Source organism: Atractosteus spatula, chromosome 11 (assembly GCF_055471065.1).
Source record: "Atractosteus spatula isolate fAtrSpa1 chromosome 11, fAtrSpa1.hap1, whole genome shotgun sequence".
NCBI classification, from domain to species: Eukaryota; Metazoa; Chordata; class Actinopteri; order Semionotiformes; family Lepisosteidae; genus Atractosteus; species Atractosteus spatula.
The window spans coordinates 11,572,010-11,632,957 of NC_142716.1; the positions used below are offsets into that span (position 1 = coordinate 11,572,010).

A 60,948-nucleotide genomic window follows, 5' to 3' on the forward strand; every position below is an offset into this window, starting at 1 on the left:
GCTGGCATATGACACCAGTATTGCATTTCTGCTGGGTCTATGAGAAGACAAAACTTACTTATATCTGCAAATGTCACTGCAAAGTGTCATTACTAAATTTCTTGCATTTTTGCCTCTATACATACAGTAGGACAGGACCCACTGCAATCTTTACAGATCAGCAGCCTCATTACACAGCAGATCAGGTAGAGATGTAAGACTTAAGTGGGATTCAGACACAAAACTGGTGTTTACACCTCAGTGGAATGAGATCTTTAATGACCACAAGTAATCAGAATTGTGGTTTAATGAAATAATAGTGTTACCATCTTCTAGCTTGATATCATCATACCGCAGAAGCTAAGCAAGGGAGAGAATGATCAATACTAGGATGGTACAGTAGTTGTAAGCAGGTGGTTGCAGGTGTAAGCAGTGTTGGGGACCAGCAGGTGGCTGTCTTCTCTCTACACCAAAATGTCCCAACCAATGGCTTAGTATCGTGACATGGCAACACTTTGTTAAAGGGTGTGCCATGTTTGTTAGAGTAGGAATGTCACCCCAGTGCCCTGACTAAATTCCACACTGAGTTTAAACAATATGACATACTTAAAGTTCCCCCTCAATTAGTGAAGCAGTTTTTCCTTCCCCTGATCAGCTGTGCAGTGGAGTACTTGGTTTAAAATGGCCAACATGTGCCATTGGGTACTGGATTTCAGTGTAAAGGCTGTAAAGTGCTATAATATGTACAGTAAATGCAATTAACCATCTGAAGGATGGTATTGTGTACAGCATGGTATGTACTACCATTGCGTACAGCACGGTACGTACTGCAGTATATATACATGAAGGTGAAAACATATGTAGATTGTCTATATGAAGATAATGAATTTAAAATGATTGAATTTAGAACAACAAATAAGATGCTCATATTTAAAATATCTGGTTTTTATTTCTTTTTGTGGCTACAGTTGTATTGATGTTTTTCATATAAAATCTATATTACAGGCAAGAGTAGCATGTGCGTCTTCTTGATCCAAATATTTATCAAGGACAATACAGAGACACATGGCATGCAATAAAACTATTCAGCATAGTCTCAAGCTCAATCTAAAAAAAACAAAACAAAGAGTGACAGACACTGTCTGGAGTAGAAATGGCATCTCAAAACATCCAGCAGCCCAGTGTGAACAAGTGAGATGAACAGAAGTGCAAAAGCCCCATTGCAGTCAGGGAATCTATTGATCATCACTGCATTTCACCTATGTGTCAGCAGTGCATCATAGGACTAGGAAAGATCCTGTGACTAAAGCAAAACAGTGAAACAAACAAAAAACAGCATCCCATATCATTTAACTCTTCTCTCCATAAGGGAATCTGGAGAAAGGTTTTAAATCAAGCATCCTCTATTAAATTAAATTAAGGTAAGTAAGTCTTTTTGTTTTTACCAAATAGCCTTGTGAGGTTACTGGTAAATTATATATACAGTATACTGTATACTGTATAATGCATGTCAATCCATTTATCCAAGCAATATGCACAAGGCAGGATACACCCTGATGGGACGACAGTCTATCACATGGCACACAAACTGAAGCTAAGCAGGTGTGAGCCTGATCAGTACCCGGATAGGAGACCTCCTGGGCAAAACTAAGGTTGCTTCTAGAAGAGGGATAAGTGGGGCCAGTAGTGGGCACTCACCCTGCAGTCTGTGTGGGTCCTAATGCCTCAGTATAGTGACAGGGACACTAGACTGTAAAAAGGTACTGTCCTGTTACCCCGGCATCTTGGCCAAATTTCCTATTGGCTTTTACCAGTTATGGCCTCCCAATAATCCTCATCAATGAATTGGCTTCGTCACTCTATTCTCCTCCCCAATGATAGCTGTGTGGTGAGCATACTGTGTGCACTATGGCTCCCGTCGCATCATCCAGGTGGATGCTGCACATTGGTGGTGGTGGAGGGGAGTCCCCATTACCTGTAAAGCGCTTTGTGTGGTGTCCAGAAGAGTGCTATATAAGCATAAAGAATTATTATTGTTACATACATTTTGGTCCTTAAGAATTGTTTTTCTTTGTAAAGGTGGTTGGATGGGACAGTGGCATATGTTAGGAAGAACCAGCAAGAGAGCTACAGTATTTCTGAAGTCAAATTGATTAAGAAACACTGTCCATTCTCATCAAAAACAATGCATTGTTAACCTCTATTGTAAAATAAGGGTTATATATTTGACTAGATGGAAACATCTCAAGATGAAATAACTTAGAAAACATAAAAAGCTTTTTAAAACGGCACCGTTTGAGCACATCACACAAATGACATTGTGAACATCTTCAGTACCTTCAGTACAATATACAATAATTATCTTTAGGTGATCTGTTTCTTTAGGCTATTAGTAGCTCTAAATAAGTAAAAGCAACATTAACTGCATTTCCTGAGATAAAATCCAAACCACAAATACTTCCAGCGAATTCCCTGCTTTGCTTTGAAAATCGTTCATGTGCTGTGTGTGCGTTACCAAGCCGGCCTGGAATGTGACTTTCATTTTCCTCTGAAATGCAGAACAGTGTAAATAATGTGCAGTTCTCTGCACAATCTGGCAGGGGAGTCTTTTAATTTACTGAGGTTTTAAATACCAATACTTAATCTGCTCTATTGCTTTTTGTGACAATCTAAAGCATGTCATTCAACCAAAAATATAGATAATACTTTACACCTCTTTTTTAAGTCCTTTTTTATCTCCATATAAAGAACTCAATGTACTGTAAGTACTGTACTGTATGTTCATAAATTACTGACTTGAAAAAATGCAGAAGAAACCTTGAGGGTTATGCTTATGATAGTTAATTGCCTTACCAGCTTCTGAAGTAAAAATAATTTAATTGAAAACTTCCAATGAAAGTTGGAAGAAATTAAGAGAAGCTTAATTCAGAGAAGAATGAAAATAGAAATTCTGATAATATTTTCCGATTTTTCTTATATATATACAGTAAATGGCTTTATTTTAGTCTGTGCAGAGGAATAGTTACAGTGTAAGAATATCTTCAGATTCAACACATTGGTTTTTACTTGTGTCCCCTTAGCCAATATACTGTGAAAAAATATATTATTGGTGCTAAGCATTTTTTTTACTGGCCACCAAACACACTGTACCAATGCTTGTTTTCAGTGCATGTTGAAACTTCATTGTTCATTATCTGTCAGTTTAGGTGCTGGAATTGTCAATAATGAAACTTTAAAGTGCCCTTTCCAAAAGGCAACCACCCAATATATGTATTTTAAATTTGTAGGACAACGTGTTCAAACTGTCTTAAATGAATTTTTATTTTAGTGCAAAAATGAAATTAGTTCGTTTTTGTCTGAACATGTAAGAGCTTGTGAAAACATAGAAACAGCAGAATTCCTAACTGCTTAAATTAGTTTTGAACTTCAACCACTCATCTGCCTAAGCCTTGTCCTTACAAAAGGTATCAACCCAATTACAGCTTAAAAGAAACAGCAATTTCCTAAATAAAATACCTAATTTTTAATTAAAAAATACACAACTATCCACTGCAAAAAATGTTTATGTCTAGATAATTACAACAGAAAAATATTCCATTGTTTGTGCCATTATTTGAACATGTACTAAACAGATAATTGTAGTATTAAGAAAAAACCCCAATATAATTTAGGCGATACTGAGAGACAGAGACAGAATTTAAAGATGAGCAATGATAGCAGGAATAATCTTGTCATTTTAAAGAATCCAAGATAAATTTGAAATGTACATAATAATGGAGGTGTGTTGAAAGAAATTAAATACAAGACGTCAGCAATCTCCTGAGAATTGACAACCACAAATATGGTTTGTTAAAGCACCTTCATCACATTCAAATTGCATTCGGGACGAAACAAAAATGCAATGAATTCCTGTTTGTTGCTCTTACTGATAATCAGCAGCCAAGTTTCCTTGATTGCGGACTATTCGTTTTTGTGACTGAAAGATATATGCGTTTTTATTGTGGATAGAATAGCCTAATCGCAGCTCCTCTTCCATCAATCACAGTACATTGTGTAGTAAATAAAAAAAACTGTATCAATCTGTTGTTCTACCTTTATTAACAAGTTAAATCACTGTATTGTATTTGTTTTCAATTCATTCTGACTTTTCTAAACAGTATTAAAGAAAACAATAAACCACTCAAAACTGGTAAATGGAGGTAGGAGTATACTGCATATTTGAATTACAATTGTTTTCGGGAATAATGCTTTCTGGCAGCTGAATGCAAATTCAGACAGTTGGAAGTTGATGAATTAAAAATGTGCCTTGGACCCTGATTGTGAAATTGTTATGCCCCCAGGATGTTTTACACCAGAGATTCCAGATCTATGGCTCATACTGCCTCTGTCAATCCCATTTTATGCTTGTATATTGTATATCAAACTTGATTTGTGTTAATTATATGACATTGTATATTTAGATTTTTGCTCTCTGGAAAGAGGATAGTACACAAGAATGACAAGGCTGGTCATCCTTGACTCCTGGATACCAGTACAGGACTTTCCAGTAAATTAAGTACAGATTTGATTCTTAATTTCTCAATTAATTCAGGTGCTGCAGAACACTGTGACAATTAAAGATTAACTGCAGAAAAGGCTTTGAATGGCAAATAATCGAGATGTCAGGTTTGGATATCCCTGATTTGGATGCTTATGCCGATTAACTATTTACATCTTCTAGACAAACTGGGACAGTAATACTAAGGAAAACTGGATGTTAGGATATACAGTATGTTTACAATGGTAGAATTTAAATCAAGAAATAAGTTATAAAAAGATATTGCTACTCAAAATTCAGACAAGAGAAGAGAAACCAGATATATTTTGGGGCTTAAGGGAATGCACTAAAGTGACAGCCTAAAAGAACTGAAGCTTTTTAAGTCTTGAAGAGAGAAACCTACAAGGAGACTGGTTCAAGTATTAAAATCCTTGAATGAACTAACAATATCAACCTTTTAGGACACACCAGAGGACTCAGGTGGAAACTATAAGGAAGTGTATGTATATTTAAACTGAGAACTGAAAGCATTTTAACACAGAGCCTTGCAGGCATCTGGAACAAGCTATTCAGCCATGTTGTCAAAGCTAAGTCTGGCTTCTCTCAAGAAACAGCTAGAGAGGATCATAATATCAATAAGCTAATCTACCAAATAGGCTAGATGAACACTCCTGTTTGTAAGTGTTCTTATATTCTTATAAGACTCCAAAAATCAAACTCCCTTTTTGTCCCTTAAATTTACCATTATTGTCTCTATGTTTTTTTTGTGTTTTGTATTCTGCAGTGTTTTTTAAAAGATCATTATATGTAATGAAAAACTGGCAACAACCATGTTTCTTTACAGATTCATTTGTATCATGAATTTGATTCATTTCTATTGTATTCATTTGTAAAAACATACTTCCATAGTCCCAGATTCAAAGTGTAGTGTTATTCCTCCATCTAGTGGTTGAGTGTTGTACTGTGGTTATAATGACAAAGGAAAAAAAAAACTTCTGTCTGTGTCCTAGACTTACAAAATAAAAATCTCCTTTTATAAAAAAAAAATCCATATGCAGTGCCCTCCATAGGTACTGGGACAGTGAAGTCCTAATGACTATTTTTGGTGTAAACTCAAGCAATTCAGATTTGAGATGAAAAGATTAATACGAGGCAAAAGTACAGAATATGTACTTGTATTTCTGGGAATATTTGTAGTGTTACTGGGACAAATGGCTGCCACATGTTTCTTATTGGTTGGATGTTTCCTGTTGCATTGATTGTGCAGACATAAAAGAGCTATGAATGTGTAGTGTTGGATTTAACCTTTTCTCCTCCTTTTACTGTCTGTAGGCCTAGACGATGAAGACTAGAGTACTTCGGATTTGGCAAAGACCACATCAGCTGAGGAAAACAACTACAGTTGATGATAGAAAAATGATCAGATCTTTGAAGAAAAACAACTGTCGCTAAAATCACCAACAACTTCTGCAGTATAGGCGTAGAGGTGTCACAATCTACTGTTCACAGAAAACTGCAACAGCAGGATTATAAAGGCAAGATGTAAACCTCTCATCGGCACCGAAAATAGAAAGGCCAGATTGAAACTTGCTAAAAAGTACAGAGAGAACCCAGTTGGATTATGAACAAAGTGCTATGGACAGATAAGACAAAGATAAACCTCTACCACAGTGAAGGCAAGGTGAAAGCATGGAGAAAGGAAAGAAATGCAGATGATCCAAAGCATACCTCTTCATCTGTGAAACATGGTGGAGGCAGTGTCATGGCCTGGGTCACCTCTGCAACTGACTCACTCATCTTTATTGATGATCCATCTGGATGATATTATTGATGACTCATCTTTATTGATGATATTGATGGCAATTATTAATGATTGTAGAAGCAGAATGACTTCAGAAGTGTACAGAAACATCTTGTGTGCAAGTATACAAAAAAATGCCTCCAGATTCATTGGCTGGCACTTCATCATGCAGCAGGACAAGGACCCAAAACACTGCCAATGCAACCAAGGAGTTCATCAAGGGAAAATAGTGGAAAGTCTTAGACAGGGCAAGTCAATCTCTTGACTTTTATTTGATCCAGCATGCATTTCACTTCCTAAAAAGAAGATTGACCAAACAGTAACTGAAAAAAGCTGCAGTAAAGGCTTGGCAAAGCATCTCAAAATAACTAACCAAGAGTTTGGAGATATCAGTGATTCACAGGCATGGTGCAGTTATTGCATGCAAACGATATGCGACCAAATACTAAGTATACAGTACTTATCTAAAATGCAGGGATGGAAAAGAAAATGTGCTATTATTCTAAAATGTTAAAGCATATATGTGCATAAATAGAAATAAAAGACGACATTCTGTACTTTTGCCTCATTTACATCTTTTCATCTCAAATCGGAATTGTTTGAATACACAACAAACAGGAATTTTGACTTCACTATTCCAATATTTATGGAGGGCACTGTAAATGACAGAGCATAATAGAGGTACTAAGATTCTCTTTTGTGACTGCAGTGCATTCAGCTTTTTTTCATCTGAACAACAGTAAAAATAAGCTTATGATTCATTACTGTTAATCTTGGATTTACTGTAGGCAGACACTTCTTTCCTCCTTTCCTTGTGTAAAGATGTAAATTAATTTAGAAGAGGTTAATTTGTACCTTACGCAGTTTGAAACAATTAATCAATTCATTATTCTTGCGAATAAGATTTTCATATTAGAAAACCCATCATAATGATACTACTTTTTAATCCCCTAAAAGTCCAACACACATATGTGTAACTGTCAAAGACACAACTGGGCATTGACTGAAAATCATCAGATCACAACACATCTGTAACTAGCAAAATGTTAATTTTCAGAAGTGGTGTTTCTATCACTGATTTCTGAAATGCTCATCAAAATGAGCTCTGTGTGAAATGAAGAAAGTGTGCACAAAAAGTGACAGTTCTAGAAACACCTGCTCACCATGTCAGTCATCCACAATCCATTGTGGTACAGATTAACTGTTTAAGAATGCTCAGCTGATATTTTGGATACCCTAACTAACAGCACAGTCTACAATTAGAACTTAGCTTTTTAAATGATATGCAGTAACTTTTTTTAAGTAATAAGGGGTGAAGAATGTGAAAGCCAGGTTCTTTGAAATGAAGACAAAACCTGTCATCTGCACGTGGTAAAACACATAAAAGTTTCAGGTAAGACTGTCAAGGTCTTTATCACACATCCATATCAGCTAGTATCAGATACACTGGTAACCCCACTCATTCATTAGACTTCCAGTGTTTGTTCATTCAGAGACTGTGAACAATGAGTGCTACTTGTCTGACAGCACCTTGTGTACAGACCTCTTTCTGTGGTTGTGGCCCAGCAGGTGTGCAGGAAATGCTTATTATCCAGCTTAGCTTGGTTGTATGTTTCTCTCTTTATAAGACGCATTCTGGGTGGCTCTATCAGATAAAGAGACGACAGGTGTTCTGCAGGGAATGCTTTTATGTGTGTCTGACTCTGCCTGAGCAGCTTCATCAAAGCAGGGGGTGCATTCTGTTTGTCCGTATGCTCTGAAAAGTGGGTCATGAAGAAAGCACATCTCCTGCCACCTGCAGGCTTGAGATCTGAGGTACAACGCTTGGAGAATCTTTTGCAATGAAGGAGCAGTGCAATTATTGTACCAAACAGGAACAATAATTACATATTAAAGTACAGGTGGTGCTGATCATGATGGCTGTATAAATGTTGACTTTCTTGTATCCTCTTGGAGAATGCAAGAAACCATCTTGTTGCTCTCAAAATGCTTAAACAAATTTTTATTTTAATCATCTCAATCTTGATTTTGGAGATAGTATCTAATGAGAGGGAAGTCAGATTTTAAGAAAATGAGCAGTAGTCTACTCTGAAATATTTTTCAATTTAGAAACCTGATTGCATTGTGCATACTGTAGCTGTGGGTTTTACAAATGGAAGTGAGCAAAAAAAAATCTTAAACTCTTACTTAAGTTAAAAGAATTTCCTTATTATTCAGACTGCTCCCTTCCCTCTCCTCCATGAAACTGAGAAAGAAAACTATGTACAGTTCCTCATTTGGGTTAAAGAATTTTAGGATATTTAGGATTTTTTTAGGATAGCAAAATGTTATTTAATTATGCTGCTGATTCAATATTTTGAAAAAGACACATCTTAAAAAATAAAATCACCACTATGAAAAAACCACTGTACTTTATTATGCTTTGAAATGTTACCTTTTTTCCATAATTTTTATGAGACCTGTTTGCTTGTTTACTCAGAGGTTGAGAGATATTGGCCCACATATATAAAACCACACACAAAACCTGCCTTTATTTAACTGCATTGCATTTAAAATGTTTTGTTTTCTAAGAAAACACATAATGTTAAATAAATCATTAAAAATGCCTAAGCCTTTTACTTGTTTGTTAATAAGATCAATTATGTCAAGCAGGAAAACGAGTTAGCATTAAATGTTTGCCTCCGTCTAATAGGAACATTTCTTTTACTGTAAATTTGGTATAAATTAGCATTATGTTTTGGATGTGGGTAGTAGAGGTAATTGTAGAGAAGGAAAGTGAAGTTTCAGGCACCATTTAGTAGTTTCTTGCATGCATCAACAAGGAAGAAGCAACATGATGTCATAAAAAACAGTCATAAAAAATAAAAAACAGCACCAATCTACTGTACATTTAAGAAACTGCAAAAGTTATGTGTAACTGAGTATCAGCATTAAATGCAATAGTACATGGAATTGTAGTGTTGTACTACATAATCTTGTACAACAGTACACCAGGGTAATTGTTGGAGAAATAGAAGCAAATTTCTAAAAAGATATCACCCATTACATTGTGTTAGAAAGACAAACAGATAAGAAAACAAATACACCATTTTCTATGGGCTACAAACAAACTAGGAAGTATGAGAACACTGTGGCTTGTGTAATAATAAAGTTTTAGAAATAATGATAGAGAACTTCAAATAAATACATTTTTTTTAATTTTAAAATGTGTATTTGATCTGTACTGTACTAAATTTTACTAGGTATAGTGAAGTCAATAATATTGATTATACAGTGCTGTAATTACACATTTTAGGAGATGTACCAAAAAAGGCTGAAAACATTCAGAACATAAAAGTACTGTATACAATTCTCAATAAAAAGTTAAAGGTGTAATTCATTTGGATTCTGCATAGATATTCCAGAGGATTTGTATAAACTGAGATAAATGTATTGATTCACAACAAAAATAAGAACATTTACAAATGAAAGGCGGCTATTTAAGCCATGTTGTTTTAGAGTAGACTGATTCAAAAATTTTATCATGCAGTCTTTCTTAAAAGCCAGGGTATTTGGTTTAACAATATGGCTGGATATCTCAGTACCTTGCAGACATTACATAAAATATTACCTGAGACTGTTTATATACAGTACACAGTATATAACATGGTTTAACACAAATGCACTAAATATATTTTTTGATGCAATATACAGTTTGCATATTCAAGTAAGACAAGTCTGCGCATTAGTGATACACGGCTATTACAGTTTGATTTCCATGAACCTTTCCCTGCTGAAATCTGCCTAATATTAGATGAAACTCTGGATACACAAACACAAATTACAAGCATTAATACTTGGAAATAGAAATAAAAACTTACAATACAATAAGTTTTAAGCTATATTTATTTAAAACTCCAATGAAGCTCATTTTAACAAGTGTCTAGACTTCATTACAGAACAGCAGCAAAGTACAAGCTGTTTAAAAGCACATTCTTGACAACATTTTGCTTAGTTTAAGCAGGAATTATAACTCGAGTTCATTCTTATTATTGTATAGTTTCGTTTGGCATTGTTTCTGACCTAACATTTATTTCCGATAGAAAATGGTCGCTAAAAGTAACAAAGTACAAGAATATGGTGAATTTTTAAAATAATTTTCAAACATTTGAATTACTTGTGACCTGCAAAAAAAAGAACATAAATTCAATTTTTCTTTGGGTATTCAACGGGATTTCCAACATTAATTTTTTGTTCACAGGTTCTATAAATTAATTTTCTTCTATTTAGACTAAAACTGGGTTGGGTATTTTACATATCATATGAGGAAACATGCATGTATTAAGCATATAAAAGCTCCCAAAACTACAGATAAAAAGACACACTGGATATAATATATTCCTTATCAATAGGCACAAATCAAGCAACATTGTGCAAAAGCTTTTTAACAAAGCAAAATTTAGTTTGATATTGATGGTCTAGTAAGCAGAGTAGTGCTAACTTGATGTTAGGCAAAATACTCTTCCTTCTAAATTTGAAAATTGTAATAGTATAGTATTTAAACTTCAGATTATTGATCGTGTGAAAAATAATGAATGAATATACAAAGTCTTATCAATTACATTATGTAGTTTGAAGATAATTCAAAGCCCTGTCTGGAGTGTAGTAAAATAAAGGCAGATGTCTTGCTTCTATGACTCTCCACAGCATAACGTTTACAGTACATTCATTTTTTTCTTATATCTGGAAACATTATCTTTGTCCTCCAATGTTGAAAAATAAAAGATTTGCATAAAATATTGAAAAAGCTGAAGTACCGCATGTACCAAAGAAAAGAATATTTGGAATATATAACACAATCACATGCACAGTTCTCTTTATTTGCTCTCAACATTAGGAGTGGGACCATTAGAAGTGCTCTCTTCTGAATCTCCTTCACACACTTTCTCGGTACTAGAGGATTCTTTTGGCACTTCCTGTGATGAGGAGGGCTCTTTCTTTCCTTCGGCGCTGGCAGAGGTAGTATCTGCAGGTTCACTTTCTGTGGAGCTAGCTTTTTGAGGTTTTTCAGTGGACTGGGGCACTGGCTCCTCTACACTCTCCTTGGCGGCCCCGTTTTCAGGCATCTCCTTTGTGGCCATTTTGCCTTCATTGACAACCTCCACAGAGTCTGCTGCTCTAGCTGGCTTCACCTCTCCATTCTGGGCTGGGTAGGCGCTCGCTATGGCATCATACAGGAACTGGTAATGCTCCTGTTCAGGAAAGCAAGCATTTGGATTCAGCGTACAAGAAATTACTCTTGCATATTTTTCACTGCTCTCAGACACAATCTGCAATTTGGCAAATGTTTTACTGTATGAAGCCAAAATGTTAACAGTTTTCAGGGGGGGAATAAACAGTGCAGGTTCAAAACAATAGCACAGATTTTCTCCAAAAAAAGAAGGACGTTGTTTTTTCTTCTTTTACTTACAAAGGATGAAAGCATCCCTTGTCTTTCTCTGCGTAGATTCTTTACCACCTGGAAAACATCAACCAGCTTTTCTGTATCCGCACTGTCCAAGATATTCCACAGTGCACAGAACGTCCCGGTCCGTGTTGACCCATCACTAGAACAAACAGAATATTAAGCATATGATTAGGTTGGTTTAAATAAGTCAATAAAGTTTAAAATTGTGCAAAAGAACCCTTTGGTCTTTAGAGTTAAAAACAAAAGAACCACCTCAGTTCTTCATGTGTGGATCACATTGCTTTGTAGTGGATAGGTAGATGCAATGTAGTGATTTTCGATCAAATGCAGAAGTAACAGGCACATGCCAATAATGATTTTTTTTTAACATGCTTGGTTTGATGGATTGCTGCCTGTCAATGTGGACAAGGCAGTGGGGATTCTCCCAGTGATGAAACAAGAGGTTGCTGCAGTACATTGGCAGTGGAATAGGAGGGAGCAGAGGGGTGCTATTGCAAAAAATACAAGGAAATAGGTGTCCAGTGGCCTATAGTCATACTCAAGAGCCAGATGATTGACAGGAATTGAGACTTATCACCTTTCAAACATTCATTATGTATTCCACTAAAAAATAAAAACTGATATAACACTTTGCTCTTCAGGTACTTCTAACTCATATGCTTAAACATGTTTAAACATGTGCTCTCTGTGTGGTATTCCATCCATTTTTCCGTTTTCTAATTGGCTTAATTCAATTCAGGGTTGAGGAGTGGGGGGGGGGGGTGAGAGCCTATTCTGGCAATTAGCATGAGCAAGATGGGATATTCAAGACGGGACGTCAGTCCATCTCTGGGTAGGCAAACACAAACACAGACACATACACCAGGGCCAGCTTTCCCAGAAGCCAATTCAATAGGATAACTTTCTTAATTAATGGAGGTGAAGCAGTGTTGATGAACATACCATGTGAACCGCCTACACATACTGTACTGCCCGTATGCTGAACATTCAGTAGTACAGTGGTTCGTGTCATAAATGGCATTCACTTTAACAACTGCATAACAGTTTTGTGTCCTCTGTTTCACGCATTCTGTTTATTCAAGGTAGCTGTCACACAAATTCAATTGTCACTCACTTGCAGTGAACAACAAGAGGCACACTCTTGTTGTCCTTGCCAGATTTCTGGGGAATCTTTTGCTTTATGCTCCTTATCAAAGCAATAAGATCCTGTGGATTCTCTGGAAGGTCATGCCCACTCCACTTCTGGAAATGATATTGGTAGATCCTACGGCTCTCTTTCCTCTAAAAAGGCAGAAAATGGAAAAACAAATCACATACAAATCAGCCTTTCTGTTTGTTATGAGGCAGGGTATTATGTGATCATTTCCGTGGTTCAGGACAATATTTTGTTTGCTTTTAAGAATGCACCTTTTCAGTTCTGTGTATTGGTTTTATTCATTATAGAAATTACGAGCAACTTCTGGGACAACAACAAAAGAATCGACACTTCACATCTCAGAACATTACAATAAACAATTAGTAACCTTTTTGTCTTTGTCTTCCTTTTGAAATAAAGGGAGTCTAAAGGATCATTAGACTTTACAAAAAGTTATGCAGATATAACTGTATGTTTTTGCAGTTAACTGATTTTAAGGTCATACTAACTCATATTAAAAGGTTTTAGTTCTCCTGAAAACAGTTCATGTTATTTTTTCCTGTATTTCTCGTCTTCTCTCCTCCCTTCTTAATTGTAACCACTATATCAGAATTACCTTTGTGTGTTTTATTTCAATAGATCGGATTATGTATTCCGGACAGACGTTGTAGTCCACCACTCCAACTTCGATTTCATCATATAACTTCTTTTCATCATGCCAGTATTTCGAACAGAAATCCTAAAAAATGTATCCGAATAAAACAAGATCACATAAGAGACATGCATGTGTTCACAACATAACACAGTATATTTGTCCTGCTAAATATATTGAGATCCTTTAAACTAGTTTCCATTATAGTAGGGACAAACCTTATCTCCCTCTATGCATTCTGTGAGCATCACAATAATCTTGATTTTTTTCTGGAAGACCATCTGCCAAAAGTCTGCAATGGTATCTGGAAGAGGTCCCTGGGCAGCAATCAGGCTTCTCTGACCCCAGTAGCCCTGAAAAAGTATAACAACAGAGTATTTTTAAAGTATGAGACAACTATAAGCTTTCCCACTAATAATTATTTATGTTCTTGTCCTGATCCAACTTGTGCTCTGTCCTGTAGAGGAGATGTGAAAAGCTGTTGGAAAGAATAATCTGAACTCAGCCATCCTGGGATTTGTCATAGAAATTAGGACCTTCAGTGTTTAAATGTGCAATGTGGAGTTTTGACATACAGTACATTTTCAGAAGAATGTCAAATTCTAATCTTCTGGTTTCTAGTCTCCTCAATATATTGCATTCTAATTACACCTTTGCAAATATTTTGGTGCACCCTTCCCTTCTCCCAATCTTCACTCTTGCAGCAGCTACCTGGCTTGGCTCATTTCTAGTGATGTCATGTTGTGGACCCATCAGCCTTGGACTTTCTCTCAAGTAGTTGTTCCCTCAGTCAGACGAATTCCACCAAATAAACTTTGAATGAGTTTTGTCTCTGCGTCATATTAGTTAGGATTTGACTGAACTATTGTCGGAATTTTGAAAATGTATACCTACAACAATTACACTCAAAGGTGCTTTCTGGCTCACGTAAAATTGTGTTCTAAAATGAATTTTTGATCATTTTCAATTAATGACTTCCCCATCTGAGAGAAAGGTCACAATTAACCATATATATTATAACTATTTTCCATGCAATACATAATATTTAACAGCTGAAATACACAATACTCTTTCAAAGGAAGTCCCTGATGCATAATTCATTCCTTAGTTTCTTTAAGTAAATAATTCTAATGAATATAAATATTCATAAGTAAATATAATTCTAATGAATAAATATTTGAGATGCAATACATTTATTTTAAATCTATACAGGCTTTCGCTCAAAGGTCTTGAGTCTCACTGCCTGCAGATTCACCCAGCTCAGCAATAAAGCAGGAGGGAGCTCAGGACTAAAAGCAAGGACCTGAAGACAGGAGAGGAGGGATATTCTAGATGAAAATTTGTTTTAATTTTAATTATTATTAAGGGTAAAATTTGCAGTAGTGAAAAACCCTGCTTGTGAGTAAATGACTGGGAAACCAAGTTAGCCATATACCCATTCCCCCTAGGTGTTATTATATTGCTTATTAAATGACAGATTGACTACAGACGTCAAAATCCATTTTCTTGGTTTTTACAATATAACATGGACTCCGACACATACATCCATAAAAGATGCATTGATGTATTTGGTCGAATCTTCATCATCATCATCATCAGATGAGTCCTCAGTGTCCTCCTCGTGTTCACTCTCCTGGCTTTTTTCATCTTCCAACTTAATAGGCACTCTGTTGTAGTCATCTGCAGCATAGCATTACAGTAGAAGATACATTTGTAACCATGAAAACCATTATAGCATTATAGGCATAAACAGTAGTATACTGTTCAGAGTAAAGAATCGTTACAAATTCTGTATGGCTAGTCTATGATTCTAAAATTCTTTTTGGGATCATTCTCTTAATAGTGCTTTTTAAGTTGTTTGTAATTGAGAAAATTACACTTTCAATATGTAACATTAGTTTTTTAATGTTGCTCTAAGTTGGACTATGATATCAAGAAATGTGTTTTGCTCCTATTGTGGGTTTAAGAAGTTAGAAAGATAAAGGGTTATACCTAGGGCCCTTCATATCTTACACACGTACTTTGACTAATGTCAAATATGAATTGGATACATGTGAGATAACTGGCACATTATAATTGTGATACTGTACTCACATGGGATAGCATTTGAATATCTGTTCTTCTTCTTATTCTCTTCATTTGTGCCTGCATTTTGGACCCTCCAGTTTCTATATTTTGGAAGTCTCTGAAATAGGATAATACAGCTTTGATTAATGTAACCGACCTTTGAATCAAAATGAGCATTTCCTTTTCTGTCAAAATGAGCAAAAGCCGTTAGCAACCACTGATTGTTCATGTTCACTGATATAATCATTTTGCACATCCATATTTTTGGCAATGCATAGGAGTGCGTATTTGGAATGGAGTCTTTTGAGAATTCTTCAGAAACTAGAGAAAATCACCTGGAATTCAGCCTCCAGCAGAGTCGGATCTGAGGGTGGGTCTTTCTTCTTCAAGTTGTTCAGTGTGGAGTGCAGCTCAGAAAGGGGGATTTCTGTCTCTCCAAATTGGTTGTGTTCAATCAGGGCCTGGTGGATTAGTATGTACTGAGCCTGTGAAGAAATACAGAAATGGTTGTATCAACTGTATCCACTGAATATTGCAACAAGAACAAGGCTGAAGCTTGATTTTGATTTTTACCACTACTTTGATATGCGTATTCCTCCAAGTAACTCTTGTATCAGGGCGGCGCGATGGCTCTGTGGCTAAGGATATGTGCCTGTGGCTGGAAGGTTGTTGGTTCAAATCCTGCAGCTTGCAGAGGAATCCTATTCTTTTGGGCTCCTGAGAAAGGCCCTTAACCCCAGCTGCTCCAGGGGTGCTGTACAATGGCTGACCCTGCACTTGGACCCCAGGCTCTCTCCCTGTCTGTGTATCTGTGTCTCATGGAGAGCAAGCTGGGGTATGTGAAAAGATGAATTCCAAGAAATTGTATAGGGCTAATAAACTGATGTTATGTTATTTAGGGGGAGACATGGAGTGAGACAAGGTGTTGCATGCAATTGTATTTCAAAATCACATTTTGAAATTCTCACCTCGACTTGCACCATGAGGCAGCGCTGACGCCGCAGTTTGACCACATATCCATAAATGTCCACTCTCCCCTCAGCCTCTAAGCCTTCCATCATAGCATCAATGCCAATATATGTGCCAGTACGGCCAACACCAGCACTGCAGAGAAAGACGAGGTTAACAATGACCAAAAGAAATGCACTATGCAACCAAAATGGCAAATTAGAACTTATTAAAACTGCAGAGGTGTGTTTGAGACCAAATTGAATTAATTAATAAAAAAATAACGGGTTTCTACCAATACAAAATCCTTCTTTCTTCTTTTTATTGCAGTTCTAAAAGACTTCTTCTCAAGGAAAGGCGATATGCATATTGGGACTCAGTCCAAGCAGAATTTCAAATAATGCACAGTCAGTGCATTAATTTTTCGCATAGTTGGTAACGCTGTGAAATGTTTTTTCATACCTGCAGTGGACGACTATGGGACCACTGAAAAAATTGTTGAAAGCATTAACACGTCTCCGCAGCTTCAGCAGAAGATGGGGGTCACCAGGTACCCCGTGGTCAGGCCAGCTAGTAAACTGGATGTGAGTCACTGCTCTCTCTGAGTTCTTCTCCTTCCTCTGTAAACATATCAGGAGGTCTTGTAATATTCTGTTTTTAATAGTTCTACATGTTTCCATGAAGCACATGCATTGTGCCAATTAGTTTGAGTTGTATCAGTTCAAACTCAAATTTCATGTGAAAACAATTAGAATTGTATATTCGTTCCTAAGTTGATTCTTTGTGTCATAGATCTATTGTTTGTTAAGAAATTTATGCATGTCAGCTTTAAATAGAAATGTAACTGATTTAATAATCACTTAATTCCAAAGTAATTGTTATGGTCCAGTAATTCAAATGTTTATATTGCCATTGAGATCATAGACTCCCACATTCAAAAAAGCATTGTTTAACAGAATGCAAAGGAGGATAGGACAGCAACTCTTAAAGCAACACTACTATCTGGAAATTCTTGTGAAAGTTAAAATAATAATGGGAGATTTATTACATTTTAAAATAAGAATCCTCAAGTAAACTCAAATAAAGTGAAATTCACACAATGGTAACGTTCTTTGAATTAAGAAAACATAATATCACATACATGATACTGACATTCAAAGAAAGAACCAAACTCACGTTTGTAACATTCAGGTTTCGAATAATGTAATCTGGGCACTGGTTTTCTCCGTTAATCTTCACTGCAAAATCCCCGAAGATCTCAGCTTCCCTGTCCATTGATGGCCAATACTGAGCACATTTGTTCTAGATAAAGACAACATACAGTATGACTTCATTAGGCTGTGTATATTGACTTTTGGTACTGTATTTCTTTTAATACTGTGTTAATATAAAGCTTATATTGATTAGTATATATCAATATACCTGTATATATGATACTGATATCATACTGATAAGTATACTGTATATTAGTGTACCTAAATATATACTATTTATAAATAGTCTCATAACAAGAAAGTGTTAGTCCCTCCAACACAATGGTCACATTTTTTAAGTATGTGTGTTTTATTTGTTTTCCTAATAAACTATTTTTTTATTTTACTTTTTGTTTTTTTATCACCCAGGCCATTTACAGACATGATCTGGGTCGCACTTGGTAATTGAAGTACTGTATCTATCAAAGAAGTAAATAAAACAACAGATTAGTAACATATAACTACAAAAATAAACCTTAAAGTAAAATAATGTTCAAAATATGGACAATGTGTTTTCTTATTAATTTATTGATTTGGTTTCCTTAAAACTACAGTAGTTATTTTTTGTCTAATCATGTCTACCATTGAACTAACCTAAGCATAAGTTTCAGAGGTTCAATGCATTAAAGAACAATGTTCTTAAACTAAACATGGTTATATTAAGGGTATTAAAAGTGTTTAAAAGGCACATAGACAAATACAACAAACAAAGATAAGGAATCTATCTTTAAGTATTCTGATCTAAGGTGTTTTTCTGTGGGAGCTGGTCCTGTGATTGGAATAGAGAATCTTGGATCTTGTGCACAATCCTGGGAAATAGCGAGTGTGCTATTCTGGATGACACACAAATCAATAATAATAATAATAATAATGAGGGCACCCCACACCATGACCGATACACATACTCTCTATCATGTTTTCAACAAGATTTATATGACATGGCCCTGCCTATCTGAGGCATCATCAAGACGTAATATGAACTTTCAGCAAAGAGGACTCACGTCCAGTTGCTGTTACAGTATGTCAGATATGATTCCTAATATTAAAAATCCTTCCTGCATTCTTGAATGTAGATTGAGCTTTTTGCAGGCAATTTACTAGCCCATGCAGCCCAAAGTGAACTGACTAAGATTTCTAGACTAAGACTGAGATAATCCATTAAGATTTTATGGAGTATCCACAGAAACTCTTGGATCTGATTTAGTTTGACTGAAGCTCTGAGGGGGTTATGATTTGTTTGGGATCTTCCACCCACTTTCTGATGTATCATAACCACGGCACTGTATTTTACTGCCTCCACCTGTAGGAAACCACACTATGGACAAATTTAAGAACTATTAGACATAAGTGCATTCATGTGGAGATAAAAAAATCACAATGTTCAGTGTATTATACATCATACACAACAAATATCAGTGTATTATACATCATACATAACAAATAATCAGTCAATTAGATTTGCCTGTACCAATATACTGTACCAAGAAAATCATTATTTACCCTGTTTCCTTCCTCACAGCGGGTTACCATCACAATAATAGAGCACTGCTGTTCCCAAATCATTCTCCAGAAATCATTAACTGTCTCATCCTTTGGCCCTAAAAGGGACAATATAAAGAATGTCAGTTACAGTAAAACTATAGTACAGAAGGTAAATTGACAAAACACATTGGAATAGTTGTAAAATAGCTTCAATATGGTTTATTGAAAAGGGTTTTATTTTTTACAATCACATAAACAAACATCAGTTTCTAAAATCTAGAATTCTATCTCACGTTAAAAAGAGTGTACTGTTATTTAATCTGTACTGTGAATGTAGAAAAGTTTTGAAAGAGCCTGGAGGAGTTAGACTTGTTTTTTTTGTATAAATGACAACATTCTGGTCTACTTTTTCTTTACTTGGTCTGAAACTTTTTAACCGTGCACAAAGCAAATGTAACAAAAGAAAAATCAAACCTTGTGCAGCAATGTACTTCCTTGGTTCTTTATAACCCTGTAAAAAGTATGTTTGATAATTTTTAATATTATAAATTATACATATTATACATTATACAAGTTAATAATACATGCACAAAACAGAAAGCTCTTATGTTGTTAGTCTAAAAATAGTCTATAAAATTAATCTGTGAAAAGCTAATACAGTATGCATATGTTTTTAGATGTTTAAGTAATCATTAGTGCTGATTACAAGTTAACCAGATCATTGCTAAAATCTTAATTCAGAAAAAAACTTTAAATCACTTAAAATAATTATTAAGCTATAAGAATATTTCAAAATAAACAGTGTCATTACTTACATCTATAAAGCTTGCATTGATATAGTCAGAACCTACTTCTCCATTTATCATGGAAAGCTGGACACGGTTGTAATCATCTGTCAAATGAATAAACGTTAGCCATCTTTAAAAGAAAACATTTTCTTCTAAAATGCTGTATTCAATAAATTTCTGCTAGGCAGCCGAGAAAGTTGGCAGGACTTACATGGCAGGATATCAACATAACGGTTCTTATTCTGGTTGCAAGCTTTCCTGGCATCCTTGACAGCGTATTTGCTGAAAACTCTTGGAATGCTCTGGAAATAAAATTGCACTTTTACCAAATATGCACACATGGTTTATGCACTATATGCACTACATGAATGTGAATGTGAATGTCAGCTTGCCCTCCCATGTATTCATGCAGTCTGATTCAGCCACTTGGGCTGTCCGTACACAGTATGGGTGGTTGTCAGTACCACCTGCCTCTAATTGATGGGCACATAACTAGTTAACATCTACAGTATTTAAGTCCTGACTACCCCTGCTCTAGCATTCTGTCAATGTGGGTTTCTCTCTGAGAGTCCTGCTAGCTGTATTTTGGTTCATTTTCTCTTTGCCTTGTCAGCTTGTTGCAAACCACTCTCTGCCTTGTCTCCTGACCATGTTCCTGGATCCTCTCTGGCTTTGTCTGCTTTGTGGTTACCCGGCTACGAACCTCCCCTGTCTGACTTTGTATTTTTGGAAACTCTGATTCCTGCTCCCTGTTCATCTCCACCTTCATCTAAACTCTCTGTGTACCAATCTGTCAGTGTTCCAGCACCTTGCGCCAATGTCAGTAGTTGACATACGTGTTGTCAAGATCAATGGGATTTCTACAGTATAAAATACATGCAAACAGGCAAGACTGACAAATTTCAATCAGTTGTTTGATTTTGTAATTGTATTTATGTAAATGTTTTTTGCGAGATCAGTATTTTATTTGTAATTACATTTTATGTACTAAACAGCCCTCCTTCAGCTAAGCAATACATTTTATTGGTTACAGAAGGAAAATGCAATTACCTGAAATTCCGCCAGGAAGAGTCTTCCCTCATCTGCGACCTTTCTTTTATAAGTGTCCAGCAAGTGCTCTGCAGATATGGGCTCAACATTCAAGAGCTGTGCTTCATCTTCTGCTGATGTTACAGAAAGTACAAAATTAGAACAGAAAATAAGAAAAAATATAAAATAAGAAATGCATACCAGACATAAATGGGAGTTTACGAAGAAAAGCACTTACGAGTGATGAGTTCTAAGGTTTCTTCATTGTTGCTGTAAAACAAAGAACGGCATGAGCAGTTGAAAATAAATTTGTGATTTTGCATCTTTACAAAAATGAAATGGCTAAAACATTCAGAACCTGTGACAGACAGGTAACATTTATTGTTGTCTTAAAATACCACTATGCAGAAATCCCTTGGGGCTTTTCATGTTACCAAAAAAATAATTATTCAGTAATGGGTTTCATATATTTTATAGCTTATACAGTATACAGTAGTTCTACAGTATATCATAATTTACAATAGGAAATAATATAAATGTATGGCATTTGCTTTGAATTATAAATCAATACAAAAAGCTCTAGGTGCATCACAAAGCAAGTAAAATATAGTGACTTAGTTGAGACAATAAATAGCAAAACTATCTAAAAAGTGGTTTGACTTGTTTCCTGTCTATAAACATTAAATAATAACAGTAAATTCTTGACACTATCTTAGAACATCTGGTCCAGGTCAGTATTTGCTTATTTTAGGATTAATGGCTACTTGACTACCACAAGAGACCAAAATTGTGTCATTTCGCAGTATATTGAAGCACAAGTTTTTAATTGTGCAGACGTTTACTGCACACCACCATACACAGAGCATTGAAACAGTATTAACTTCCTCAAATGATTCCTCATCTTACAAATAATGTGTTTTTCATCAAATACTCAACCTAAAAACTTTTATTGGTAAAATAAGTTAAATGATGGTGAAAAATGAAAGTTGATTGTATAGTAACTATTCACCACCTTGAATCGTTACTTGGTGGAAGCAACTTCGCCAGTGATTACAATTCCTAGTTTACTTTATCTCAAAACCATCACCAAGCAACAATGTTTTTGTAATGAATGTCATAAGGCTTTTTTTAACCTATCAAGAATATTAGAATGGTTACAAACAAGGTTGCAACAATTTCCTGTAACCAATCATGATGAATGAACAGCTAATCAGTATTTCTGATGTGAGTGGAAGAGAACCCATCTTCTCTCATTTAACTACAAGTACTGCAGCTGAATTATCCAAGAGTGTTTGCATTGCCAACAGTAAACATACAGTAGTTATGGAATCCCTAGACATCACAGGGCTGTTGAATCTTAGTGAATTTAAATACATTGTTAATTTTCTAAATTATTTATCTTCAAATATTTGCTGTATCTCTGCTTTTCTTTCAAAGAAAACCCAGAAAGCAACTTACTTAGAGTTCCTTTTCTGCAGCAAATAAATTTTATAAAGAACAAAAAGAAGAGCTACAGAAGTCACAACGATAAGGAATGCCAGGAATCCTATAAGAGCTTTGTCATTATCTGAAAAACAAAATACAAGAAACTGAAACAAACCTTTTTTTAGTGAAAGTGTGAATAACAAATAAGAATTCTGATTCTTAGTTCACAGAAAACTGACCTGAATAGGCATAAGCATGTACTAAACGCATGCACAAATGTCTGTGATTTAGATGCAAGAGTAACACTGCTAATATGAAATTGACATTTAAAATACAATTACTAATATTAGCAGGTTAAAGGAAGGTATGTTATTGTAAAATAAAGAACAAAAACATAGAAAACTTGTTTTAAATTGTATAATGTATTTTTGACTGAATAAAACAAATTCTCGAGGAATGACAAACACCCAAGATGAAAGCGTCATGGAGCGAAATTATGGCTTAACCCACTTGGCTGAGGGCTGGCCTCCTGGCCATGCAGGACAAGGAGACCAGGACACCCATGCAGGAGTGATTGCTAATTACTGACAGCTGAGTCTTGGTTGTTGTCATCTTTCCCAAACTTTTGGTTGTTGTAATCCCTCCCGTACCTATGTTATAAACTCCATTTATTTTTTTGAATTAAGGTGTTACAAGATCGGTTACCTGGCAACAGAGGGTACCCCACCCGTGAGCATCTACCTCAGCCTCCAGGGGTAGGTCTAATTCGTCTTTAACAAGATAAGCAATCTGATCTCTCCCTTACCAACACACCTACACTCGCCAGACTACTTTAGCCTAGTTCACAACTCATTCTACACTCAGAATTGGAACTTTTCTGGTGAGCTTAATGACACTCTTTTTGTGTTTGTGACTTCTTTGTGTGGCTTTCCTGGTTTGGTGACAATGACTTAACTTTTGACTTCGTTACTTCGCCAGACTACTCGGATTAGTGTTTTTTCTGGTTAACGGACTTTGGCTTTCCCCTTTTGGATTAGCAATTCTGGATCTGGAACCCGGCTTCTAAAAAACACCACTCTGAACCCGCTTCCTTTAATCGCCATCGGCATAGGTTTGGTAACTTTTACACCGTTTCCAAAACCACCGCATAGGGTCCATTATCTTCAATACCATTTATCTTCTCTTCATAATATGAGGATTACATCTCTTGTTTTTTATTAGTTGTTTTATGGGATTATATTCATATTTCGGCTGTGAACATTTAGACACAATAGGTAACTTATCTTTGTAAACAGGCTGGCCTGGAGGCATTTCGGTTTCTGTCTGTAGTTCTATGTAATATCTGGAACTACTGTATACCACAAAATAATTGTTGGAAAAAAACAGAAGAATGACTCAGAGTACAAACTCCACACAGATAGCACCCCAGGTCTGGAACTGAACCCAGGACCCCAGCACCATTTATAGCCACCATTCTGCCCTTAAAAATATTAATGTAGTTAAAGTACTTGGTGTTTTTGTGTACTGTTTTATTGTAAGCCAAACTTAATAAAATAATAAGATGAACAGTAGTGATACAGTATTGTACAATCAATCCATTATGAACTTTATCATTACCTTTGTATTAACTTTTTGCCAACATCAACAGATCATTCATATTGTTGTATGTACAGTACATATTGTAGTCTCATCATATCTTCCTTAAGATTACTACTGTACATTCAATAAAACATAAAGTTCATGCTTTATGTTCATTTTCATGATTCCATTTCATAATATTTTAATATTTTTTATAATAAACTGAACAATACTGTATTTTCTGCCATGTTCTTTTTTATTTGGCATATTTATGCACAGTGTATTAATTACTGTATACCCTTGGTGTATATATCATATACAGTAGTAGAGTTTTTTACAAGCAAGTGTGTCTCATAATTCCCGGAGAGTTCAGGAATATGTGGTTAGGCCATTCTCATAGGTAACAGTGAAGCAGGGTAACATTGTGACAGCTGCTTATAACAGCAGAATCTTTGATTTTGAAAAGTTGACCACCACCACACCCACAGCAGTGATGCAAACAGCATTCACCAGGCATGGAATATCTGGTGTAAAAATGTCATTTCTGACAACCACCTTTGGTCATAAAAAAGATTAAAATCTCTGTTGATCTTCTCACAGTCTAGGTACCTCAAACTTTTCAGTACAAGTCCAGATTACCAAAGTAATGGTCTTGCTGAACATTTTGTAAATAATAAATTATAAAAAAATCCTTACTGGACAAAACAAAGCCTGACCTTGAACACCCTAATATCAGTCTAACACCAACACACCAGTTAATGCCAAATAAATCAACATCTATTTTTCATTGCTGCTGTCTAATCACGTTATTTTGTATTTTTTACTACTTTTTCATATACAGGGTAGAAGCTGGAATGGCATTGTTTAATCAACTCTTAATTACAAATCTTTTAACCTATCAATATGACTTTATAACTTTCCTAATACACTTTCTCTATTGTTTAGTTAATTGAATTACCTTAATTTGATTAAAATTAAGGTAGGAAGGTCTGCCTTTGAACTACGATTTAGATTTGTTTCACTGACCCTTGCGCCTGGTGAGAGACCAGGAATTCTTTACCTTTTCAAGGTTGTGAGTCACCTGCTGTGAAGAAAGGTCCTTAACTCTGCAGACTTTCTCTTTCTTTTTCTACCTACTGTCTCTCTCTCCCTGCCAGACTTTATATGTGGGACTTTTGCATACGCTACCCATAATCTTTGTGTTGAGATCTGTTGGATGCTCAACAGCATATTAGACTGTATTATGCTGTCTTGAGGGTTCTTGATTCAGGGATTGAATTAAACTCAGACCCAGTTTCCGTGAGTCTCAGACTTGATGCAAACTCTGTGTCGGACAACTTTCACTTGAAAATTCTCCATCCTTAGTCTTGGTATCAACGGTCATGAGCATATTCTGTATAGTCCTTGACTCAAGTACTATTGTTTGTACTTATATATACAGTATATATTCAACCTCCCTGCTTAGCTAGACTCCCATGGGTCTCAGTGTGACCACGCTGTCTTTTCAACTTTAATAGCCTCTACTGTTCTCAACAATCTGACAGTCTCTCTGGCTGCACCTGAACAGTCTCAAGATGTCTTCCAAAACTGAGGACTGCCCGCATCCTGTCCAAATTTCCTGTTTGACCTTGACACATCCTCATCTTGACCACATACTGTACTGCATCTCCTGGCCTTACTTACTGCTTACTGCAATGAAAGATCAAAAGCGAGATGAAACTTAAATTATTTTATTAATTGAAAATTAAATAAAAAGAGACAGTAAAGCGAGGCAACTGTGAAGCTCCCTTTTTTCTAGGTTAAAGTACCTTGTTTTGGCCTCTATGATTCTTGAACTGAGTTGGCCTTGACACCTTTATCTTTATTTTGAAGATATTAGGATCATATTCACTAGAATTTAATGTACCCTTGGGTCAACTTCCATCATGGTTCCTGAGACAGGCTATTTGTAAATGTGTTCATTGTAACCACATACTTCCTTCCCATGATAACTACATCATGGGAACTTTACCTGCAAGCCATTCCAAGACCAGGTGGAGAGATGGGTTTCCACTGGCAAAGTACCATTTTTAAGTGTCTCTGTGGACCCCATGTCCTATCACAGTGAGAACACTTCCTCCTGCAATTTCATAATGCATTTGCATCAGTCTAGAGGGCCTCACAGTAGATCTCAAGATCTCCCCCATACCTCCTCCAGTGGTTTCCTATTACACCACACTGAGGGCAGATGCCTCAAAAAGGTATGTGTGATGATCTTGCCATTGTCAATTTTCTCAATCCCTCAGATGCAGGTAGCTCACATCCTGCTCCTAGCAGAGATGTGCTGAGATAATCCACTAATGCATCATCCAACAGGGTTCACCATTATCCACAAAGGGGATGGTTAAGATCACTGCTTTGCCTCACTACTGAAACTACTGATGTTCCACCATCCTGGGATCCATGCACAATAGGCTGACAGAAGGATTAGATTAATACTGAAAGATCTTGCAAATGCTGGTAACATTCACTGCTCCTCCCTCCTCCTTCAGATTTGCATTACCACTGTTCATGAAGGAAAGTGCATGGTCAATAGCTGGGATGCTAATTATCTGATGAGGGAGATGAGTTTGTCTTCTGGATTTGTTTTCTTGTCTTTCCCATGACTTTTGAAGACCCAGTACCAGTACTCCCTATGATGGATGTCCATCGCTGGTGTCTGGATGTCTGGAAGAGAGCCATAGTCACACCTGGACATGATCTTAAAAGTCACAAGGCAAGGTCAATCCTCCAAAAAGATGTCCAGCCAATCAGGGACCTGTAGGGTGTGAAGATTCACTCCTCTTTGTGATTTCTTAACCAATCACCAAATGTATTTTCTCCAGACAGAAATTGGTGTACATTTACTTCTAACTCTGCTTCTCTCTGCTGAACCAACTTGGTTGTCTGGCAACAGAACCACGTCACTGTCACAACGGTCATCAAAACTTTATGACCGTGTGTTCACTTGATCACCAGAGCAATGTGGTTGGACTTTCATCAACACCCCTGAATATTTCATTATTCAGCAGTAGCCGCTATGTTGGGAGCAAACTGAGTTTCTCTTCTTTTTCTGTGACTCCCCCATACCAAACAGTCACCACCCTGTACACAGACTTAATCCCAGTTAACAGGGCTGTCTCACTGGAGATAACTGACTGTTAGTGCAAGGCCACAGCAGGATCCTTGTTTCTCTTCTCTCTCCTCCCGATACCTCACATTGCATTGAGCATACCTCAAACCAATGAGGCACAGATTGGCCAACCCTGCAATAGTTCCCCTCAGCCGTTCCCCTGTCTTTCTGTTCAGGTGGCAGTTACAAATCCATAGTCAATGAGTATAGTTCAATATTCAATATTACCGATGTTTAACATTACTGATCTCAATAAATCTATTGCTATCCTAACTCGTGTTTATATCATTTTAATTCATTTAAATAAAAGTACTTATTTATGAGTGTCTGAATGTTGAATATGCTAATGAGTTTGTGTAACCAATGGTATGTTAATCCTTGTTTTTGTACCACTTCTTGATACCTTCTATAGCTTGATAATCCTTGTGTATTTACATTGAATGCTTTTATGTACACAATTTAAGTATCAATAAATATATTCAGTGTGATGAATCCATGTGCAGGCTACTTGTTATTCTGTCAACTGATTACTAATAGCCAAGGTAAATTCACATAGTTTACTGTTACAGCTAAAATTGTGTCAGGAAGTTCACGTAAACCCCTACTAATCCTAACACAGAATAGGTCCTAAAATGTCTTGTCTGTCTAATGTCCGGTTCATAGCAGGAATAGCTAGTTAACTGTTTTTGGCTTATTTGTTTAATAAAAAGTTAGTATGTCTACATTAGAAACGATGCATTTTTACATTTTAAAAAATGTTGTTCTTATTAAACGTTACTTGTCTATTAATTATTTCAAAACAAAGTTCTTATAAAAAATGAAAAATATACCCTAAAGTATCAGTTTTCTGCATATTTTATAGTTTGATACAGAGCATAAATAATGTTAAAAATGGCATACATAGTTCTTACTGCAGTAAGTGAAGTAGACATTATCAAGAAAACAAACTGTAACAATAAAAGACAGTATTTTATTTTTATTTTTGATACCAGCTGGAAAACATGGATATCAACATCTATGCCAATTAATATTGACTTGCATTTTTTTATTTTTCAACTACATACCTTGATTTAAACTACAAGGCTTATTAAGGCATCTTAATATAAATGGATTAATCTGTTAAGGAATATAATTCTGTTAGTGGTGAGCTCTCCTTGAAATGTAGATGTAAGGCCTTAATCAATAACAGCATTTTGGAACAAAGCATAATGCGTGTTCTTACTTTGCTTAAGCTGAGTAACGAAAAACTTACATTTTGTGAATTCTTCAAAAAGTACTTTTTCACATTCATTCTTTGTGTTATTAGCCCAAATCTAAAACAAATAAATAACAAAATAAAGGAATTCATTAATACACACATAATAGATTCTGGTCAAATGCATATTATCACATATCAATAATTTATATAATATCATTTTTATATTTTTACAGTAATTTAGCACTGTGTTCCACGTACTGTACTACATGAGGTATAAGGCAAACAATGTGAACCAAAGATCTTATCAAAGATCAATTTTTACAGTTAGTGTTATATTATTCCTGCATCAGTTCATGTGGAACATTTCATATAAACCTATTTTTCAGTAACATATTTTTGTGATTTTGTCTAACGTTTATGCACTGTACACAAGTTTAATAAAGCAGTGATAAATTATTAGTATTATAACTAAAATACGTTTCTAACATACAGCATGTTGTGTTATCTGAAGACATTAATTGTTAGGAATTTAATAAATTCAGATAATTTAACTTAATAAACCTGCATTTCTAGCAGGAAACCCAAAAAACATTTAGTAGTGGTTAATGTCTTTTTTTAATAGTTTTAAGCAATCTGTCAAATACAGGGAAAACCAGAATACTAATCATTGCTTACTTACATCCTCATCAATATTTTGATAATGAAATTTGTGTACATGTATAGAAAATAACAAATTTAGAGGAATTTGAAAAGTCTCACTTACCTCAAATGTATAACTCGTGAGATAATCCAGATCATGAAATTCAAATTTACAAATTGAATTGTTTTTGAGTGTATCATTTCTATTTTTTATTTGTGCCTTAAAAACCCCCTGTGGTCCATTAAATTTGAAATTAGATATATCACAGTTTATTTTCACTGTATTGTGGGGATTATCAACTTTTAGTATGGCTTTTTGCACTTTGTCTGGGGCTGTGAAAAAAAAAATACAGAATACAGAATAATTTTAAATGACAAGATATAGACATCATTCAATAAGACAGATGTACTGTACATGAAAAATTACTGATAACTGCAACTGTAACACTGTTTTGAACAAATTTTACTAGACCTTGTCTTTGTCATCAAAATGCTCATTCTTCCTCTTACAGTTAACAATGACTCCTGCATACACACAAAGCCGTCTTCCTACACCCTTAACAGCTTGTCCTTACCTCATTTTGGTTATTCAGTCCTGAAAACCGTAAACATCTTTGAAGGATAGGTTAATGCTACTAAACAGATTTCTAAATATTCCAGTCTTTAAATAGCTTTTAAACCTTCAAATATATTTTTAAAAGAAGTAACAATAACTTAAAATGTGTTAATTGCCTGATGAGATCCCCTGAATTTGTTTCAAGTGTCATTAAATGGAAAGGATGACTCATTGTTCATAAATAATCATAAACATTTCAGTACATTTTATGAACTGCATGAATTACTGATTGTGTACACAACATTGATTATTACAATATTAGTTTATTAACACAGTACTTTGTGTTACAGTGCAAATTTACAATGTAAATTCTCTGTTGGTAGCCAACTTTTAAAAAAATCATTCCATCTAATCAAAAAATACTTTTGATAAGAACTACACACTTTTCACTATATGTCTTAAAACTTTGTTAAGATAAAGGGATGGTCATTTTGCTTATTATTTATAATATTATTTGTGTTGTTAATAATATTAGCTGAGTTTCTTCCTACAAAAAAGCTTGATATTTGAATAAAGAGACTCATAAACTATAAATCTACAGTTCATTAAATACACTTATCAAGCTGAATTGGTGTGGTTGGATTACATCAAAACTATCAAAGTCCACCTAACTCTTGGGCAAGTACACTAGAAATGTTTTAATGCAGATCCAAAACATTTTGCTAATACTGTACTTTGTTTTCTTCTCTTATAAAATTACCTCTCAAACCTCCAGAGATAATGTAATTTATTAAATAAAATACTTCTGTATTTTATTACTCTGACAAATCAAAGGCTACAGTGAACATTTTTCTCCTTCATAAAGTCTGTTAGCTGCACCTCTACCTGTCACATGAGGTTCCTGAAGGTTCCTTTAAATCTGTCAAACTGGCAAATTAAAAATAAAATCCTGTTTACTTTTAACAGTTTGTTTTACTGTGCTAAATGTGTGTTTCCTTCTTCAATTTGTTTATGGTTTAAACTATTGACTATTTGAAAATGATCTTTTCTTGCAATTACTCTTACATAAAAATCTTTCTTCTGCATTGGAACTTGCAAAATGGATACATACTTTTATCACAATTTTATCATTGTTTCAGTTAAGGCATGCTAATCCACTTGCATATGAATTATCTGCAGTGCCATGAAAACGCATTGCAATAGTAGTAAGGTTTATTATATTAGAAAATAAACCATACAGTACTGTAGTCAATTACCTAGCATTAACCAATGTGAATGTTGTGTGTGGTGTGAATGAAAGAAGAGTGAATTCTTTCTTTTTATATCTCACAGTATATCTGTATCTTATATACTGTATAGACCATCATTTTTAATTCTGAGAATCAGAAGTTCTAAAGAAAGAAGTTTATTTTTTTAGTTGAAGAACCATTACTCATTGGAGTGTAATGAAGTATTGTGAAATGCATTATGTGATAAAAAAAACACTTATACACTTATTGATGGATGTTGTTGAATACTTACTTCCAATTTTGGTTCGGGTACCATTATCCACTGTAAGCACTTCTTGTTTATTAAAAAAGGCAGTCACTTTGCAATTGTAATTATCATATGGTAGAAGATCGCTGACATTTTGTTTAGTACTAGCCTTTCCCTGTAAAACTGTAAAACGTGGCAAATATTAGTAAAATGAATCCTTTACATGTCTGTCAAAAGTAATTTTGAGAATAAATTACCCCATTTTCTGTTATAGCAACACACCTAAATTAAAGACAGGCATGTAAAGATCAAATAATGCAAAATGTACTAAAGCATACAGTATATGACGTTCAGCGTAACCAAACTTGTACAGTAAGAAATATACTTTACCATACTACATACATTTTTCACAAAGAACAGAATTGCTCCCTTTTGAGTGCTTTTTACAGCAAGATGAAAACTTAAATTAGAATAACTGTAAAAAACTGTGAATTAACTTGCTTTGTATGGCACAAAAGTGAGTCCTGACAGTCCTGAAGCACCCCTTTAAATATTGATACCCCTTAGAATGACCAGAGTTCAAATGTCCCCTTCAGCCACAGAAAAAAGTATGTCTCTTCCCAGCTAAAAGCTTCTGTAAGGTAATAATCTTTACATTACTACTGGAGAAAGCATGGATCACAGATGTACACAATAAATTCAATATCTACAAAACTGCTATGGCTGAAACCAATATTGCTGTTATGTTTACTTATTGTTTTTGCTTTCACTATCAAGGAGTGGTAAAAGCTAGATTTACATAGCATATAAATTAATTCAGGCTGAATAATCTCAAAACCCGATATAATCATTCTTAAAGGTATGACAAATAATAACCCCCCTGCTTTCCTAAAAAATAACAAAATATATCATTTTAACACCCTGCATGTTTTAACTAAAAAATGAGTGAAAGCTGAGTCATTTAAATTTACACTAATTATCAAGTTTAATTTCAAGAGTTTCATGGGCTGCATGAAAAAATGACCTTGCCCATGACCAACATTACACATTAGAGAGTGCTCACAGAAGCATTGTTATAATAAAACAATTAAAAAATAATAATTTAAATGTACAGATAGAATTGTTTGAATAGATCGTTAAAAAGTCTTGAATTATGTTTAGACCTTAACACAGTGTTTAAGTACACTGAGATACTGTATACACACTGTAGACATTGTGATTTAGCTGAAAAAGAGAAAGAACTTACTTTTAAGGCTTGTTTCATTGCCTTTGCCATCTTTTCCTAAAAACCAAAATATTACAATATATTTGTAACAGAGTTTATTTTTGTTATCACTATAGAGCAAAGTGTACATATTTCTTGGGCAATCTAAAGTTTGAGGAATACATAACTAAACAAAGGTTAAGGTTAATCACACATAATATTAGACCTGGCTGTCTCTTTAGGCTTCTATTATCTGTAGATAAACACAGCAGGGGAAAACTATTTAATCAATGAGATTTTTGGTGGTGGTTAAACCCCAGTTCTCATATGGGTTATAATTAGTATTGTTAGGGATATATACAGTAGTAAAAGACATCAAGTTCAGTTTAGTTGTTGGTGGGAGTGTGATTCTAAAGGATGAGGAAGTCTCCTGCCCCCACTTGTCCATTGTGATTTTAATTATGGTTAGAGTCTTCAAGCCTCCCTAGTCAAGGACGGGCCTGAAACAGTATGTCATATTAAAATTTTACTGTGGTTCTTAAACTGAGGTGCAAGACATGCTATTTTTTAGATTGTTTCTAAATTAAAAAAATAAAATAACCGGTGGATGAAAGATTAAATGATTTTTGATAAGAGATGCGAGAACATATTTACCTAAAGGGTTGCAGGCAGTAAAGGTTAACAACCACTGGTTTAGTAAGACCTCATTTAGAATACTGTGTACAACTTTGGTCATTGCATACGTTAGGATTATATATAAAATTATATATAAAACTACTGGGAATGTCCTATTCTTCCTATTCTTACAGACTGCATGAACTAAATATTTTTAGTCTTGAATAAAAAAAACATATTCAAGTTTCTTAATGATATTGAAAAAGTCAGTCCAATGGATATCTGGAGAACTAATAGTGAAATATGAACTAGATGAAACTAGAAACTAAGGGCAATTGCATTTAAAACAAAGCACAGCCTGCACTTTTCATAACAAAAGTTTGTGGGAGTGTGGAACAAGCTACGCTATCCAAAGCTGATCCTTTGGCTAACTTCAAGAAACATTGGGATGAGATACTCAGCTCTTAGCAACCAAACATCTAGAGTCCTCTTCCTCCAGGTTGAAACTTTTCTTGAGTTATAAATGAAGGTACAGTATAAGTAGCGGGGACATGCAATTACAGAAAGTGGATGATCATGTTCTTAAATTTATCACCAGTTATCTTGTTCATGTGAAACTAAGGAAACTGAACATTCTCTATATATACAGGTATACTCTCTAAGTAACTGTAAGAAAAATGTAATTATAACTACAGAAACAATATCAAAACATATAAAAAAGGGGTTTTAGTTTATTTCAATGGGTTATTTTAAAGTAAAATGTATACTTACTGGAACACGAATAACTACAATTAAATGTAACATTTTCGCAGTGTTTTTTGGTTTCAATTTCCCACGCAAGGCCAATCGAATGTTCCTCTGGGGTTAGGTTCAGCATCATATTAATCTCTAGGAACCAAGAATATCCATAAGGACAGCAAAGCATATGGTTCAAATTTATTTTAATGCACATTAACAGTGTTTATACTTACTGTACAATGTCTATGTGTGCAAAAAGTTGAAAGCTTACTTAAAACGCTTCTTTAAAATGATAAGGATTTTGTAAGGGGTCTCCCATGAGAATCAACAGGTAAAGACATTCACTGAGTGCAGACTGAACTCTGTGATCACAGGTTCATGACTAATTCCCAATTCAAGTTGACTGTGACTGAGATTTCACAAGTAGGAGAACTTGGGGTGCAAAATTGGCTGAGCACCCCCAAGGGTACAGTGTGATTAATTGGATGGGGCTCTTTCAGTGGTACAGTGACCTCCTGGGTGTTTGCAGGCATGTGGTGCTGTTGGTAAGAGACATGCCTTTCATCTAAGCTGCACTGAACCTCCAGTGTGAGGCCACGTTGCTTGTGATGTATTAAAATACAAGTGGCTAGACGTTGGGCTGGTTGGAGGAGTCTGCCTACACTTCTTTTTCTCTTGTGTTGCATTGTTCATTGGTGTAGGTTGACATGAGAAAAAAACACACATTTGATTATTCCAAATTAGGTCAGTGTAATAAAAAATTGTTGGTTATTCTATTTCTTTATGTATTATGGCAGAAAAGGGTGAATATACATGTACTGTACTTACCACAGTCAGTAGTATTAACTGTAGTTTTTCTTGTGATGATGTTGTTGTATTTTGCGTTTGCCTCGCATGTGTAGTTCTCATATGGTGTTAGTTTATCAAAAATGTGTTTGGATTCATTCTCTGTGCCAACAACAAAACAGATAAAATCATATTCAGTCTTTAAACACAAGAAGTGTAGCTCGGGAAGTATTTTATATAAAGTGAGCAGATAAAAATTAAACAATGATTTAATTAAATGAAACATAAAACAGAGATTAAATTGTATGCCTCAGCTGCAGATTATACAGAAATAGCTCCTAATGTCAGAATTCCCTACTTGAATCATCATTCAAAAATGAAAATTAAGAGTACGTGCTACAACTACTGTACAATCTAAGACTTTTTCTAAGAAATGGTTGTGGGAGTTTGAAACAAGTTACCCACACATGCTGTCTATGCTTATACCATCCTTTCAGGAAAATGGTGGATGAGATCCTTGAAATAATTAACTAGCAGCCAGTCCAGATGGGAAAAATGGCCTCTCCTTATTTGTGGATTTTTTCTTTGTGTTTTCATAAGCGTTAAAAGAAAATATGTACTCACTTTTATGACTTTCATTATTACAAGTATATTCAAACTCCAAGCCTGCACAATTTTGCATCACATTTTTCCATTCAAGAGTGATGGTTGTGCCATTCTGCTCCAATTGTAACTGAAATGTGTCCAAATCTGGGACAAAATAAATAATATAAACCTTTCAACTTCTGCATTCCTTGCATGAATCAGAAACAAGGCGAGCCTGAAGAGATTTCATTCTTTTACAGTCTCAACTTCATTTGTTCCAAATCATATCAATATTTTACTTGAAGAATCATGCTGTTTATAAACTATCACAATTTTAAAATAAAACCATACTTTCCTATAGGAAAGACTGTAGTGCAAAGCTCTATACACTATACTGGTAACATACCTGGATTCACGTTAATTGTTATTGTGAGGTTTTTAATTTCTGATGTGACACTACAGGTATAACCTTCACATTCGTTCAATGTAGATAAAAAGAAACAGTTTTCCTTAAATGAATCTTTTTTATTTTGACAGTTTATTTTTAGATCGCCTGATTGGTTGGTTTTGCAGAGGTAGGATGTTTTGTTGACATCTATGGATAATCCATCTGTTAAATCTGTAAAGAAAAGAAAAATCTTATTTTTTATAAACATTTTTCATTAAAAAAAACAGTATAATGACATTTACGGTATATGCAGTAAGGTTTCCAGGTTTCCAGTTAAAAGGAAGAACTTTCCACTCTTACTGTAAATACATTCTGTAAAGACAACTTAAGTGAATCATTAGATGGTTAGGAGTTTTTGAGTCTAATTTACAATGCCAAGATATTCCATCAGTAACGTTCCAGTCCCTATCCTGAACAGGAACAACATCCAAGGGTTTGTATAGAGCCTCTAACAGATAATAACAGCATGTAAAAATGAATACAATTGAATACTAAGATACCTAAAGTGTTTGCCTAGAGGCCCACGTCAGTCAGTTTTCTAAATATCTTAATTATCTTCTTTTTTAATTGTTCAATTCAATTCAATTTATTTTTATATAGCGCCTTTTACAACAAGGTTGCCCCAAGGCACTTAACAAAGCTGTGTGACAATACATGACATTACAATACAGAAAGAGAAAAGGCCAGAAGACAACAGAGGAGAGATTATTTTATTGTCTATAAAATATATAGGGAAATGTTGAACACAGAAAATGTCAAGTGTGTTTTGAAGGAAATAGAAATTATAAACCTATTGCTTAATAGCAGTGGTATTAATAGTAATTACTTAATAGCACAATAAACTGTTCTTTGGTTAGTAGCATAAACCTTTTGCTAAAAACTCCATCAGATACAATGTCTTTACACATTTATTTAATTATCAATAAAAAACATGCACATCTAATGATTTTTTCTTCATACTGTACAGTATGATATAGAATATAAAATTAAATCCATATTCTATAACTCAAAAATTGTTTTTAAGACTATACAATAGTTCTATAAAATGCCAATATTTTCATTATAATACAGTAAAAAAACAGAATGCAAACTGAACCCTTTGCTTCAACACAATAATCAGTTAGAGACTAAGCTTTATCATTGGTCTCCTGTGACTGGGTACAGAATGATCATTGATGAGGCTCGATGGATTATAATCAGCTGAGATGGTTCTCTGAGATGTTGCTTTTGATACAAACATGATTCCTGGGATCTGCAGGACAACTGCAAGCTTTCAGTTAGATTACAGACATGCCACTCCTCTAGGTAGCACTAACATTTCCTGGGAGGCACTGTGGAGTTTGTAGATTACCAAACCATTATCTTAAAAGTCTGGGCATGTCATTGGAATATATCCACAAGTATAGGGTATGCATGGTACAGGGTTTGTAGCCATACATCTGAGTTGGTCATTCTAAATTGTAAGGGTATAAAATAGAAAATAATTGGCAATTCCAAATTAAAAAAAAAATTCCTGTCAGAATTAATATTCCTAGCTTTAAACCTGTAAATTCTACATTGCAAAAATTCTTAGTGCGGTTTATTTGATAGTAAAAATAATAATCCATTTTCAATAGTTAAGGACAGAGACAACATACAAAAATGATACAGTGGGCTTTGATTAGTTTTTAGACAGACATGTCATGATATTGTACAAAGTAAATATGAGAGGCATAGATTATAATGAAAGCAGAAAGACGTATATTTTGATTATGATGGAAAAAAATAAAATATTGGACTTACTGATTCTTTTGGAGTCAAGGCACATTGTATTCTTACACACAAGAATTTCCAAGTTATCTGAGAAGATGACAATAAATTATCAGTTTTATAAGACTTTAGTTTTGTAAGCAGTTTACATTCAATATCACCATTAAATATATGATACAAAAATTAATTAGGTAGTTTCCCTGAAACTGTGGGAATTGTCTTCCCAAACTCTTTTTTTCTGCCTCATAATGTGTGTGAAATCACAGGATGCATATTATTTTATTTTAGTGAATATACCACTCACTTCAGTGCCTATTCAGTCACTCAACTCGTATTGTACAATATATAAATGAATAAATACTGTTTATGAACATCTATATAAGCAACTATTCAAAACTGTTCTTGTCTTTCCAATTAAAAGGGCCTTTCTGTCACATGGATGATTCCTAGGTTTCAACAGAAAACTCATCGTTCGAAGTGCAAATTAATTGAATGCTATGCTTGTCAGGAAGACACAAACTGTGATTAACATGAAGGTAGCAGTTACTCTGAGAAATTCTGGGAACAAGAAACCCCAACCTGGAGGAGAGGGGGTGAGGGAAGTAGTTGAGTTAGAAACAAGAGTCTGTGCTGTCGTGTTGACAGTGACTGCAGGTGAGGAAGATGAGACTGTGGTGCTGATGTTGGAACTAGTTCCTCCTGAAAATCGACCAGAATAATTAGTTAACTCAGTTAGTTAGTGAAATAAGCAATGCATGCATTTTGTATTTTTAAACATATACTGTACTTTAAATGAGATTTTCACACTGATATTAACATATACTGCAGATATTCTAGGATTAATCAAATATTTTTATGTAGGTCGGGGCCATTTTGTCCTCAAAATTTTATATACTTATATAAATATAAAGATATAAAATATCAATTATTTGATATTGTAGTTTTATTTTTTTAGAGATGATTTTGTAATGTAATATGTTTCACATCATAATAACATAAAATGACAGTTTTTATTACAGGAAACTTAAACCTATATTATTAGATAATATATATTGTCTTCAAATATGATATCATTTATTCAATGTTGTATTTTTCATTTTTTCAGAGGTGAGTCAGTCTGAATTGATAAATGCTACAAAAAAAGAACAGAATAGGCCGGTTTTTAATTATAGGAAACTCAAACCCATAGATATGTACAATTCTAGTAGATCCGGTCTAGTAGAACATGGTAGGCCCATAAATCAGAAATTCCCTGTGCTTAAAAGAACAGAGTAGCAAAAGAGGACTGATATTCCATGTAGCTAAGCTACTTCATCAAAAAAATGAATTAATGAAATATTAGCCATGGTTAAAAGTGTTTATTCCTTTCCAGTCTAATATATATGATACATCTTAGCTAGTACTGCTCACCAAGAGATCTCCAATATAATTGTATTACACATTTTGAGGATGGGGATGCTGAATTTATAGATTTTCAAGAACATAAGAAGATTCTGAGGGAAAAGAAACCCCCAACCTGCAGATGTAGGGGTAGGGGATGTAGTTGAATTAGAAACACTAGACTGTGCTGTCGAGGTGACAGTGCTTGGAGGTGAGGAAGATGTGACTGTGCTTGTGAGGTCAGAACTCCCTGAGAGGGTGCTTGCGGATGAGATGCTGGACGTGGAATCAGTTCTTCCTGAAAATTGACCAGAAGAAGTAGTTAACTCGGTTAATGACTTCAATTAGCAATTCATGCATTTTACATTTTGAAATCTATTCTTTAATTTAGATGTAAAGTATGATATTATCATATACTGCAGGTATTGTAAGATAAATAAGACATTTATTACTTAGGTCAAGGAAATATTTCTTGATATTATTTATATAGTGATAAATATGATATCATTTATTTGATATTGTAGTTTTCATTTTTCAGAGGTGAGTCAGTCTGAATCAATCAACTTTACAAAAAAAGAACAGAAAAGGCCAGATTTTAATAAAAGGACATTCAAACCTATTTGATATTGCAAAGCTTAGTAAATCTGGTCTGGTAGGACTTGGAAGAACGATAACATTGTAACTTGTTGAATGAACAAAGTAGCAAGAGAGGGACTGATATTCCATGTAGCCAAGCTACTCTGCTGAATTCATGAAACATTAAATATGGTTCAAACTGTATTTCTTTTCCCAGTCTAATTTGTAGGATACATCTTAGCTATTGCTGCTCACCAAGGGATCTCCTGTATAATCTTGTTACAAATTGTGAGGAAGGGAATGGTGCATTTTTTGCACACAAAAGCACTCTCTGAAAATTGTTTTAAATTAAACTGGAAATTTGCGAAAGAATACAACCCCCAACCTGTAAGAGTAGGGGTTTGGGGTGTAGTTGAGTCAGAGACATTAGACTGTGCTGTCGAGGTGACAGTGTGTGCAGGCAAGGAAGATGAGACTGTGCTTGGGAGGTCAGAACTTCCTGGGAAGGTGCTTGTGGGTAAGATGTTGGAAGTGGAATCAGTTCTTCCTGAAAATTGACCAGAAGAAGTAGTTAACTCGGTTAATTACTTCAATTAGCAATTCATGCATTTTACAATTTTAAAACTATTCTTTAATTTAGATGTACAGTATGATATTATTATATATTGCATATATGCAGGTATTTTAAGATAAATAAGACATTTATTACTTAGGTCAAGGAAATATATCTTGTCTTCAAAGTCTGATATTATTTATATAGTGATAAATATGATATCATTTATTTGATATTGTAGTTTTCATTTTTCAGAGGTGAGTCAGTCTGAATTAATCAACTTTACAGAAAAAGAACAGAAAAGTCCAGATTTTAATAACAGGACATTCAAACCTATTTGATATTGCAAAGCTTAGTAAATCTGGTCTGGTAGGACTTGGAAGAAAGATAACATTGTAACTAGTTGAATGAACAAAGTAGCAAGAGAGGGACTGATATTCCATGTAGCCAAGCTACTCTGCTGAACTCATGATACTTTAAATATGGTTCAAACTGTATTTCTCTTCCCAGTCTAATTTGTAGGATACATCTTAGCTATTGCTGCTCACCAAGGGATCTCCTGTATAATCTTGTTACAAGTTGTGAGGAAAGGAATGGTGCATTTTTTGCACAGAAAAGCACTCTATGAAAATTGTTTTAAATTAAACTGGAAATTTGCGAAAGAATACAACCCCCAACCTGTAAGAGTAGGGTTGTGGGGTGTAGTTGAGTCAGAGACATTAGACTGTGCTGTCGAGGTGACAGTGTGTGCAGGCAAGGAAGATGAGACTGTGCTTGGGAGGTCAGAACTTCGTGGGAAGGTGCTTGTGGGTGAGACGTTGAAATGGGAAGTTGCCCCTGAAAATCGACCAGAACAACATTATATTAGATAAATATAAAAGAAATAATAACAATATGTATATACAGTACGTACTGTAAATAACTCTGTCACTGAAGGATTGACACATAAAGTAAGAAAGTATTTTAAAAGCATACTGGAAATAAACATAATGAAAATTCACCCTGATAGTATGCTCAAGTGTTTCCACGTGAGTTTAAGTCAGAGAAAGAAGGTCTGTCAACAACAACAGAAAACAATAATATAATAATACTGTATAACAATTTATTGAGACCATTTAAAGAAAATCCAAAGCCCTGTACAATAGCAGACTTATATTATACAACTCAACAGTTGCAAATTATTGAATGGATTGAATCAATGCATGTAGAAATACGCATGAGAAAGTTCTGTCACCCATCTTAGGGAATCAGCAATATAAAAGATTTGAATCAGGAGTTCTCACATTAAGAACTGGACTATACCCATGCAACAGATCCTTAAAATAATCTGGAACTAGATCATTCACTGCTAATTATTTATAGTACATAAGCAGGAGAATTTACGGAAGATGGTAGTCACAGTTCACCCCAGATATACATTCATAACCTCCCGAAGAAATAAGAACAAAAACATCATATAGATGAATGAATTAAAGGTTAAATAATGTGTCTCACTTACAAAAATCTAATAATGTAATCATATTAATGTAATGTAATCAACTATTGCACAGAGCAAAGACATATTTGTTCTAATTAATTGAATTCAGGAAAACAGAAGGGCCACATTTATTCAGACATACCGTAAGCACTCCTTTACAAACCCAGCAAAATAAATCTACAATAACATGAAGTGAGTGCAATGGAAGCCTCCAAAACAATATACAGGAGTATAAAACATACTATAACAATATACTGGAGTATAAAAGGAGGTAATACATAGAAAATATTCAGGAGTTGCATGCATCATCATGTTTAAGGACAAAGATACGTACCTTGGAAGACTTTATAAAATTCTAAAATTTCCCTTTGCTAAACACAATTGTGACATGTTTTTAAAACAATATTTGATGCACTGGCTAAAAGTAATCAATAGAAAAGTAAATAGAGATTATTATAGTTATGAATGAATAAGCCTAATGCCTGAATGAAAGCTCTACCTCTTTGTGAAACATTTATCAAAGGGGGCTTAAAACCTACCAAAGGAATTACACATTATGATTGTACCTCTACAAGATCAGCATAACCATGTTTTTTAAAGGAACAAGTTATACTGTAGGTTTATTCCATGCTGAAAAGAGAAGAAAGATAACACAATGGTGTTGACACCTGAAGACAACGGCCGAAATGTTGTGTTTTCTTTCTTCTCTTTTCAGCATGGAATAAACCTATTACTTGTTCCTTTGCAGCCTACTGTACGCATAGTGACGCAGCTACCCACCTGAACTACATTTTTTTAAATGTATTCATAAAAAAGGTATTAACATTCTTTCATTTTTCCTATTGTATTAACTTCACATTTTTAATGTGAATGATACACGCAATTTGCCGCTATAATAAAGAGTTTAGAAAATGAATTCCTCTACAGTGCACCAGCTATAATATTGTCCAAAGGTTATAGATTAACTTTTTGAAGAACTTTACATTATCTTTATGAAACACCACAGTACTCATTACCTTGTGAATATGTACAAGTGCTTTAGAACATACTTTACAGAAGCTTCTGTGGTGTTTTACTGATGATGACTGGAAGTAGCATTGCGGATGTGAGTGGATATGAGACTGTGATTCCTGCTCTATGTAAATAATAAGCTAATGAGCTCATAACTTTATCCATTTTAAAATGTAAAACAATTTTTAAAATGTTCTGAAAGATGGATACAAAACTAAATTATGATAATTCAATGGAAAGGGTTTTATGAGGAAAATGTTATAAAATAAAAGTTTACCTGCAGGCGTAAGGGAGGTTGCATTGTGTGTTTGAGTTGAAGTGGAGATTGTAGGATTGACTGTTGTTGATGGTTCTGTAAATTAGAAGCATGGCATTCAATACTAGAAAGAGCTGAAATGAAACACTTTACTTGGTAATATTTAACCTTGAAAACTATAACAGGGGGAAAGATTACTTAGATAAGAGATAAGAGATAATAATAAATGCAATTATATTCATATTAATATGTAAGAAAATAAGTAAGTGTGGCCACTGCAAGTCACTTTATACAAAAGTGGCAGCCAAATACAGTAAGTGAAAGCTAAGTCAACAGAATTTGTAAGTATTTATGGTTTTACAGGTGAGAGGGTGCTTGAAATAAAATCCAAAACTTAAACAAAACTGGCATTATTACAGTACGTATATACTCATAAGTACTGTGCAGATTCTAATATCAAAGTATTGAACCAGCTGAGACGTGTGCTTAGAGTGTCTAAAACACTCAGGTGTTAAACGTGCCAGCAGCCATATCAATCTGCAACTCACAAGTGGCTACCCACTGAAGCTAAGCAGGTGTGAGCCTGGTCAGTACATGGATGTGAGACCTCCTTAGGAAAACTAAGGTTGCTGCTGGAAGAGGTGTTAGTGGGGCCAGCAGGGGGCTCTCACCCTGCAGCCTTTGTGGGTCCTAATGCCCCAGTAGAGTGACGGGGACACTAAGCTGTAAAAAGACACCTTCCTTCAGATGAGATGTAAAACCGAGGTCCTGACACTGTGGTCATTAAAACATCCCAGGGTGTTTCTCGAAAAGAGTAGGGGTGTGGCCAAAGTTCCCATTGGCCTTTAAAAATCATGGCCTTGTAATAATCTCCATCTGTGAATTGGCTTTATCACTGATAGCTGATGTGTGGTGAGCGTTCTGGTACACTACGGCTGCCGTCGCATCATCCAGGTGGATGCTGCACATTGGTGGTGGTGGAGGGGAGTCCCCATTACCTGTCAAGTGCTTTGAGTGGAGTGTCCAGAAAAGAGCTATATAAGTGTAAGCAATTATTAATTAATTAATTATTATCATTATTATTATTATTATTATTATTAAAACCTGCATTTTCAGTCATCCAGCTATGACTGAAGCTGATGCCCTTCCTATGTTAAAAAACAACTATAATTGCACTGCAGTAGTGTAATTACTATTTAGAATAGTGATCCTCAGTTCACTTAATTACTAGTTAACAAAAGAAACTAGATGGACTGAATGAACGTCTCTTCTCTGTTTATTTTATTATGATATGTATATGATATGCCCTGCATAAGACGGCAATAGTTTGTGCAGTTTCCATACATGATTTCACACAACAGTATTGATTTTGTCAAAAACAATATAGAGTAGTTGACTGGGAGCAAAAGAAAACTGAGCACAAGCCTTAAGTGGAATTAAGATAATGATACACTTTCACCATGTTGAACTGTATTTAATTAAAGCTACAAGCTTTGAAGTAACATTGTTCAATTAATATTTAAAACATAGTGTTGATACTATAGTAGGTACTGTGGATGGCAACTTTACTGCACCAAAACATCTGTAGACAAATAATTTAAGTGCCTTGCAAATGTATTCATCAGCTCCCAGTGATGTCCTATTTTGTTGAATTACAAATTATGTGACATTTTTTAAGTGAATATTTTTATTCCAGACCTGAAGGCTCTAGCTGAATGAAAGCTAAGTTGACATTGTGGGTTTCTTACTGTACATATTACATTCCCTCCATGCTCAGCAATTTATAACATAAAGTGAGCTAATTCCTAAAATAGAGGTTTTACATAAATATGTCAGAAATGAAGATTTTTATTGAATGAAAATAAACTTTTTAGACTAATGCCTACAGTAAAGAACTATGCCTTTGAAAATTATGTTTTCTGAAAGTATTTCAGATTGCTACTGTACCTCACATAAATGCAGAAAATTCACCCCTTTAAGAAATTCAGACTTTACTCTTCTGAATAGAAAGGACTGGTTGTTGAGGCTATGAGTGGATGTAAAAATTTTGTAAATTACTAATTATTAATTATAAATTAGGATCCATAGTTCGAAAGTTATTTTGTTTAAACTTTCTAACTTTTACTGAAGAAATAATAAAATGACAATATAATTACACTATGAACCATGAAGAAAACAACATATTGTAAATATATGGCTTTTAAGGAATACTCTGAAGCAAAATCAAATTATTTCTTCAGCAATTACTACTGTATATGAAAAGAAAGGAGAAAAAAAGTTTACCTGTTGTATTGGAGCTGGTAACAGCTGACGGAGTGGATCCTGCACCTGTTAATCACAACCACGAGATTAAACTTCAGATGGAGAGCATTTAATACTGTATATACAGTATGCTGTAGATCGATTATAGGTGACATCATTTTATAGTAGGATCAGTAAAGGATCATTCTTTATTAAAGAAATTCAAATACAAAAATATAATATCAACAATATATATTAAAAGTCTAACCATTTTGTTCTCCACTATTTCCTGAAAAATAAAAAAACAATGCATACTTAGAATTTACTTTAATATGCCTACTGTATGCTAAATATACCCTTGTGAGATTTATATACAGCATATATACAGTACATCACAAAATCTAAATATCTAACATACTGTGGAATTACAGAAATGGAAATGTTTATCCTCAGATCCTCAGTTTGCTGTGTAAAAGTGACCACCAAATGACTTGTCATTGGCTTGCATTATTTGTACAACATACAGTATGGGTGAAAATTGAGATATTCCTTATTACTTTTGGCTTGAACAATTAAATTGTATTCTTCTTGTGAGCTTGGCATTCTGAGCAAGAGATGAGTTTTCCACTGCTTACCAACTGTCCTTAGGGCCTGTACCATACAGTGGGGTTCTCAGTAAGCATAGAAGCAGATCCATCTACACGCTTCAGAGCAAAGTGTACATCATTCCACTGGTTAGTGGTAAGAAAACACCACTAAACAAGAAAATAATGAGTACTGATGCTTTCATTTAATCTGTGCTTTACTTTTGTACAAAAATATTATTGTCAAGCAAAGAAATAGAAGAAAATCAATCTAAAATTTAAAATACTGAATCTTAACAAATAAACATCAAATTATATCATTTTAAAGGGCAAAGATTTCAATGAATAATTAGGAGTGTTGTACAGTCAATTTAACCAAATCATTTACCATAACCTTGCTCCCAAAATAAAGTTATTGCCTATACAATTTGGCACTCCTAAAAAATCTTACATTCAAATTAGAGTACAGTTCTGGTCCAGATCTCAGTGTACCCATCTTTTTTTGCATTTTAATGTCTTCACTGTTTATGCCTACTGTTGTTAATTTCTTCATTTTCTTCAGAACGCAGCTCAAAAGGAAAGGGTGTTGCTAACAGTGGTTACCAACCTCAGATTCTCAAAATGGTGTAACCTGGTTGCTATGACAGCAAACTCCACAGACGAACTGTTCTATTTCAGCATCAAACCACAACTTCCTGAAAGTGTAGTAGCTTTTCCAGTTTTGTAGAAGTATTTAATTTGGTTTCATTTTAGTAAACTTTAGGTTTCATTTTACTTAGTTCTGTCATTCATTTTAAAATTAATCCCCATAAAAATTAAATATGTGTTTACATGAATATGGTATTGGTTTCTTTGTTTGACACAATGACAATTGGTAAAAAACATTTTTTCTATGGATAATTCTAAATCTGAAAAACTGATTGAAGTCATTCAATCAAAATATATAAATAAACAGAAGAAGAAATGTAACCCCATATATATTTATAAACACATTGATCAGTTATTGCCATATTAAATGATAAGTACACTGTATTAAAGTGCATGCTCGCCATGTTTTCTTAAACCTTGAATGGACAAAACATTCATCAGAGACATAAACACCTGCCACTTCCAATCATCCACATACAGTATCAAAAGAGGATCTACAGTATTCTTCCATAAATTATCTTTATCTGTAGTTGACAGTAAAAGCATTAAATAGTAAGCTAAAGATAAAAAAAATATTATTCATATTCTAAAAATCATACAGTATCATGTTTTCAATGCAATTACAACCATCACATTTCTGTGTAGCATACATGTCTTAATTCTTCAAAGTTTAAATCAGATAAATTATTAGGGAAGTACAGGAAATTTACAAGTTAATTTAAACCTAAGCCATTATATCAAAGTGTTTGTTTTTAGATAGATTCTTGGCTCCTCTATAGAAATTATTCTATCAAGAGTAGAAAAGGGCAGAATGGGTGGGACATCAGCACTGCCCAAGCAAGCGACATGAGACTTGTGTAAACCACTGATCCCTGACTATCTTTAAGACGTGATTTAGTTAACTAGCTGGTTATATCTGGCTACATCTTCAAGGGAACCAAAACTGCCAGTGTATCAGCTCGCTTCAAAAGGAATTTCCCCGTTCAATGCAAGTTGTCATCTTTGCAATGTGGCTAGTTGTGGTATTGAAGATGCAAGCCTGCCAGCTCAGGAAACCAGTATAACATAACATGAACATGAAAACTGCACAAACCAAGACACAAGCTGCTGAACTATCTATATCAGCCTTATTACTAATGTAAAAACATGAAAAGGTTTGTGTGGACAAAAGTGGGTTCCATTCTGAAGCTTCAATAGCATTTGTCTGAACGTAATGCGTTTTCTTTTGATATATTATCATTTTAACAGGGGAATAAATTAGACACTACTCAGTGTTGAGATCAATAAGGTATTGCTTTTTTCTTTTAGCAATGGAAATTAAATACTAATATACCATGCATACTAGAGCCATACTAGAGCCATTTGACATAGTGAAGTAACATTACTGATAATATTTAACATTTTAGCATTATTTATTGTAAAGGCCTAAAAGTGTAAGGTTGTATGAATTACTTTCTCTCCCTTCATTAGTACACAATGATTACCAGGTTAGCATGTTCCATTCTTATTTCAGATCACTGTACACATTTATGTTACATTTATTTTAGTGCAAGAGCTATTGAGACACAGACTTGGCTTTATCTTCCTTGGTGAATGGAATGATAACCTGACCATAAGACCTCATTCATTATACTAGAGATAAAAACTTGTAAAATAAAAAGTGATTTGACAATTAATTTGTTTTTGGGTTGATGGAAAGTTTGTACATTATGGGTAGGATTAGAGAGCTGGTTATCCTCCACTCACAAATGTAATATTGTTTTAACCCCATCACAATGCCTATTACAAGATACACTGCATGGCCATTGTTTGATTGGCCAGACTGTGGTATACTCAGCTGTAATTTTAAACAAACTCCTGTTGGAATATTGGAAATCATCTTTAGTATCAAGTTTGCTAGAATGGAAATCTTATTTAAGACATTTTTAAAAAACTGGAAAAGCCAGAAAAGATGTAGAACTATATAAATTCAAAGAATACGGAGACATGTCATGGAAACTTTGGATGAAATTTGAATGTGCGGATTAGAGTAGGTAGAGGAAGTCAATAACTGTATTGTGGTTATTGCTGTGGTGATTGTACTACGCAATAAGTTATTAATCTTACCTGTATGTCATTTTTTCTGTATTTTGTTAAACTGTATATGGTGTTATACTGTATTTGTATGTGAATGTTTTATTTTGTCTTAGTTGTATTGAAATAATAACTATGTCATTATAAAAATGGATGAGGCCATCAGAACCTCTCCCCTGGTGAACTGAGCCAAAGAGCTGCGACAAGGACATTGATGGGATAGAGGGTATCACGCCCGACATCCCTCCCTAGAGGGCGCTCCACTGCTCTCATTATTGTCCGTGTGATTAAGCTCTCCAGGTGTACCCTTTTAGCGTTATTATTTAAAGACCAGCTGCTCCAGTCCTCGGGGCTCATCATTAGGGTAAGATGTCGCGAGGCCCGCCTAGCACCAGGAAACCCTACGTCCGTCTCCTGAGGGCATAGGCCTCATCCCCGACACCTCCTGCTTCCCGAGCCCGGGGTCTGGAGGATCTCGCCCCGTCACCCTTGGACCTCCATGTTTTGTTTGTCCGTGTGCTCCCCCCTCCCGGGGATTTTAACTTTGTCGCGTCCCAGGATGGATTCCTTGTTGATGGACTCTCGGACTGTGCTTTGACCTGCCCCTGGACCCGTTTGGATTTGGATGCCGTTTTGTCTTCCCTGTACACTGTCTCACGGACTGTCACTATTATTTTGTGCACTATTAAACCCCTGTGTGTTCCCTTTTACCACGCCTCCTGTTTTCTCCAGCTCTTACCGCATCGCATAGGGTCTTCTACAAGATCTGACACAGGTTTCAGTCCGTGTTCGTGAGAGAGGGAGAGTTTCAAAGTAACACAAGGTAGGAAAAGGCTTGTGTATCACCCATTTTTATACAAAGCTTGGCGTGACGGTTACATGATACTGCACATTGTTACTTGATGTGACCCTGTGAACATGCTTTTTCCTCACTTACATTTCTGCTCATTTAAGATGTTACATATTGTATACCATAGTAAGTGGGGTGGCACAGAGGCACAGTGGTTAGCATTGGTGCCTCACAGCACTTGGTTCAATTCTGGACCTGGGGTCCTATCTTTGTGAAGTTTGTATATTCTCCCATTGTTCGTGTGGGTTTTCTCCAGGGGCTCTCGTTTCCTCCCAGAGTTAAGAGAATTGTCCCTGATGTGAGTCTGCCTGTCTCTGTGTGTGCCCTGTGATGGACTGGTGTCTTGTCCAGGGTGTACTCTGCCTTGCACTTGTTGCTTGTCTCTGGCTTCCCCGTGACCCAGTATTGGATTAAGCAGTTAGAAAATGGATCAGTATACCATAGTTAAGTATCATCTCAATTCATGGGAAACATATAGCTTAAAGTTAACAATGTAAAAGTTTTACACAGCATGTATTTTTGGATTAGTTTCATATCGTGTGTACAAATATTGAATAAACAACTCAAATGTAGATTGTAGATAAAGATGTTCATGTTAGCAAATTTACAGCAACATGTTAAGTAGTACAAATGGTGTGTGTGTGTGTGTTAGGGAAAGCTGAAAAATTCCTGTGCATTAAAAAATATAAATCTGAAAGAAAAACCTGTCCCTCCAATATGCTAAATGCATTTACTGAAATACTTCAGATATTTATTTCACATCAAAAGAAATGAGAAACATAGTTGGCAGTTCTTGTGAACATGCTGTCTGCTGGAACAATAAATAGTCACAGGATGTGGTTTTCACTTTATCTGCACTGTGCGCCATTGTGATGCTGCTTGCAACAAGCTTATTGCATCAAATGATTTAGCAAGTCCACCCCCTGACATTTGGTGCAATTCAACCTGTAACCTTAGCCGATCCAAGCTAGTGGGTCACAGGGTGCTACTAAAGGAGTAGAAGGAATAGAAAGGAACATCAAACATCTATCTTTTCACCTGTGATTCACAAAACAATACAATTATGAGACCGTACAATCAATTTGCATTTTCAAACTTGTGCACTGAATAATTTTTATAATAACAAAACATAATCTATGTCTAGTTTCCACCACAAAAAACCGTGGAGCAGCAAAGTAAACCAGCATGTGTACTAGTTAAAAAAAAAAAAACAAGTTTGTAACTATTAAGAAAAAGTCACTACTGATCTTTAAATATTGACAGGATCATTCATATTAAGCATGATATTGTTTATTAAAATCCTGGTACTTTTTCATAACTTATCTTTCGCGGCTGCATCCCTGATTCCATCTTACTACTATTCATCATTAGAGCTGCACTGCTCAATAGCCTTTCCAGGAATGGCTTAATGTTTTACCTTTAAATTTTTGTGTCATGTTTTTCTTTTCAATGAATCATTCCCGTTCATCTATTGTATTATTCACTCCATACATTGTACTGTACTACATTTCTGGGCATACGCTATGTGGCCTACAGAAAAATCAACCTTCATTCAGTTCAGTAGTTTGGTCAGTTTCTATTGAATGTGATAGAGTGATGCATTACAGGTCATTTGGAGTCACCTAGCTGACAGGATGGCATCCTGGCGGTAAGGATCAAATGAACCAAACCCCCTCTCATTTTCACAAGGAATGAGCTAGGGAGCTGCTGCAGGGGTGTGGATGAGGTGGCGGGAGGGATGTGAGAAAAATGTGCAAAGGGAAGTAAATTCCATTCGGTGAAGCATTTTATCACTTTTTCTGATCTGTTGTGTAGTGGAACTACTGGTGTATAATGGGGGCTGTGGTGGACGAACTGGGTCCTCTCATATATTATAAAGTGCTTTGACATCCTTTGAGATCTTGCACTTTGTAAAAGCAGTTTATTATTAGATATATTTCATTAGATTACATTAGAATGTATCCATCATTTCTAACCTATAAAGTAACCAATACTGGAAGGGCACTTTACTTATTTATTGGCCATAGTCTGGTCAAGCAAGGAAAGTTTAAGTTGATTTAAAAGATTTAACTGCATGATCTCTCTACATAATGCAGAGCTTAAAGTTTAATGAGAGCTTTTTGAATAGATGTGCTTCATGAAGTATGAGATTCAAAATCGTGAGGTACTGGCTTGACTAAAATGGGTCACCTGCCATCAGTTGGAGTCGTCAGCAGTGGGAGTAAAATGATCAAACAATACAAGAACTGGACAAGGAGGAAAAGTTACCTTGTGAATCATTGGCTTCTCTAGCATCAGTTATTTCATGTAGTGGCCCAGAGATGGCAGTGCATAATTTCAGATACTAAATTTGAGTAAATTCAGCTACAAGTCTAACAAAGTCACTGATTAAAATGGAACACAAGTTCAGGAACAAGCAGAAACTAGCCAAGACGTTTTATTAAGGATAAGACAATTTTTAAAAAACTAAATGGTATTAATAAGCTGTAACTTCATCTTGATACCTTTTAAGCTTCATTTCCATGTTTGAAAACATGACAGCATACTGTATGTAGTGATATTGGAAATTATTAAAGTATACCCTTAGATATAAGTGCATAAATTCCCACCCCCCAGCTTTTTATAAAAAAACAGTACTTTTTTGGACATACTGTATATAATCAATCATTTTCTGGGGTTTTTTAGGACCAGCAAATGGTTCCCATGCTGATGTCAAACTTTTTTCAATATGTGTAGGTTGATTGAATATGGAACAATGAAAGTGAGAACAACTGTCCATTTTTCATGAGAATCTGAAACATCTGTTTTAGTTCTCCATTATGGTGTCTTGAGAGGTCTGGGTTACAAAAGACATCAAATATGTATTGTGAAATACATAAGTAAATAAAAATGAAGATAGCATGAACTGCTATGCTCTTACTTCCTCCTATCCCAGAAATAATTATATGCTTTTCTGTAACTGAAATAGTTCTATTTTTACTTTTTAAAGAACATCTACATAATTATAGAAATGAACTATCTAGATAATTTGGCAATAAAATCTTTAACTTTTTCTGGTATGTACTGTATGTAATCAATCCTTGATATACCACCACAACAAATAAGCTGTAAGAGAAATATGGTGAATTTAAGGTCAAACATATCATCTATTTAACTTTTCTCAGATATTGTATGTACTGCAACCAAATAAATGTCACAAAGGAAAGCATTTAAGCATGATATCACTGATTCCTTGAATCTTATCTTTAAATAACAGACAATATGTTCAAAAGACCACATGTGGTAAATATGGAGTATTTAAAATAAGATATATTTAGGAAGCAAAGTGTATTTTCAATAATTAGTTATACCATGATTATATACCTTAACAAATGTAATGAGGTGTTGGATATGCCTCTAACTGAAATATTCTAACATATTTTTGCAAACACTTCAGGAGACTGAGAAATACAGTCCATTTCTGAGAGTTTGCAGTGCCATTAATGATATAAGGCACGTTCAGGTTCAGGAACTCTACAGTATACGCATTGATGTAGTCAAAATATTCGGTCAGAATTTTGCACACCTAAAATCACCTTCAGTGAGCATCACCAATAACCAGAGCACGCCAATAGGACAACCTCCATCAGGCACAGGTTCCTTTCAAACATTAATGCTGATGGTGGCCAAGATACTGCGATTGTGGGTTGCATTTACTGTGAACCTCTCTTGTGATGTTATAGGGACCAAGATATACAGTATACTGTAACTTAAAGACATGGAGGATGCAGGTGCATGCAATGATTCAAGAACTCTTTGTCTTTGTTATTTTGTTATATATTTTATACCTCAACAACACACCACTTTACCATTCCCTGCACATTTTTAGGGTTTTTACATTTCTGCTTTCAGACAATTTAGATCGGCCAATGAAACATAATGTTTGTGGGAAGTGGGAGGAATTCAGAGCATGTTCTGCGTTCTGTAGGAAAGGAGCGGTAAAACCCCTGTGGATTCGGGGAAGACATGCAAATTCTACTCTGAAGCCACTATAGGCCAGAATCAAATCCTGGATCCCAGAACTGTGTGGAAGCAGATCTAACTGCCATGTCACTGGGTATCCCTTTTTTTCTATGAAGAAATTGTATTCTGCTCATTCATTGTTTTGTTTTTGTTTTGTATTGGTTGCTTATTGTTCCATTAAACTCTTTAGAGAATAAAACTGAGAAAAACAGAATAAAAATAAATAAGTAGCCAAATTAATGGCTATTTTTCTGTGTTTCCCAACTATTGATTTATCTTTAAGTATATTAAGCTTGCTTCCCCAGTTTTAGAACTAATCGCATGTCTTATACGATCATCATGGGTCTGAAGGAGAACAACAGAAATTCTGAAGAACATCGATCATTTCAAGAGCAGTGAAAATTACTTCAGTTTAAAAAATGGATATTACAAAGTGTGTCCTTTTTTTGGAACTGAATGCAATTACTTAATTAACCATGGTTGTTAATAAATCTAATACATTTTGGTATTCAAAAATCTTTCTATAGTTTAGAGTCTAGTTTAGAGCCACACAGCTTTGCCAGTAAATAAGCTTAACTGGCTCGGTCTGATTTTCACATTACTGATTTAATTTAGGGTGCCCTTAAGGGCGCTCCAGCTCTTTCATATTTTAGTTGACTTTGTGCAACTGCTCCTGGTTCCTGCCCTTCCCTACAAAAGCCAGACGCTCACTCTGTTCCGGGCTCTGCATTGAATCTGCATTGCCCGCCTGGAGGCCCACCTACCACCGAGTCGCCCTACGTCCGCGGCTCAAGGGCATAGGCCTCCAATCGGCGTCCCGAACCAGCCGAGTCTGGGACTTGGAGCACCTGGTCCCGTTACCCCGTTTATCTCCCCAACCCTTCGCCAGATCCCGCTCTGGTTTTTAACTTTTGTTGTGTGTCTTGGATTGGGTCACCCGGCTCTGGACTTTTGCCTGCTCTGGATTTCCCTTCGGACTCCCCTTGGACTGTTTGCCTGGACCATTCCTCCCCCCGAGCTCTTGCGCACCTTCATCACGCCCCTCCTGCTTGTCTACCAGCCCAGTTCCTCGTCTCCTCCCATGTCTGTTCACTCCCTTCCAGATTCTGCTGTCTGCATAGGGTCCTGAAAGACGCTTTGTAACAGTAGTGTTGTCTGCATCTCTTGTAAGGCATTCTAAGACATTGATCCCTCATTTTGTCAACGCTGACTCCTTAGGTACCCATGCGTAAGTTGCAGGACTAGCATGTTTGAACATCTCTATATTACAAATGCAAAAACATGGGGACAGTCTGATTAGCTTAACCACTTTCAGGTAAATGGATCTCTATGATCCAAGCATGAGGGGTTTGAACATGGGTAATGCCACTTGCTGACTCTCACTGAGATGCCCCAAGGAGTCCCAAGGACCTGGGGGCAATTGACTGAGGGCAACTGGGAATAGAGTAGGATTTGTTAGCCAGGGATATACAGTACTCTCAACTCTCAAATGTCAGTGACCCCTGCATCCTACTGGGCATTTGCATATTTGGGGTATGCTGCCTATGATGTGTTAAAAGATTAAATGCTTTTAAAGGTAGGAGTGTTGGAGGAGTCTGTCTTGACTTCCTCATTCTGTCCTGTTTGTGGTTGCAGTGTGTGTAACTATGAGCAAAGATTTTAAAAAGCTCATGACTGGTGTACTGTATATTTCCAAATTAGGTGAGAAAAATACAATTACAAATACTTGGTGAAATATTTGGTGAATTTACATGTATTAAAAAATGCAAAACAGCTAATGTGCATATAACTTTTACTTACAATTTAATTTTAAAAATTAATTGAAAAATTAAACATCACTGCAAAGGAGTTCTTGACTGGGATTTCTTTGCATGTGCTACACTCTTACTTTGTCTTCTCCACACAAGAATTGCACATCCAATTCATGTCATGACCAGATTCTACAGAGATCTTCTTTTTTTCCCTATACTAAAAGTTTGAGTTACACAATTCACCGTGTTCTTGATTTTGAATATTTTGCCATTTTTTACTCACATACAGTGGGGTTCTATATTTTAAACACCCAGGTGCTTAAATTCCCATTTGCACTACTGAATTGTCTTGAATATACAGTACAGTGGAAGTCCTCACTTCTCAACAAATGACTGTAAGATCAGGCACAAAATTCTACTGACTGTAGGCACCTCAGAAACAAATCCATGTGAAAATGAAAAGGGGACCGACTCGGCCTTTAACCTTATATACTTATACTGTATATAATATACTGTACTTACATTTATAACCTTATTTAACCTTTAAGCATTTTAACTTTATATACCCCCTTCCCCTATATACTGTATATATAAATGATGTTGGAACGTTAAAGTTAGTTATATAAATGTTCTTATCAATGCTTTTACAGTGTTTCTGGAAAGGTGCAGTTTGGGAGGAATAAAAGAGATAATAATATAATTTGGGAGTGATTTCATTAATATGTGGATCTGATTGCAAAAAGTGATATACAGTACAGTACTGACTAAATGAGCTAAACTAAAGTGACTAATTAACTAAACACATACAGTCTCCAACAGTCATTCACCCATTCATTGCTTAATTGTTATCAAACTTATGTGCCTCACAATAGTACAATAATATACAAATCTATGGAAACATTGGTAAAAAATATTCATACCCTTAAATTAGTAAATTTAGAAGAAATATTGAGTCTCAAAATACTTGGGCATTTAAATCCCCTTAGGAAGCAATGGACATTTAAGCACCTAAATAGTGTGTACATAATTTAAATAAAATATTATATTTAAATAAGGATAGTTTAGCCAACACTATTTAAGGAGGTAAGTTAGGTCCCCTTTTCATACCATAAAGGCCCATGGGGAATGGGGGGCAAGGGTCACCATTTTTCTCAACCATCTGACACTGGAGGTGATGTGGTCAGCATCACACTCCTGCCAGCCTATTACCTCCAGAAGGATTAACCCTCAGTACTCATTTGGAAAGCAGGCTAAGTGGACCTGGGAGCCATCTGGAAGGAATTAGAGCAAGCTACATCACTTGCCCCCACCTGGGGTTGAACCCAGGACCTTCCAGTCAGAAGCTAGACACCCTTGCCATCTGAGCTACCACAGCTCCAGTAGACACTATTCAGTACAAATAATACATTTGAGAATAACATTGTTAGAGGTGACCACTGCAAATATTTATGTCTGAATAAAAAAAAACAAAATTACTGTGTCTTAACAGCAAAACAGTTTCACTGGATCATCGTGAGTTAAAATAAGCCTTTTCCCAGTCACAGCTTATTTGTTTTGTGCAAGTTTGCTACTGGATGGTCAACACAAGTTTTATCAGTGATTTTACAGTACCTTACTATGTAAGTACTAACCATATTTCCTGCTTAAAATTAAAAACACTCATTTTAATGGATGGAAAAACATGGTTTACCTTTGTCATAAAAAACATTTACCTTTTGAGTCATATGTTTTCACGCCTCTTGTCTTTTCCCTTGCGAGAAATAACAAGTGGCTAGAGTCTTGAGTGTGAAATGGGGAGGCCCCTGGCACTCTCTACTAATTCAAGGTAGGGCGAAAGTACCTTCTACTAGTATTTGTTTGGTCAAAAATAAACAATAAAATAAAATGGGCTCTCATAGCATAACATTGGCAACAACATTGTTAACAATTGTGCAGTTGAAAAGTGACATCACAGTTTGTTTAACAGTACCTTTCTTTTTGCTCACTGCATTACACTTCCTGTCACATGATACATGGTACTGGTTCAATTACCATATCTATATTTAAAATAGTACATCCCCTACACCTGCTTCAAAGCTACATACCATTTAAACCATCATAGTCACCACTGTAACAAAGTAGCCTATACGTAAAAATAGATAATTGCAAAGGCTTTGCATTTTTATTTTACTTAGAAGAACACAATACACCACGTACAAAAACACTCATAAGCTTTTGATAAGTATTAGATAAAAGCTAAATGTACTATTTTGGTATAGAAACAAAGTAGTTTTATGATGCAACATGCAGATTAAAACACATTAATTCCAGTTATTTTACAACTTTGAGATGGTTTTCTCTCAAGGCAAAACTCTTTGTTTTACGTTCAAAGTGAAGCTTTCACATTTAAGCCTAACATAAAAATAGTTGACTGTCATTTCAGCAGCAACTTTTAAGTATTAAGCCTTTTCCAAAAAAAAAACCAAAACACTTTTAGCTTGAACTTCTTCATTTCTGTGCTTCCTTTTTCTTCATCTTAGCGGGTTTACCATTTTACGGACTGTTACAGACTGGAACAAAAATCAGTCAGACTCAAAATGGAATAAGGAAGTGGTCTACCAGGGTACTGCTTGCCTACACTGTAACAGCTCTACAAAAACAGCTAACCGAGAAAAACTTCACCAATGTCCGGCTAGTCGTTTTTCTTTGCTGGCACCAATTCAAATGAAGTATATCATTGTAAACTGCATGCTGTTTTGTGGAGCTAGTATGATAGCAAGGATTTTGGCATTGATGTTGCAATCTGGGTATGCCACACAAATTAGAATATTTTGCCTTTCAGAATTATTACATTTAAGGAGAATTGTGTGATTTTATTAATGTAGTCATCTGAATGCAAGTACAGTAAGCTATATCATTTATGTGTAAGGATATGTATCGTTGCTGCTGTATTGTTAGAAATAGTACCTTCACCAACACCTTTCTTGCTAGTCTGCTAGGTTTTAGAAGCTGTATCTTGCGCATTGACTAATTTGTATTTTTGGTGTTTTTAATTTATCTTTGCATGAGATCACTTTCAGATTAATACTATAATTCTGTAAACAATAAAATCCCAAAGTAAAAGCCCAAAGAATAACACATATTCAATATAACAAATATTCAAAATAACAAAGATAAAAAAGATAAAAGTTACACACTAACTGATACGTTAATTAAAGTTCAGCCGTTATTCTACAAATCAATGATTAATGTCAATCTGTTTGTGTCTAAACATGAATCATTTTCTTACTAGTTAGTTACAGGAACTAAGAGTATTCTGTTGTTAAAGGCCTTGTCATTGGAATCTTTTCACCATATAATATGAAAAATAACAGTTCCTATTACTATCGTAGGCCAATATAATATCATTCACACATTTAATGATGAATTTTTAAACCGCACTATGAAACAGCAAACTCAAAGGAGATTAAGCTCTAAAGAAAAAAATTATATCACTTTTACAGATATGGTCATACATATTGGATACTTGCAAGTGCAAAGCACTTCAACCCCCAGTACTCGCAATTTACACACTCAGTTCTCGATGGCGGCTTACCACTGAGTAGAAACAAGACAAAATATTTTTAATTTGTCATTTGCAAATGGGCGATAGTTCAGGATTTTCAAGGAAATAAATGAAACAGATGACTATTACTCACTTAGGTCTCACCTATGCTTTCAGTCTTAATTAATGAAACTTGCATGGCAATAATAATAATACATTGACCTCCATGAAGTCAGTATGTTCTCATTAATAGGTTGTAATATTAAAATGGACAAAGTAGTTATTTTAATGTGTAAACCTTATTCTGGTTTATGATAGTAAAAGGTGTTCAGTTCCTGTTTTAATCTTTAAATAATGCTACTGTATTTCACAAGGACATTGCATTACCATATAACACGAAAATAAAGAACCTTTTTGAGATCCATTAGTGAAACAAAATGTACTAACCTTCAACATAAAAAATACAAACTAAAAGTTACAGTGGTATAAATCTATACTTCAGATAAAATTAAACTAAATGTATAAATATGTATCTTTAACTAGAGGAGGCAGAATGAGAAAATTGGAACACACATCTGAAAATGAGCGCCAAGAGAAGAATCAGACACACTAATATATAATTACACATACTGTACTACACCATTACTTACACTGCTATTATATTTGTTTTTAATTATCATTAAATTACTTTATGTTAGTTTTAATCAACATGTTAAAACCATAAAGTAACACCCAAAATTAATTTAAAGTACTTAACGTATAGTAAAAACAATGCATTTTGTGTTCCATAGTGGTTTGTTCTAAAACTTTGAAGCAGATAACCTCTGATACAGTACGTCTTACAAGTAGTTAATGGTTTGGATGCTGAAGACTAATTACCCTTTGAGTAAAAGTTTACTAGAAGGACACACCCTAAGTTTCAATACCAGTAGAAAAATGTTATCATTAATTTTGGCATTCATTGCATTCAATAACATACAGTATCTAGAAGATATTTTCTATTTAATACATTTCAGAATTAAAACACCTGTGATATTTGTCTCACAGTGATTTTGTTTCTGGAAACTAATTTTAAAAATTGTATTCTGGCAACAGGAACAAATACATTACAGAATTTGGCAGTATGAATGTGACCATTAAACTTACTACATTGGTTTACTTTGTTATAATATGTGTTTCTATTTTATTTTGTTTTTTTCCTAAGACTCATAGTGTATTGACTTTAAAGTAATGCTCAATGTTAAAAGAGGAACTGCAAAAAAATATGAAGGGAGTGGCAAATGTATGATTAGTGAGCGTTGAAATAATGCAGATTTTTATATCAAATAATTCAGTCCAGTACTTTCAACAGAGTTTGTGTACTTTTTTAAAAAGTTTACATGTACATTTTACTGCTTGTTTTTTTTAAATGATCACCTTATGATTTATTTTCTTTCTACTTATTCTGTGTTCAACTTAATCTCTTTAACAGTAAATTATTTTGTAAATTTAGCACTGCCAAAATCTCTTTTCTCTACAAAACAACTTGTTCCAGTTTGAGGAGCATTGTTTACATTTTTGTCAATATTTTATTAGAGATATAAAAATTCAAACTAACCACTGCAAAAAAGGTTTAGAAGCAATCAAATGATTAATTGAATTCATTAACTGGTTTTATGAAGTCATCTTTTTCTTTGTCTGTTCACTACTTATAAAATATTTTCAGCGCATTTAAGAGGGATGTCATGAAACCATCAATGAGAACTGAAAAATTACAGGAACAAAAATATTAATACTACAAAATATTATTAACTAAATTTAACTGAGAGCTTTTTAATAACAATAAAAATTCTGGGGAAATTTCAAAAGATAGGTTTTGCGGGCATAAGAAGGCCTTTAGGTTAAAGTCTGAATAAATAACAAAAAATAAATAACCAACCTCAATAAAAATACATAAATAATGAAAAGCTAATGTAATGCAAAAACTGTAGCGAAACAATACCTATTTGGTGAATTATGTTAAAAAGGTTCTCTTTTCTTCACTTTAATATAAACTAGTTTTATGTAGTCAACATGAAACTGCCATACTCATGGAAGCACAAAACTGTTTATTAAAAAGTATAACCCTTTTTCTAATATATGAGGAAAGTTAATTAAGCAGAGCAGTTTAAATAAACCAATCAAAAAAATCATTTTAATCTGTCACAACCAGGGACTACCAAAAAATATTATCCGCTACATACCTTCACAAACGATGCCAAAGACCAGCAAACCGACACATAGTGTCAGCTTCAGTCCAAAAAGACCTGTCATTTCCAGAGTTCAGCAAAGTCCTTCCGAAACACCATGCGTCCTATTGAGAATCAGCATAAGAACAATTTTTTAAAAACAGTTTTTTTAATATTTTGACTTGAAATGGGTATAATTGAGCAACGTTTTACATACGTTTTCTTGCCTGCTTATCAGTCCGAGTGCAGTTTCCTCTGTGTGTTACCCAAACCCTAACCACTCGCTTCTTGTCATGCTACTGTGAATGATGTCAGACAGAAAGTCGTACCTACATTTTTAACATGCTCTTGGTCCATTCACTGCAGGAAGTCAGGTTATAAGTGAATTTCTACTGCGCCACATTTAGTTCTTCCACTCAACTTTGAAAACAGCCATAGACAGAAATTGATTGTTTTCTTGTACCAAATACTTCAGGAAAAAAAAATTGTGCAGCACTCTTAATTTCAAAACATACAAACTCCAGATTGTGACTTTGAAGATTCAGTATCAT

At 34.9% G+C, this 60,948-nt stretch overlaps 1 protein-coding gene across 8 annotated transcripts; it reads right to left on the bottom strand.

Annotated features, from left to right (window-relative positions):
- Positions 1-10,186: 10,186 nt before the first annotated feature.
- On the bottom strand, positions 10,187-60,707 carry ptprc (protein tyrosine phosphatase receptor type C). 8 transcript variants are annotated; one of them, XM_088926807.1, is made up of 34 exons: positions 60,615-60,689; positions 60,413-60,522; positions 44,802-44,846; positions 42,540-42,614; positions 40,453-40,611; positions 38,782-38,943; positions 37,845-37,964; positions 37,299-37,355; positions 35,475-35,687; positions 35,108-35,233; positions 34,526-34,645; positions 33,731-33,847; positions 32,387-32,422; positions 31,186-31,323; positions 29,233-29,441; positions 28,524-28,584; positions 22,576-22,684; positions 21,356-21,387; positions 21,139-21,248; positions 20,300-20,390; positions 20,116-20,192; positions 19,775-19,811; positions 19,319-19,416; positions 17,742-17,867; positions 17,028-17,185; positions 16,586-16,721; positions 15,953-16,102; positions 15,645-15,735; positions 15,094-15,230; positions 13,769-13,903; positions 13,515-13,637; positions 12,878-13,044; positions 11,767-11,902; positions 10,187-11,548 (listed from the first exon to the last, which is right to left on the bottom strand). In XM_088926807.1, the coding sequence occupies exons 2-34, from the start codon at positions 60,480-60,482 to the stop codon at positions 11,174-11,176; spliced, it is 3,996 nt and encodes a 1,331-aa protein (XP_088782933.1). In that variant the 5' UTR covers positions 60,483-60,522; positions 60,615-60,689; the 3' UTR covers positions 10,187-11,173. The 8 variants fall into 8 exon arrangements, with proteins under 8 accessions (XP_088782933.1, XP_088782932.1, XP_088782934.1 ...); XM_088926806.1 differs by having other exon boundaries at positions 21,139-21,251; XM_088926808.1 differs by lacking the exon at positions 40,453-40,611 and having other exon boundaries at positions 21,139-21,251.
- Positions 60,708-60,948: the final 241 nt, after the last annotated feature.

Bases quoted from the DNA above. Each gene is read 5' to 3' on its own strand.
- ptprc (XM_088926806.1), bottom strand. From the start codon at position 60,482: ATGACAGGTCTTTTTGGACTGAAGCTGACACTATGTGTCGGTTTGCTG. The intron at 33,848-34,525 runs GTAAGTACAGTA...CTTGGTTCCTAG, and splicing joins AGTTAATACTACTGACTGTG to AGATTAATATGATGCTGAAC. The intron at 32,423-33,730 runs GTAAGTATACAT...TTTGGTTTTTAG, and splicing joins TTGTAGTTATTCGTGTTCCA to GAAAAGATGGCAAAGGCAAT.